This window comes from Larus michahellis, chromosome 1 (genome assembly GCF_964199755.1).
Source record: "Larus michahellis chromosome 1, bLarMic1.1, whole genome shotgun sequence".
Lineage (NCBI taxonomy): Eukaryota > Metazoa > Chordata > Aves > Charadriiformes > Laridae > Larus > Larus michahellis.
In genome coordinates, this window is record NC_133896.1 from 135,310,474 (window position 1) to 135,380,782 (window position 70,309).

Below are 70,309 nucleotides of genomic sequence, written 5' to 3' on the forward strand. Positions count from 1 at the left end.
CCCGACTGAGGGGCTCTGCAGTTCAGCGGCAGTCCCAAGGAGGCAACACCACAAGCTCCAATGTTTTCTGGAGGGCTGGGACCCAACAGCCTAATTGAAGGACTCCGAAGGAACCAGCCGCTCACTAGAGAGGACGCTCTGCACCTGACAGGAAGCAGAGACAGATCTCAAATCCCTCCAAACGCTCAGCTTCAGCAGAGGTGCACAGAACCTTACAGCACAGGTCCTGCAGGCACACAAGCACCCCTTTCACCTCTCCGAGGCTGCGGTAAGTCATGCTTAACTTGTGGAAGAAGTCTGGGTGAATGAGAGAGTCTTTGTTAATTTGCATGTTAACTGAAATTAAAGTCAAAACTACTGCCATGAAGTGAAAACACTATTTATTTTTATAAAAGGCAATAATTAAAACAAACCCTACCAGTGTGTACATTGTACACATTTGAATGACACTTACAAGAATGAAGTTTCCATATACAAAGATTACAAGCCCACACTGGTAAAGGATGCACACAAGCACATACAAATTCACAGATGCCTCAACTCCAGATCACAGTACCCATTACTCCATGACCACACCTGCATCACATTTTCATTATTAGCATCCACACTACTTTATTCCACTACAAACTGTACACAGAAAGCAAGAAGGAGTTTATTCAGAGAGCATATATATTCGCAGGAAGAATTTATTTGCTGGAATTATCTCTCACTCTTCTGTTGCCATCTTCAAGAGATACTCTTTGTCGATTTTGAAGAGCCTCCACCCCTCCTCGGTGGACAGATCAGAGGCACCCCTTCTCTTATAGAACCTGATGGACGGTTCGTTCCACTCCGCAACGAGGAAGTGCATACTGCTGCAGCGGCACTTCACAGCAACCTGCAAAAGTGTGCAACACAACGTTTCAAACTACAGCCCCAGACCATAAGCCTAGTAAGAACTGGTGAGACTACTCAGCAACTCTGTATCACTAGAAGTCATCAAGTTCATTCTGTTGGTCTCGTCACTGTTTAACAGACTCCAGACAATGCTTTAAGGCGTCTAGTGTCCTGTGACCTCCTTTAGTTTGTTTCTGAGTAGTGCTGAAGGAGAAGCTCTAATGCAGTTTGCAGAAGAGCAAGAATACTGCCTTGCCACATGTCCTCAGTTCTGCTTGTTTAGACTTATCACTGAGACATACCTGACTCAAGTTCTTCAGAATTTCTGACCCAATGCCAAGTCCTAAAAAAAAAAAAGTAAAACCACAAGAGAGTAAGTTTTAATTTTAAAGAAGCTCTATAGGAAGCAACTAATCTAATTCTATAATATATACCTCTATACTCAGCCATCACATAAAAATCTTCAAGATACAGCAGTTTTCCAATCCATGGATCGTAAGTGAAGTAATACATGGCAAAGCCCACAATGCTGTGTTCTGAAACAAAGAGTGTAACTTTAGCTAGTCTAAATTTAAAAGACAAAAATATTAAGTCTTACATGCATGTTTATATACGTATTCTCTTTCTGTTACATGCAGACATTTGCTATTAGGTTAGAATTAAGCACACAACTGAAAATTCAAGTTTTGACAAACTTGTATCAACCTAACAGAATGAAGATTGCCCTGGCCATACTCTGAAATCCTCGAAAACACTGTCATGGTAAGTGCTGAACACAAGGGTTTTTTCTACAAATGCGTACCCTACTTATTTATCAGTATTTCCATTCTGGAATACAAGTACAAACTTTACACAGCAGTTCACAGTCTAGATGATTGCCCCAGCTCTGCTTCCTTAGCAACAAAAACAGTCTATCAAACACTAAAGAACACTTATCTTTCAATGTGTATTCCTCAGTAACTACACTGTGCGATAAGACATGCTCACAGGCCACCTTTACAGAAGGGTTTCCAGCACTTCAACTTATGCTTCCACTGAGAGCATCACGCTGTTTTCTTTACCTTCAGCACCATACAGTCACAGTGTGTAAAGCTGCAGCTTCAATTATAATTCTGGGATTCAACAGGGAAGAGAAGGCAGCACCACCAGCAGCCCGCTCAAACCTGAACCTTGAGTACTTTAACTACATCTGCCATAACACTCTGCACATACTGGAAGAGAAGCGTGCAAACAGATTTCTGATCTACTGTGTCTTTGGTAAAGGTTTGGGAATAGCACTTGTCCCTGTAGACCTTACCTCATATTATGATCATCTACTTTATTGTGTAACGGATCTTTTAGTTACCTCCCCGCCCATCCATGTACACGGAAGGGCCATGTACATGGCGAAGCTAGAGACTGTAACCTGAAGATTGGGGACAAATTAAAGAAAAAAATGTGATTCAACAGGATTACATAAAGGTAAGTCAGGGTCAAACAAGAAAAGCCATTTAATTAATTGGAGTCAAGCACATTACGTTATACCTGATCTTCCCACAGCTCCAGGATTAGCAACTACTTCAGCAGAGTATCACTGTATGTTACTGCATTTAACAGTTAACCTATTCCTCCTACCCCAATTGGTGGAACCTTACGTATAATCGATAGCATTAAGCATACGATGCCTCTTGTGTATTTAGCGTCTAAAAACGAAGTATCAGGAAGCCTCACCTTCAGAGGACCACTGTTCTTTTGGTACTTCTGCGACCAGACAGTGGTAGAAAGGGTGCTCGCCAAAACCATCCTCAAGCAGCTCTAGAAAAGCAGAACAAACCGGCACCTGAGCTACAGACACCCACACCGGGCTACCGACACCGCCGAGGGGGCCCCCGCTCCCGTACCTTTCTCAGTCAGCACCACTTGATCCTCCATGTCCTCGTATTTCGCCAGTTCCTGGAAGAGAAGGCGCATCGGTGTCAGCCGGCTCCCCGCCCCGCCACCCCCCCGCGGCCTTGCGCAAGAGCTTGTTTTTCCTCAGACGGAAGGGCAAAGGTGCCTCCCCCCCCGCCGCGTTCCCTCACAACCGCTGATGAAGGCCGCGGACCTGCGCCACACCCGGCGCCTCACCGGACCTCCTGGCACGGTGCTGGGGGGCATGGAGAGGCCAGATTCACCTGCCACCGGAGCGACCCTGCCCCTCCCCCTCCAGCTGCCACCCTCAGCCCCGCACCTTGATCAGTCGCAGCAGGTCGGGGCAATCCTCAGGACGCGCGGCGCGGATGCTGAACGAGGCCATTTTCGACGGCGCTTCCCCCTGCGGCCCCCTCGGCTGACGAGTCCCCGGTGTGTGAACAGGAGGAGCAACTGCTTCTTCATTCGTGTCCCGGGCGCGGCGGCCACCTGCGGTCAGTCAGGCTGCGAGCATGTCCCGGCGGCGCTGAGCAGACAAGGGTTACCCTCCTCCGGCTGCTTCAACGTACTCGACACGAACTACACCGAAGACCCGACCCCGGCATCCCTATTTATAGGCACCTGCTGCCCGCCTCTCCCCGCACGCAAGCCAATGGGGAGCGCCTGCCGTGCTCGCCCTCAGCCAATCATAGCGCTCCTCCCCGGAATCTTGCCTCGGCCTGCCAGCAACAGCTGGTGCGGGCTGTCTCGTGACTCGCCCACCCCCTCCCGACCCCCTCCGGGGCGGCGCCCCCTAGCGGAGCCGGGCGGCGCTGCAGGGCGCTGGGGTTAGAGGCCGCCCCATCTCCCTCAGTGGGGCGGCGGGGTCCGGGGCTGAGGGAACCCCGAACCCACCCGGGGAGCCCGCCCGGGGCTGCCGGCCTCTCCCGGCACCGGCTGCCAGCGTTCCCCGGAAAGCGAACCCGTCGGCGCCCCAGCAACTGCCACCGCGCCGGGCTCGGCACTGGGCGCCGCGCCACCATTTTAGGGGCCCTGGCGCCGCCTGGGTCGCTGGCTCTGCCCTCGGCGGGTACGGCCGCCTTCACCTCGGTATTTGTCACCGCTGTGTGGCGAAAATAATGATAATAAACCAAAGCCATTGTACTGCCTTGAAATACTCAGGAGGGATCCTTATTGAGCCCTGCGCAGGGGGAAGGGGGTATCGATCGTACCAAGGCGTGCCCCGGGCAGGAGGCTCCTGAGGGGAAAGTGTTCAAAACACTCAAGTTTCACTCAGGGTTTGGGATATTTTCCAGCCTGACACACGCACTGACACTGACCTGCTTTCCCAGCCTGGCTGGAGAGGAAGGGACAGCGCTGGGAGAAGCACGACGGAGTGTTTTCAAAGCAGGAGGGCTCTGCCATAAGGGAGGCTGAGGTTCCGTCATGATGGAGGCACGGCTGTCCCTGAGGAGAGAGGTGGGTGCAATGAAGAAATTCAGTCTGAATAAACTCCTCAAAATGTCTTTGGTGTATGAAAGCATGGAGGAATTATCCCCAGCCTGGCTCTTCCTCTGAACACTACCTACAGATGCAGATGTATGCTGCAGAATGGGAGCTGGATCCTGATCCAGATGACCATGCGTATCTGTAGACCCACCAGCTAGGCCACCCAGAGGAGAAGTATAATTATTTGTCATATGCGTGGTTTTCTTTTCACCCTCTTCTGTAAACTTTGCAACTATCATGTCCATACTTAGATACTGTAAAGGACCTCTTTATTTTACATTTAGCTTGAACTGACTTGTTTTAAGAGTGATTTGGGATGTGGGAAGATGGCTAAGTCATGCTACTGCTGCAGAAGTAACAATCCTTAAAACCTGGATTCCCACTCTCACAACACTCTATTTTTCAGTGTATCTAACAGCGTACAAGGTTCACCTTCATTTAGACAGAGGGACCAGTATGGAACATGATACTACAAGAGAACTGTATAAAGAAGTGTGCATTCTGCTGGGTAGTGTTACCAAGAAAATCCTTTGGCACACAGTGGAAAGTGCCTAGACTCCTGGAAGTGTAATTTAGGATTTATGCAAACACCATCACGGGCCCAGTTTACCTCTATTGGAGCCAAAATTGAGGAGCGCAAAGAACAGAAGCATTTACAAAACACAAAACAGCAGCCAATGGCTAGTAGTAGAAAAGTTAAGATTTGTTTCAAGAGTTATGGATATGGAAATCTTTCGTGACAGGTGTTTTGGTAGGGAGACTAAATCTGAATAAACTAGCAAAGAACAGACTCAGCCTAACTACATACATTTAAGGAATATACATTTTTTCAATTCCTATAAATGATCTGGCTGGGATCAGAAATGGGGAGTAGTGTCTCTGTGAAAGACTTAACAGTGTTTGTGTTGTGTCAACTCTTTCTGTTTTGCATTTCACAATGAGGAAGTCATGCTGTCAGGAAACCTACTGTTGTGTAAGAGCAGAAAGTGCCTGGTTTCTTTCATTCTCAAGTCAGAAAAGTCATATGATTTTAGAAGTTGAAATCTCAGCAAAAAAAAGGCATTTTCCACCTTGACTGTGTTTGAAAGTCCTGCTTTAATTTTCTCAGAAATATGTTGGTATTGTGTTATCCCAGTGAATACAATTCATTGGAGTTAGCTTTCAAATTCCCAGAGCAGAAGAAAAAAACTATTAAAACATTTCCTAAAGAGATTAATAAGAATGGTAAGAATATTTTACAAAGAGGTTCTAAAAGAACTCAGTTTTGTGAATTAATCAGACTGGTAGGCCTTGTAGTTTAGAAACAGCTTCTTCCTTTTGTCTCAGGTCTGTTCGTCTTTGAGCAGGTTTTGTGTCATCTTGACGTAGCTGACGTCAGTGGTGAAATCTCATGACTTGCGTAAGGCTTGGACTTTATCCTTGAGTGGTCAGCCTTTTTATCTGCACTTCTAGAGGGAATGAATAATGGTAAGACTCATGAAAAGGGTCAAGTTTTTCAAATTATGCAAATATATATGCTGGAAAATGGTTAGCAAATGTGTTTACAGTAAACTGATGTTGAAATAAGGTTGTTATAATGAAATATGCACTGAAGTCTGTATTACCTCGCTCGCTCTTCTTTTACCAGCCAGCAGCTTCTTCCATGCAGAACCTGCCAACTGTGAATTCATCTGCATTTCCACCAGGAGGGTTGGTACCTCGGTGTTTGAGGGGTAGAATGGTTAGAAATATCTAAAAAGATCATGCATGTTGTTCCTCTTGTTCTCATTTTATCTCCTCCCTAAATCTTACTTGTAAGTGGGGAGACAGAAAATTTCATGCAAAATAGCAAGCAGCACTTTCTTTATTAGCATGTAACAGGAAGTGGTATTAATAAAAGTACAGAGAGTGCTACGTATCTGGCTGAGGCAAGTTTTCCCCACATCCTCTCTGGAGATGGAGGTCATGTCTAGTCTCAAGCTACAGGAAATACCCATGCAAGTTCCCAGAAGTCCTTTCGGGGTGATGCAAATGCACAATTTATTCAGAGTTATGGGACCGCATCTGGACACTAATACTGTTAAACATATTTTTATTTGCATCTAAATTTCTGAATATCCTTTTATCTTGGAGGCTGGAGGGAGAGGCCGAAAGTGGGCACCAGGCTTGCTTTCTTTACTGTTTAACTAATCAAACTCTCCTTTACTTCTGGTATAGTAATTTTTGATTTCCTCCTTCGCTAGGAAGATTCCTTGAATTCCTATATGAATGGCTCTCTCATGCCTCAAAAGTTCTCTGTTTAAAATAAATAAAAAAGGGAAGGAGAAGAACTGCTTATTCCACATTAAAATGCAGTGAAGTAATAATTTTTGAGTACAGTATTAAATGTTCCCAAGTATTGCAACCCAAATTATATCTCCAAACTGTATCTCCAAATTATATCTCTTGTCAAATCTCTGGAGCAAATAGAGAAAATGCAATTAATATTCAGTGTTGACCTGTTATTTTTCCAGACTAGTCTTTGGGCAGCATTCAGGATTCTCAGCATTTTCAACTGAATGATTTATTTTTCATAGTCGTTCTGACTCGCATTGATATTTATGAGTTCACAGTTGCTTCCAGATATTTTTTTCAAGCAACTTACAGTTTATCAACACTAGGCAGTAGATAGAAAAAAATATTCATTTCTACCAGAATAGTACAAAATAGTAAATAAATTCTGCAGCAGTACTGTTCAGAATTCATGGCAAATGCAAAACTAACAGTTGCACATGATAAAACTACATGAATTTCCATATGCTGGAAATAAAAGGATCATCATTTTGCATTATTATCTTTGAAGACATATTTCAGGTCATTAGAACCCTGTTCCTGTAAGCTGATATATCTCATCTGTCATTTGTAATTATGTAATTTGATGGATTTGGGATTTAGACATAACAAATTATCTGCCTGCATCCACAAATCATCTATATCATGCATCCAAATAATTTGGGATATAAGAGTTATAGAAATAAATGTTAGGAAAAAATCAAGCCAGGCCTTTATTTTATAACTTTATGTTTTGGATACAGTAGAAGTTTCTTTGGCTCTGATCCTGCGATATACTTAGATCGGTGTTCTTGGGTGCTGTATCTCAGGCTCTAAAAGGAAACCCAGGGAAACTAAATTTTTCTTTAAAACTAATGGGAGTTCCCAAGTTGAAAAGGCGGGGACTACAGGAAAGATGGGGACTCTTTTCCAGGAAGTGTAGCGATAGGACGAGAGGTGACCATTTTAAACTGAAAGAGGGTAGATTTAATTAGATATTAGGAAGAAATTCTTTCCTGTGAGGGTGATGAGACACTGGAACAGGTTGCCCAGGCAAGCTGTGGATGCTCCGTCCCTGGAAGTGTTCAAGGCCAGGCTGGATGGGGCTTTGAGCAGCCTGGTCTAGTGGGAGGTGTCCCTGCCCATGGCAGGGGTTGGAACTAGATGATCTTTAAGGTCCCCTCCAACCCAAACCATTCTAGAATTCTATGATTCTATACGTCGTTTCGTCTTTTGGCACAGCCTTTTGCTCCGTCCAGAGCCGATTCTTTTCATGACATCTTGGTTTTTGAATCTTCAGCATGCACCCATACCAGTTTTCCACATTTTTTCTCACAACCAGATGAACGAGAAGCTTTGCAACAGCACTCTCGATGTTTTTCCGCTGTAGACACGCAGAGCTGGTCTGTGCACGGTGACGTAGCAAGAGGCGTGTGACTGTATGGGCTGGGATATACAAGGGCTGTAGCTGGGGACAGGACTCGCGAGTAAGATGTGTGGGGGTGTGGGACAGCTGAGAGGAGTCTTTCCTCTGTCATGTCGTGCCTGCCACCCTGCCCGCTCCCTGCCTCCTCCATGAACAAGGTTCACCCGCCAGGCCCCTCGCTTGTGCCTGGTTATGTGGTCATGGAACAGGAGGGAAGTGCTCACACCACATCCATGACAGAAAACCTGTGCTTGTAGCAAGGGTCGTTTGCGGGTGGGTTGCAACTTATGTCTTGTTTTTTTGAAAGGAAAACCGCAATCTATCACAAGTCTCATATTAAAGGCACATGAATCCTAGTTTTCAATTCACATAGCCTTAGTTTACTTTGTTTGGAAGTAATATATCAAAAAGAAGGTAGAGGAAGGATAGAGGAAAAAGACCAATCAGGTGTTACTCTTGCAAATAATGAATAATCTGATTAATGTATTTTCAGTGTTTGCTAGAACGTGTTTGCTAGAACATGTTTTCTCATATCCGTGTACAAGCTCAGTGGTGTCTTTGGCAAGATATGTTTAACAATTTCCTTGCTAAAACTTGTACCTCCTACAAGCACTGTTTTCCTGGCAAATTTAGATGACCAGTGAGAACTACATACATTCGGTCGGTGTGAAAGCCGCGGGCTGCACCTATATACAAGTCACTCAGAGGTGCTGGCACGGTTAGAGGCTGGTTCTTTGACAGTTAGATCCTTACTGGCTCTATGGTCTCTGTGCGGAGCAGGAACTGCCTCTCTGCCCTCAGACCCCGGCACAGGCTGATTGTCCTCTCTGCTCTAAGGTTCTTTAGTTCCCAGTAATAAAAATAATTCTAATTATCATGCTTTAACACCATCTGGCAGCTAGGACCATGCAGCTGCTCACTCACCCCCCCCTTTCCCTCCCAAGAAGGGTAGGGAGAAGAGGGAGAAGAGGCAGAAAAGGAGGGGAAAGACAAAAACACCAGCTCACGAGCTGAGATAAATGCCATTTAATAGAACAATATCAAAAAGGGAAAATAACAGTAATAATAACAATAATAATAATGACACGAGTCACTCTCACCACCCTGTGAATTGGCACTGTCCTGAGCAGTGACTGCAAGTACCCGCCCCCCACTAACCCCGTTTAAATACCGAGCATGACGTCTATCCTACGGAATATTCCGTTGGCCATTCCGTTGTTCTATGGGAAGCTGAAAAAAAGCCCTTCAAAACTATAAACTTGCCTGGCAACAACTAAATCAATATGCGTTATTGACATTCCTTTCATAGCAATTCTGAAACACAACAACCACCAGTTTTCTTAAACTTCTTCCTAGAAAATACCAAGGCTCTCAATTAGCTTTCCTAACAGTGCCACCAAGTGACGGGCCAGGGGAGGAGGCCACGTCCCCCTGTCGCAAATCCTGGTTTAGGATCCTGCCGGCTACACCAATTTGTCGTGATTTAGATCACTTAAAGAACCACTGTCAAAGGTATTAGCAAAAGTGGTTTTAATATGATGTTGTAAAAATGTGACTTAACAATGTTCGACGGCAAGGTTCACTCTATTACTGTACGGCACAATGATTCAAAACTACCAAGACACAAATCAAAGTTGCCAAGTCACAAATAAATCCTTCTCATTCCCGTAAAACGCAGGCATCAACATTGACAGTTTGCCATGTGTTCCCGTTTTGTTGGACCTGTACTCTATGTTCTAATGGATAGAGGACACTCCCATTGTGATTTAATCCCAGTGCAGTGGTTGGGTATATGGTGTCTACCAAAGTATTGTGTATTGTTAGAACAAAAGCTTTGCTGTTGGTGGGGTCACAAGTGAAATTAACTAGATGCCACCAAGATTGGAAATCCCTTTTGAATTAAGTCGTATTATCCCAAATTACCTTTCGAATCTCAGTGGCAAGGTGCTCTCGTCGCCTTCATTGCTGCCACAGTAGATTGCACCCATAACTGAGCCTGGATGTAGCCAAGAGCTAGAGAGACGTTATTCTGGGCAATGACAAATGCGTCTACAATTAGTTGGTGGTTTTTCTCATCAATTCTTTCCCACCTAGGCAATATATCAGCTAAAAGCCATTGACTAGTTCCCAGTGCTTTCAAAGAAGATTGTAATGGGTGTTCTAGTTTATGCAAATCACTTGTTGCCAAGCTTATTTTGTTTGCTAAAACTCCAGCATCTATGCTGTTTCACACTCCTAGTCCTGCCCCCAGGATGCCAGTCACATCTCTCCTTGATCGTTTTGGAGGGGCATGGGTTCACCCGCACAACCATCCTGTATGAGATGTATTCAGGAATGGTGAGCGGGTAGGTTGAACTGCAGAGACATTAACCTGCATTGATAGTTCCACTGTTTTCTGGGACCATGATGGATTATCATAGAATCACAGAATGGTTCGGGTTGGAAGGGACCTTAAAGATCATCTAGTTCCAACCCCCCTGCCATGGGCAGGGACACCTCCCACTAGACCAGGCTGCTCAAAGCCCCATCCAGCCTGGCCTTGAACTCTTCCAGGGATGGGGCATCCACAACTTCCCTGGGCAACCTGTGCCAGTGCCTCACCATCCTCATGGTGAAAAATTTCTTCTTGATATCTAATGCAAATCTACCCTCTTCCAGTTTTAAGCCATTACCCCTCATCCTATCACTACATGCCATTGTAAAAAGTCCCTCTCCAGCTTTCTTGTAGGCCGCCTTCAGACACTGGAGGGTTGCTGCTGGCCCATGTATTTGATGGCATAGGCTCCGATTTTAGAAATGGGTAGGTGCGTGGTTTGGCCGGCGGCGGCCGGGAGTAGATGCCTAGGCAGCAGGGGTACCTGTTGGGGAGGTGCGAGGTCTGGGACAGCTGACAGCATGATCCGGAGGAATGCCGTGCCCCAGCGGGATGCCGTGCCCCGGCGGCACAGGGCGCTGTGGGGACTGGGCCCGCCTTTCCGGGGAGCGCCCCCGAGGGCCGGCTTCGCAGCGCGGGCCGGGGGGGGATCGGCGGGATCTGGGCTTGGCAGTGCCCGGCTGTGCGCCCGTGAGCCCGCTCCTCCTCCAGACACAGCGAAAACACAAATATTAAAAAATAAAAAAATAACGGTATTTATTAAAATGGAGTCCTGGGCAGGGCCCGCGCGCTCTGCCGCGACCCGCCCGGCGCCTAACGGTCGCTAACGGCCCCAACGTACGCCCCTGAGAGCGACGGAGGAAAGGGGCCCGGCGGCCCCCCCCAACATGCGGAGGGCGCGGTGCCTGGCGGGCGGCCGGGGCCCAGCGGCTGGGGGCGGTGGGCCCCGGGGGGGTGGGGAAAGGCGTGGGGAGCCGGCCCCGAGCGGCCCCGCCCGGGGGCTGGAAGGGCCGCGCACGGAGCACTTTCTGCGTCGGGCGAGCCGCGCGTCTATGGTGCTGGAGGACCGCATGCCTGCGGCGGGCGTGGCCCCGCAGGCGCTGGGCGGGCGGCGGCCCTGCTGACGGTCCCGCTCCTGCTGTGGGTGTCGGCGCGGCGAGCACCATGCTGGCCACCCGGTAAGGCTGCCAGCGGCAGTAGGGCCGTGTGGGGGGTCGGATAGACGGCCGGACGGCCGGCGGAGACCCGCTCCCTGAGGGGAGGAGATGGCGGTTCCTCCTCGCCGTGCCAGGGCCCTGCCCGGGGGTGCCGGGCCCCGAGCCTCGCCCTGCCTGCCTGCCTGCCTGCCTGCCCGCCCGCCCGCCCGCTGCCGTGGGGGGCTCGGCCCCGTGGTCGGCGGGTCCATGCCGGGGCGTGGTACCCCAAAAACTTCCGGCAGCGCGGCTTGGGGGCGATGGCGCCCGGCCCTGTCGGTGCCGGCCCCTCCGTGTGGGGAGCGGCTGGCGCCTCGCTGGGCACCTCCGCATGGCACTGGGCTCGGTGAAGCCCTGCGGGGGTGCAGGCAGGGCTGCGTGGGGGGTCGGGTGCTGGCTGTGCTGTGAGGCATGAATTGGGTGCAGGAGCTGCACCAGTTTTAGAGAGCTTTCAGCATTACCATTCATGTCATCTCTGGTAAGATGAGATACTCTGCTGGCATGTCAGGGTGGAGTTTTTTGTGTGTGTCCCCTTTTACTCTCTTGACTAATCCTAGTATGCTTGCAGGTAAAGGAAGCTTGTGTGTACATGATACATATGTGTAGATATGTACATGAAGAGTATATACATAGAGTTGTATACGTGGCCCTACTTCTCTGCTGGTGCCTGGGGATTTGCCTCTTTTTTTCAGGGGAAACACCTGCCTCAGCTGGAGGAAATTAAGCGACAGGCAACCCATGTGCCTTGTCAGGACAGTGGTGTGAACTGTCATGAGGGGTTTTAGTCCTGCTGACCCTCTGTGTATTTTTGTGTTACCACAGTTTTGCTTGCCTGGAGGAGCCGCACTCGGTATTACCCGGTTGATGACTTACTGAATTGTTGGGTGGCTTACATTCTCTGAAGGATTTCACGCTTGTCCCTTCTTGCTGAACAGCTAAGCAGGTTATACCCTGCACTTTAGACTTGTTCTGAGTTGCAACAGTGCTAAGCGTGGAGGAGAATATCAGGTTTAGCTGAAGGGGACTGTGCATCTTCCACTGCCATGCACACCAGACAAGTGCAGGAGAAGTGTATGGTTAGGGTCATGGATGATTTTCTAGATTCACACAGCCTTCGACTTTATTAGGGTGTCTACAGGCTAAAAGCTGGTGTATGGTCTAAGCTGATTGTCCCAGGGCATCTGAATAGTCAGTGAAGAGAACAGCTACCACCAGCAAACCATTCTTCCTTCCTGTTTTCAGATAGGGACAGGTATCCTTTAGAATTTCAGCGGGCTTGAACTGTTGTACTAATTGTATCTGGTTCTAAAAATCAGACTAAAAATGAGGGGGGTTTCTGAAGTAATCAGTGCCATTCCAAAGATAAATTCTAAGTCATTTTCATGTTTAATGACACTAAATTCTTCTGCTCTGCCTATAGATTGTGCACCATGAGGAAGCTTCCTTCTGTTCTGGCTAGGACACTCGCTTCTGTGACCAGTGGCTCATCAATGCTTCCAGACATGTCTGAAGGTAAAAAACTTGGTTGTACTTCGGAACATTTAGAAATGTTTCTAAGGAGTTTATTCTTTCAGCCCTTCATGTGGCCCTTCATGTGTTAATATGGTTTGGCTAATGGGCATGCCCTTGAGTGTTAGCTCATGGTGTAAGTGTTTAGTAAGTAGCAGAAAATCACTGTATGTGTTTGGGGATTAATGGCAACAAATGTGCATAACCATGGAAGCTGCAGATTGTCCTTGTTTGAGGGGCTCATCTGGTTCTTTAGTCTTAGAAGAGCGTGTGAGTCTTTCATAGAGGGACGACTACTTCTCAAGTTGTCTACAGATAGGTACTACAGCAACTGGAGAGAACGGCCAAGAACTAGAGGAACTGAGTGTAAATAATGTCTTACAGAACTTCTAATGTGTTTGTACTGTTCATTTCATAAACTTGAAGAAATCTTTTAATCAGATCAGCAGCATTGCCTCATGAAAATTCCTTTTACAGAAGCTTTAAAAAAAAGTTTTCTTGCATTCTAATCCCATGTAATGAGAACAGGGGAGTAGGAGCCAGGTACGAGTAACTCCATCATGGAGTTCTGCTTGTTTCTGAGATCTTCTTTTCCCCTCTGTTCTCTAAATAGAAACCCCGGGTTATCCAGTAAAAGAGAAAACAAAGGTTATTGGTTGTTAGAGAACTTTTTTCATTATTGTTAATAAATAGTAATTTGGGAGGTTAAAGGAGAGAAGCAAAGATATAGAATATTGCATACTTGCAAATATTACCCTGCTTTTTTAGTTGGATATTTCATAATGATACCACCTAGAAGGCCAATAAAAACAGTAAAGCAGTGAGGCCATCCTGACTTTGCCTGTGATTTGTTTATGAGGAATACTGATATTTTTTGGACTATAATAACTAAATATTTGAGATCTGGTTACAAAATGTTAATGTTTAAATAATGTTATACAAACTTTTTCTGACATGTAAACTAGTTTCGTTTTGTTTGGTATCCATGCTTTCACAAAACACCAAATACGTATTCTTACTAGCTTTTCACATGCCACCTCCCAACTTTGGGTCCTGGTTGTGAATGCCCTCACTTGGAATCATAGCATAGTTTGGGTTGGAAGGGACATCTTGTCCAACCCCCTCTGCAATGAGCAGGGACATCTTCAACTAGATCAGGTTGCTCAGATTCCCATCCAACCTGACCTTGAATGTTTCCAGGGATGGGGTATCTACCACCTCTCTGGGCAACCTCTTCCAGTGTTTCACCTTCCTTATAGTAAAAAGTTTCTTCCTTATATCTAGTCTGAATCTACCCTTTTTTAGTTTAAAACCGTTACCCCTTGTCCTGTTGCAACAGGCCCTGCTAAAAGTTTGTCCCCAGCTTTCTTATAGGCCCCTAAAGGTACCTAAAGGGGTACTGAAAGGATGCAATAGTGTCTCCCTAGAGCCTTCTCTTCTCCAGGCTGAACAGCCCCAACTCTCTCAGCCTGTCCTCACAGGAGAGGTGCTCCAGCCCTCTGACCATTTTTCTGACCCTCCTCTGGACCTGCTTCAACATGTCCATGTCCTTCCTGTGCTGAGGGCTCCAGAGCTGGATGCAGTACTCCAGGTGGGGTCTCACCAGAGCAGAGCAGAGGGCGAGAATCACCTCCCTCCACCTGCTGGCCACTTCTTCCATGGTTCTCCCAAATGCTACAACAAGCAGGACTTTGGAAGTTTCCTCTGAGATAACTCTCATCCTGCTTCCTAAAAAATGCTCTAGATGTTTTTTCCAAAGTTAATAGTGCTTGTCAACAGTACACGGTAGCACCAAGTTTGAAAGCCAGATTGGAATTACACCACAAGCAAATACTACGTGGACCCAATAGACAGAGGAACTGGAAAGCTGGCTTTGACGGAAAGGACTAACTCAATTGAAAACACAAAGATACTGATTGTAAATCAGGCAAGGACAGGTTGCCTATAGTTGCTTACTAAAATGGTAATGTGTAAATGGTACTCAAGCAGGTAGAATGATCAGGTAACCCCTTAGTAGATGTAATTTGCATTGTTTCTTTTAATTGTTAATCTAACCTGTGTTTTCCACTCCACAGGACACTTACCCATTCATGTGAATAATGGTGTGTTGTGGTAATCTGTACATATTTTAATATTTGCTATAACACTAAACTTACTCAGCTATTCTTTTTCCTTACTTCAGCATTCATGAAGAATGAAATGCTATTCTTCTTCTCTGTTGACTTCCTTAAAGCCTTCAGTGAATGGCTCCGATCTTATTTGTGGCAATATTGTTGTACTAGAACTCTGTCAGCACACTGTGGTGTGCTGGGTAACGCATTTCTAAGAGGCTTGTGGGATACAAAATCTCTTGCATAGCAACTGCTGAAGTACTTAGCTTCATTTCAGACACTGGAATTCTGCATTTTTCAGTGAAGCCCGAACCAAGCTCTGTACCAAAACTGATGGTAAAATACATCCTAGTGGTCTATCTGAACCTGGATACAGCCTGGGGAGGCACTGGCGCAAGGGAGCGTGGATCTCATTGACAGCAATGAGTGCAGTGACCTTGTCCAGCAGCCCTCATGTCCATCATCACAGCACGGTGCAAATAAATTCAGACCCTGCTGCTCTGGCATTAATGATCCACTTACCACAGTTTAGGAGATACTGTGAAATACGCAACATGATAATGGTGGATAAACCCCATTTGCTGTAATAGTTTTGCACATCTAAGACATTTGCCAAATAAGAAAGAGAAAGAGTTTATGGATTTTTATGCTTAATTACTTACTTAAATTTCTGTTGTAAGATAACTAATATCTAGAAGAGCAATATAGTTTTCCCAGGGGGAAAAAAAAAGAGGAAAAACTATGTACTTATGAGCCTGTAAAATGGTCTACGTTTATCTTGGCAACAATTTAGAAACACTTTTACACTCTGTCCCTTTTATTGTTAAAATAAAAATCGTGTGATCTCAGCTTGGCAAATGTTTACTTGTATGCCTAAAATTGAAATCAGAAGTATTAAATGGGACTAATAATGTACATACATGTTTGCAGGTTTGGATCCGAGATTTTTTTCAGAGCTTTTTACCTCTTTAGAGTTGAAAAGGAAGATAAACTTGGTTCAAACAAAGTGCTGTTTATTCCCCCTCCATCCCGGCACAGTCTGCACACTGTTGAAAAATAGAGGTTTTGTGTTCTAGAAGCTGTAACGGTGTTTCTGTTAACACTGTGTTTATCAAATGCATGCTATGGCAGCTTCACAGGTGGAGTGTGAGTAACAGGAAAGTAGTACCTATTCTGTAAACAAGTCCAGTGCTTCTTAAGAAAAAATGAATCAAAAAAAAAAAAACCTCTAAGATTTTCAATCAATTTCTTTTGCTGAAATTTTTTTGTTCTTAGAAAAAGTAGTGAAACTCTTCTAATTTCAAATCATGTTTTTAGCCTAATTTCCTAAAGAAATGAGGCCTAAGCAATCTGGTTTTGTCTCTGTCTGCCTATCTTCTTGCCTACTTTTTCTTCCAGAATCTTTCATTGCTTGATGTCAGCTAAAATAGATTGAGCGCAAATCTCAGAGAGCGCCGTGTTTCCACAAGCTTTGTGAAGATTGGCTTCCGAATCGGAGGTTCATTAGGGTCCCAGAGCTAGTGGTGGGGTCAGCCATGGACCATGGTGTTTGCTGGGAGTTGGTGAGTGACTGGGATCTATGTGCTGGCCGGCAGTCAGCCTCGCGTAACTCTAGGCTAACTGCAGCTGGTGCTTATCTGGAGGGCAGGCAAAATAGAAGCGGGCTAGGGGGGTGTAGGGATGGGAGTTGAGGCTGTTGGAGGGGAAGGAATAAGAAAGGGGGCGTTAGGGGTGGTGGAGTTGTGGAGGATTTAGGCAGGAAAGCAGCAGAAACTGAAGTGAACGTATTCAAGGGAAGAGGGGGGCAGAGCCAGGTGGATCTGACTGAGAGGGGTGTGTGATTACCTAGGCAATCAGGCTCTGCTTGCTCCAGGGTTCATAGGACAGCTTGCTGATCACTGTGAATACTCTTGACTGGGCATTTAGCTTGAAAAGTGCCAAGCCTGATGATGTTTAATGACCTAAAAGTATAACGGATCAGCTCGTGGGTCACCAGCAGCCCTTTTTCTGTTTCACTGTGAAATTCTGTTTTTTTTTTGGTAGCCTTTCCTTGATGTGTCCCTAACTATTTTGTCTTAATATTTGAACTCACTTGTATAAAAATCTTTGTAAATAAGCAAGGAATCCTACTATACAAATTTTCAACTTTCTTCTGTTCTGAGAGAGTGGGAAGTGTTGCTGCTTGTTTTCGGATGTGTCCAAATAGCACACATTCATCTGACTAACAGTGAAAGAGTAGTTTGATAGATTTGATGGGACCTTAGCACATTTAATAGCCTCATCAAAGGAGGGAGCAGAAAAACTGCTTTTGCAGCTTATTCTTGAAATTTAGGAAAAACTTGTGCAGAACTGGCATTAACTCTGATAGTGCAAATAGTGCTGGAAGCTATTTTATAGGACTGTCCTCAGTGTCTTAACACTGTGTTCTTAGAGGCTGCTAATAATTTAGGCTATCAAACCCTGCGGGCAGCAGCCAGTCTGCTGACATTACCTGCCTTCATGGGTGGGACTAATTAAAAAGTATTCTCTTCATTCCCTCTCTCCGAGCTGTACCATTCCTTTTTATGTTCTTTTATGATTTTCTGGTCTGTGTTATCTCAACAGTTTGTTTATGTTTAGGCTGAAATATTTTCACATCAAAATTCCTCAATCTGATCTTGATCTGATGTTTTTTTCAGTTGTTAATTAGCGTTGCAGGTGCTTGATTGCATTAACAAACACTCAAGATGCAGTCTTTGTTGGCTGTACATAATAAGCTACGGAATCATGTTACTCAACCCATTATTGTGATATGCCTACTAACAGCATCAGTGAATTTGGCCAAACTTTTCTTTCTAGGCTGCTATTTGCATGAATTTGCTTAATTTTCCTGTTCTGGGATGAGGATCGTGCCTCGTAGCACCAGGCAACCTCACATTCATCACGTGCAGAACTAAGCTTGATTTGCTTTGATTTTTTTGTTTTTTTCAGTGCGGAGCAGATTGAGGGATATAGTGGGAGCATCTACCAACTGGAGGTACAGTGTACATTAAATTTACTTTATTTGTGAAATGCAGAGAGAACTCGGGGTTGAGGTAGTGATGTTAGCTTGCTGACTGGGGAAGAAAAAAAGATCCAGCTGAAAACTAATGCAAACAAGGTTTCTGAGTTATTACTTTGTGGATCACAAACTTCTTAGGTTTCTCTGGCAGAAGATCTTTATCACCAAAGGAACGAAATGCGTGATCTCGATGCTTCCAAGAATCTCACATTAGCTTTGTATCTGATGGAAGTTTAAGAGCTAGAGTCTAACTGAAGATGTTATGTTGCTGTTACCTCTTGATTCATCTGTTGGTGGATTACCTGCATGGTGGATTTGTCCTGCACTGGATTCAGAGGCAGCTGAGCTGGTTCAACATGAAGCAGGCTGCATTATGGGTGGCCTGGTAGCACCCATGTCACTTCGGAAAATTGTCAGCATGGGGTCTGTGTCTCCTTAGTCAGGAGCATCTTGGGCATTTTTTTTTCTCCGCTGTAACTTAATTTTGGATTAATTTACGTACAGTTTAAATCATTGATGTTTTGGCTTTATGCTGGTTTCCTTCCTCCCCTTCCATTACATTCAATAAGCCAGACTATAATCCTCTACTGTTAACTATTCTGAATAAGTCAGTATAGCAGTCTGGGGAAATTACATGTTGCCCTTTGGTTGGTCTCATATTTATTGTATTGATTGTTGATTTTCTTATGGCTGTGTTTGCTGAGCTCTTATTTCACACTGTGCACTGATGGGGAAAGGGAGAGGCTTGTCAGAGTGGAGTGTCTGATGCGTCCAGGCCTTCTGATTAGGTTTGTCTAAACAGATTATAGGCACGCTAAAGAAAATGCCTGAATCTGGGAAGCTGATTTGTGCATAGTAATATTAGTATGTAAGTGTGAGGGGGCTTGAAATTTTTGGTAGGTCAGCTGAAAAGGGCTCTAGAAATTGATTTTTTTTTAAAAAAAACCTTTCCTGCAGCCCAGAATGGCTGTGGAGGAAGTACGCCGTATGGAAATACCATCTGAGGATTGAGTTTTGAGAGGGCTCTGGTCAAGTCTTGTCTTCCATACGTTTCTTTTTCCCCACTGTCCCCACCATGTAGAGAGAGCAGACTGAAGCCAGGATCACCACAGCAGTGGTTTTTTTAGATAGGTATGTCTCTTGTGCTGTGTAAAATACAGCAGAAATGATTTGCAGGGTACTATATGATTCAACCACCATGAAGAAGTAAAGCCAGGGAGCCCTTAGCTGGAAGTACTTGAGAGTGACAGGCTTGATACGGGGAGGTTTGGAGGACATGGATCACGTAGCCTTTGAGATTCCATTTTTAAAATGGAGCGGCAAAGAGTTGATACACGTGGAGACTGAACAGCCAGTGCTTTAATCAAGTTAGACCACAGAATGACTAAAGAGGACAAACGTAAGAAAACAGCTTGATGGGGGTCCCAAAATGGGAACTAGGGGAGGACTGATAGGCATATGTCTGCATTGCTGGGAGAGGGAAGAGATGCATGGTGGAGGAACACCTTTGGCCATTAGTTATGCTAAAAGGAAACTTTGGTTCATGATTTCTCTTGTAAAGGCCAGTGGCATTTTGAATTAGAAAGAAATATTTTGCTTGTGTATTTATTCTGGTTTTGAACTTAAAGTGTAATTAAAACTTCTAATGTGTTTATTGTGAATTACAGTCTAGGTAGAGTTGTAGCCGTTTGAGAAACAAATAATGTCATTTCTGAGAGTGTTTAGGGCAGGCATTAGTTAATATTTGGATTAAGTATTGTTACTGTATGACTGGTACTGCAGTGTGTAACCAGTACTTGTATGTTGAAAAATGTTATTACCTTGAGCCCAACGTTTCCATATAATGAAGAGTACATTCTGAAGCCGAAGTCAAGAAGGGTTCTGCTGCTGACCTCAGAGGAGCCAGGATGAGACTGGTGAAAACAGAACATAGCTGAATTTTTAGTTTGGTTTCTGTGTGTTTGTAGATAAATTTCTGATTTACTCTCTGATTAATTTCTCTTGAACCTTTCACTGAAAGATGTTGGAAAAAAAATCTTTTAAAATGCATAAAGGTGCATTATCTTGGACATTGCGTCTTTCCTTACTCATCTAGTATATATTCTATTTTGATGCAGTGGCATAACTTCAAACATTAATCCTCTGGAGGAGTTGTTATCTTTCTATTTTCTCTGAACTCTGCAGTAGTCATGTTGCCTAGATGAGGTAAACCATACCTCATATTTAAAACAAACAAACAACTAACTGAAATTTTCTGCTAGACTTTTGCTCTCTTTGATAATGGGTTACGCATATTTCCCCCAAAATTATTAAACAGAGGAGAGGGAATATAAATGTGTTGAACCATGACTGCTTTGTACCTCTCCTCTCCCAAAAATAAAACTCAAGCCAAGAAAGCCTTCATCTTAAATGGCTAATGCCCATAATTCATCCGAAGTCAAAACTTAAATTTTCTTTTTGGTGAAGAGGTTCTTTCTGTTGTTTTCTTTCTTTCTTTCTTTTTTTTTTTTTTAATTGGTTTTGTTAAACACAACAGCACTTGTATCTCAGCAATGCCGCATGCAATACTGGATGAATGGCACATATCCACAAATTTAAAATTAAGTTTGGTTGCTTAGTGTTTTATGCCTTGTCTTGCTCTATGAAATGGATTCATAGTTTTGCATACTCTTTGTCTTTATACTGAAACTGCTGCATGTTTAACCCTTAGGTTTTTAATGCTTTGTTATTGATTTTAGGGATGTTACAAAATAGTTGCTTTGTTCAGTCAGGTTGCGCTTTTCAGGAGAGGAAACTTCGCAGGAACAAGTAAGAGCAAACCTTTGGCAGGGTTGTTCGGTCTTGGAGATATTTGTGGGAGGAACCAACATGGTAGATCAGGAAAAAAAAGTGACAATAAGTTGGCCCTTACTCCCTTGTGAGAGTTGCAACCCCTCTGACTTGGTGGTGCTGGAAAAGCAGCTCTGAAGGGGTAGTGCTCCCTTTTCTGTTTTGTTTCTTTCCATAATTTTCCTGTATAGTCATAAGACAACCAGGTAGGAAGAGAGGGGGGAAATAGATTCATCTTCCCTTTCTTTTAGTTTGCTGATCTAGTGTATGCTGCATGAACTGATGCTGTAAAGGGAGAAATCACCTGTGGATGATAGCAAGTCCTAGCAGATTAGTTCTCTCTGTTGTCATTGCTAACCAGCACCATACATCCGTTTTCCTTCTTGGGAGAGATCGTAAGTATATAGTCAGTCCTTTAAAATTGGCACTGCAGAAAGAGTTGTGATATAAGTAGCTATGGAAGACACGAATATGCACAAAACCTCATATGTTAAATTATGTCTGATTTGTTCTTTTCAAGGGGAACCATTTTGGTAGCATTCAGAATTAGATAAATGTTGTTCATCTCTTTAGTGCAAAGTATGTGCTTGCCACACGTACACAAAACTGTTTAAAACTTTTCTGCAGTAGCCTTGCTTAGATTGCGTGCATTTAACTTTCTTTTCAAGGCACGCTTACTGTGTCTTGCTGTTTTTACTGCTTTTTTATTTTCATTTTGATGATCTTCAGTGTGACATCTTTTAGCTGGGGTTGCAGTTCTGTTGTCATGCTCCAGACATAGTGGTTTTTTTTTTTCCTTCCCAGGGATCATGTGCAAGCAATGCAAGAAAGAAAAGCTCTCCATACTTTACTGGCAAAACGGCAGGAAGATCTCCCTCCTAGGAGAATGAAAGATAGCTACTTGGAAGTTATTCTGCCTCTAGGAAGTCAACCTGAAATAAGAGAAAAGTATCTGAATGTACACAACAGTGTAAGGTAACAAAGCACATACAGGAAAGTGTTAACTTTCATTTACTGTGAATGCTGGTAGTTAATTATCACCCTCCACTGTATCTTACAGGTTTGGAAGGATACTTGAAGATCTTGACAGTTTAGGAGGTATGTATCTATGCTCTTGTAAAGTATGCACAAGTAATGCAGACAAAGTGAGTTTGAGTACTGTTGAGTGCTGTTTGGTATAATACAGTGTGACCTCAGAGAGGGAATCACATCAATACAGTATCTCGAAGGGGAAGGAAAAAAAGAAAAGATACTGATGCTGAAAGAGAAAAAAGGGTGATAAAGAACAGACAGAAGCAGAATTGCTCAGCTTCAGCTTCTTGCCTCTGCCAATTTTGTAAAGGACCAGCTACAAGAATAATTTACTGAGAAACGATCCTAGGTTATGAATCTGCATTGAGTGTTAAATCAGAGAAAATTTGCCGAGAGTACTACTTCAAATTAAAACATACGATTTTTCTCTTAAAATAACCTCCACAAAACAACACACAAAACCCAACAGATAGTAAGTGGCAAATATTTTGATCTTCTCCTTGGGGAGAAGAGCATGTAGGGGGAAAGGACGGAATGTATCCATTGAGAACAAATGAAAAACACTTGGTATAAATTCTTGGGTTCTGTCTCCGAATTGATGTTAAGAGTAAAAACAACTCAGTTATTTCTTGAGTTAGATTTCTTAATTTTTTTCATGATTTGCATTTATTCATGATCTTTACAAGTTCAAGATCTTTGACTTTTGTTTTGCAGATAAACTAGTTGCTAGGTTGTTAATAAAACTTGGAGATGCTTGTCTCTTAAAGTGTCACCAGGTGACCTCCTCCTTCATCAAAGTTCTGTAGCTGATTGGGAGTGTTTTGATGGAGGTTTTTGACAAAGAATAATTAAGGGGAAGTTCTGAGTAGAACAGGTATTTTGGCAGAAAAGAAAAACATTCTATGGGTCCAGACAAATAAAATTGAGGAAGGCAGAGAAACAAGTGAATGCATGTCACCTGTCTATCAAGGAGACACAAAATAGCTAGATGATTTATATTTCTTTCTGGGATGTGGAAGATAGTGGCTTCAGTACCTGTCCTGAATGAGAAAAGGAGACTTGAAACTATTGGCTACCCTCCATTGGTAGATGAGGTGAGCCTATTTTTCATTCTGTGCCATGCTTATTTTCCCTGGAAATCTGTGAAGATCTTGGGTTTTTCCTATCTTTGTCTTGTTTGTAGTCATACAGGGCTTTAGTCAGCTCCACTGGGGATGTATTGTTTTGGGTTAATTGAGATTCTGTCCCAATTACACAATATTCAGGACGTGGGTCAGCAGTTTTCACAGGAAAATGTACCGTTTCATCCTGCCTCCAGTGATGCATAAAGGTCTGATTGACTTCTAGTATTTTGTCTTTGACAATAGGATTCTGATAAATCCCATTCAGACTCTTGCTAATCGTATCGATGTCATGACTTGATAGGCATAACCGTTTTTGGAATTGTGACTTTAGGAATTTTAAGGGAAAAAAGTCTTAGATTACCTGGAAGTACAGAGATATTCTTTCTCTCTTATCTCATTAAGTACAGACTTTTGATTATGGAAGTCTGTGTTGAGTGAAAATCATCTGAGTACTAGAAAAAAGGTCTTTGCAGCCTCGTGTTACTCTGGAGTCTGTTTACTTGAATGTGCTCTTCTGAGCAGAGCTAATTAATTTAAATAGTGGTTTGGCTAGTAGTAATTACAGTGTGATAAATACCTCTGACTATGCTTTTATGCCTGTAAGGCACAGTTTATCTAATCTGTACCTCTTTAAAGAATTGGTGTTTGAAAATAAGTCCCCAGATAGCATGTGTCCTTGGACAACCTGCATGAAATCAAAACAGGAGGCAGAAAGGATCTGAGACGGTGGGATGCAGGGGTAAAGGGAATAGATTAAGTGGTATTCAAAGTAGAGAAGCAATGGGTTGATTTAAAGTCCAGCCCAGAAGGCCAATCGCATCCTGGGTTGCATCAAAAGAACCGTGGCCAGCAGATCCAGAGAGGTGATTCTCCCCCTCTACTCTGCTCTCGTGAGACCCCCGCCCCCGGAGTACTGTGTCCAGCTCTGGAACCCTCAGCACAAGAAGGACATGGACCTGTTGGAGCGGGTTCAGAGGAGGGACACGAAGATGATCCAAGGGCTGGAGCACCTCTCCTTATGAAGAATGCTGGAAGAGCTGGGGTTGTTCAGCCTGGAGAAGAGAAGGCTCCGAGGAGACCTTATAGCAGCCCTGCAGCACCTGAAGGGGGCCTACAGGAAAGCTGTGGAGGGGCTGTTTGCAAGGGCGTGTAGCGATAGGACGAGGGGCAATGGTTATAAACTGGAGCAAGGTAGGTTTAGATTAGACATTAAGATGAAGTTCTTTACAATGAGGGTGGTGAGACACTGGAACAGGTTGCCCAGAGAAGTGGTGGAGGCCCCATCCCTGGAGACATTCAAGGCCAGGCTTGATGAGGCGCTGAGCAACATGATCTAGTTGAAGATGTCCCTGCTTACTGCAGGGGGTTGGACTAGATGGCCTTTAAAGGTTCCTTCCAACCCAACACGTTCTATGATTCTATGAAAGTGCTCAGCTAAATTTCTCTTTGTGGTAAGTAAACATGCTTATAGCTGAGATAGCTGTCCAGTCACTGTTTTCTTTATAGGAATCCTATGAGTTACATACATGAAAATGTGGAATTTGTGTGCACTCCTACAATAGGATACTTTAGTTTTGTAGTTACTTCTCATGCTTCACAAAGATGGCTTTGATCTGCTCCACTAATTTTTTTGTTAAACTATAGGACAACTGAGAGCTGACTCCCACTTTTCATGTCTCCACAGTTCTAATTTGCTACACTCACACCAAGCAGGAAATGCAGCCAAGGTCTCCATTATCAATAGTTACAGCTCTGGTGGATAAAATCAGTAAGTGGAAATTTGATCAGTAGAAATGGTTTCATCTGTTTGTCTTACTCTTTCAGCAGTTACTGCCTTCCCATGGTTGTTATGGAGGATATCTGCTTCCCTCTCCTGTTTAGTTCACTTCATCTTGTTTTGGCTTTAAACTGTGATTACTGTGGCTTTTGTTGAAGGGGGAAGGGAAGAGGCTTTTGTAGATGCTTTTCAGCATTTTGCATTTCCATTCATTGCAAAATACTACTTTCATGCTTCCTGCACTTCTGCGTTTGGTTTTATTTTGTCATGTGAGTTTCTCAGCTTCATTATTGGACAGTGTTTGTTCTGGTGGAGCTGGACCTTGCTTATGTCACATGTTCTACTAAACACCTCTGTGGCTCTGCCATCCATCTGCCACTTGTGTGCCTGCCTCCTCCTTCTCCTGTTCTGGCTTTAGAAGTCTGATAAGGTAGAAACTGCAGGCTGGCAGTGTTGTCTGTTGCAACAGCTGTCTTTTGTGGTTGTCTTTGTGTGTGTTGCCACTTACAGAACAGAAAAAGGTCTTAGAGAATCCAGTCTTTCTAATATTAGATGTCTCCAGTAACCTCTAATGTTTGTCTTGCAGATTTGTGCAAGAAGATTATATATCCAGACTGTGACATCAAATTCACAGGCAATGTTTCTTGGGTTGGAAGGACCTCAATGGAAGTGAAGATGCACATGCTGCAGGTTAGTTCCTGTGGCAGTCATGAGGTGCTTCAGGTGAATTCTGGATGGTGACATTATCAGTCTAAATTATATTCTCTAGAATAACTGGTTTTGAAGGGCTTGGAATTGCGCTAGTGTTTCAAGACCAAGATGACTTCCAGTAGTGTAGCTGCAGCAAGATCCTCTGTTGCTCATCTTTCTGCCAAGTCCAGCATTTTGTAATTAAACCGGAACACGGTACTCCTACAGAAAAAAATAGGTGTCTGTGTTCTGTATTTTCTTAAAGAAGTTTCTCCCTGCTTTTGAAAAACTTTATTTTTCTTTTTATCTATGCATTTTATAGTTTTATAATTTTTAATATTGGTATTCAGATTCAGGATTAAATTTTCTCTCTTGTGTTCATCTTATCTGCTATGTGTAATAATTATTGTAATGAGTTATTAAATACTAAATAATAGAAAATAAATTAAGTGAAGGGTGTAACCAGGCTACGCTGTGCAGGAAGCAGAAGGAATATTAATAATTCAATTTAAAATTCCTTAGTGTTTGTATTGAATATTTAATGTCAGTTGATTTAGTTAATTGAAACATTAATTCAGTAATTTAATTATTTAGAGTAACAAAGGTATGCTATAAGTGCCTAAGTGGTATTAGTAGCTATAATTCAGATAGGTAAATATTTTTTGATTCGGTTTGTGTCCTTAAGTAAGGTCTCTGATGTAGAAGATAATGTTACACCTTTGTTGTCTGAACTCCTCCTGGTGCTGGCTTTAGCAGCAATTTAGTTTTGACAACAAATTGGTGTTTTGGAGTTTCTCAGAATAAAGGGTAAGTGGGTCCTTTTACAATGCCTGTGTCAGTTTCCTCTCGCCCCCCAGCTGAAACTGGTAGTTAATAAGCATTCCATGCTTACTGTTTACATTGCAGAGTTCCTGAAACTAGAGTTTGAGTTTGTGTTATTTCCTTCTTTGACCAATTGTGAGAGATCTTACAAGGGATGACAGAAAGTGGAAGAAAGCAACCTTAACAGTGTGATTGCATAGTCAATGTCAACTGAATAGCTTGCTAAGCACATTTTACAGTTTTAGAGTTTAAAAATATAACTGTTTCCTGTCTCTCTTAGCTACATGATGGTGATTACAGCCCTGTGTTAGATGCAACCTTTGTCATGGTGGCCCGGGATCCAGAAAATAAAAGGTAATTTGTAGGACAGGAAAATAGTCTTCAGACTCCTGCTGTGGTAAAAATAGTGAACATGTCAGCTTCCTATGTATGTGTAGAAACCATACAGTGTAGGTGATAAATAAGTCACATAGTCGTCGTTTTCTGCTGGCAGGTGTTACTTTCTTGGAGCAAGCTTCAGAGCATTGATTTCAGCGGTCAAATGATACTGGGAATTACTGTTAGTCTTGGGTTCTAACCCTTTTCTTTAAGAGATTTTCCCTGTGTTTGACTGGCCTGATGAACATGGAGGTGAATGAGTTGGCTAAAAACCCACCTGCATGCTACAGTAGTTGTTAGAATTAATTGCTTTCTTGCCCTAAAAAAAATTAAAAGGTTGAGTCTCAATGGTTAAATAGCCTTTGAATGAATAGTACCATTAATTCCCTAATAGACACGTGATAGGTGTCATCCAAATAACTCAGCCTAAAACTTGGTTAAGAAAGTGACATGGAACTGATAAGTATTTTCAGAGAACTAAAACAAAATTAAGTTTCTTATTTTTTTGATTTCACTCTCTCTGTACTTCCTTAGTCATTAAACCAACAGGCTGCTCAGTTTCAGTTTTGGTTTATATGACTCCAGCCCTAGAAAAAAACATTTGTATGTCTTACATCTTTCTTGTATAACCTGCAAAAGTAATAAACAATATTATATTATAAATCATATATATATGATTATATTATATATATATACAATATGATTATATTACAAGTAGTTATTAGGTTCATTTCCTTCAGATCTATGATATTTTTTAGAACCCATTAACATACCGTACATTAAAAAAAAGCACTTGTATTTATGGTTCTCATTTTAAGGACTTACTTTGCAAAAGAACTACGTCAAATCTGTTGTAATTATACACTGGCAGATTGAGGACAAGCCTGTATGGACTTGTGCAGATAGATACAAACTTCAGTGGCTGTTCTTCAAGCCAGCTGGCCACAAGCTAGCTGTGTTTTGGGAAGCATTGTGTCCATATAAGCACAGTATTTATTCTATGTGATGTAAAAATGTTATAGAGAGGTACAGGGTATGTTAGGTTGGTTAAAGTGCCACAGAAACATGGTTGTGTGGCTTTTGGATCATAACAAACTCGCATCTCAGCAGCTCGGGGCTTGGGCAGGAGACCTGATGTAGATGTGTCCTGGGCTGAGGAGAGGGAGAATGAACTCTGCAGTGCAGGAGCTGGTGTGTCTCCAAAATTCAGAGCTTTAGCAAACCAGGAAAGAGCAGTTTGTTCCAAGTGAAAGGTACTCTCTCCGTGCCTCTTGTAAAGGCTTGGGATAGAGGTGAACTGTTCAGCAAAAATAATAATTGGAAAAATAATAATTGGAAATTATGGGGAAGAATGGCTCTTGAAAATTAAGCATTTGCCTTGCCTTGTGAAAAGAAATAATTGTGTTACATAATTAGGTTAGAGTAAACTTACTTGTGCAGTAAAATAAACATACAAATTTGTACTTGAGGGCCTCATATCATCTGTGATAAGTAGTACATGTGGTAAACAGCTTTTGGCTGTTGATAAGGGTGTCATGGGAACGTGTAGATTATAAGAACACTTGCTAGCTATGGCACTGTGCTCTTTCTATTCCAGGAGGAATGATACTGTTCAAGTTTTATGTATCTCTTTTAGACTATCCAAGATCATCACATCTTCATTTGCTGAGTTTCTAAGCAGCTTTCTGCTTGAATAATCTTCATTATAAACTATGGGTACAGTTTTAACTCTTTAAGAAGCATAGATGCATTCCTTACTCTTTCTCAATTATACTGGATAGTGGTTGGATCACTTAATTGCCTCTTCAGAGTCAAAGCTAATATGATGCTCTCTTGGCAGCTGCCACATAACCCGAAGTGTATGTCTTTTCATCTTGTAATGTGTATGTAAGCAAACATGGAAGACATGTTATAATGTATTCACAGGACAAATTCTTACAATGTTTGTAACTTAAAAAAAAATTCCTGTCTGTAGGCCAGCATTTGTTAATCCACTCGTTCCTGAGACCCCTGAGGAAGAAGAAATCTTCAAGCAAGGGGAATGTATGTCGTACTTCCTGGTAGTATGCGCATCTGCCTCAGGTTCAACTTAGTAGCTGGAAGGAAGTAGACTTCAGAAGTTCTGCTTAGAAATGCTCCTAATTTTTTTAAAATCAGATTTTTATTCTGTCTCGTGTCAGTAGTGTAAGAGAGTTTAAAAGCCTGCTATATCACATTCTTGGAAATGCTTTGGCTAAACTGACACGCAAGGGTACTTCTGATGTGCTCTGCACCCCTCCGTGACTTCTCCATTTCCAAGATGCTTGCTCCACTTCAGATCTGAGCGCGGCACACAGGCTTTCCTAACGCTCTGGCTGATTGATTGCCCCCATAGTGGGTCTGCTGGGTGCATCACAGCTCCTTCCCCATCTGGGCGCCCATGTTCTTTTTTGGAAAGAAACTGAGAAAAAGAAAGGGGGAGAGCAGGGGAAGGAGTGTGTATCTCCATCTTTTTTTGTTTCAAGCTGGAATTTTAAAGCAGAGAATTAGAGAAACATTAAAGACTGAATAAACTGAACAGGAGGTATTTTAAACTAAAATTTCAATCATTGTGGCATATGGTAATGAATTCTATCATAAATTTACATCTTTGTACCATTGGCAAAACCTGAAGAAGATTGCTTGTTCTGTAGGGTTTCTTGTTTGATACGTTTTTGTGTACTTTGAGGGGAGTACTTAAGTTTTCTGTAGGAGAGGTGGTTGGATGGGTATCACAGTGTATGTATAAAAGATCCTCATCACATTGGTGAGGTAACAGTGAACTTCTGCTTTATTTTTTCTTTCATGCAGTCAGTTCTAAAAGCCAAATTTCTCTTTGAATCTATGGAGCTCTGAAGTTACAGCTTTTAACTTACGGGGGGGGGAAAGAAAAAAGGAAAGAGACAGCTGATTCTAGGTTAAAATCTCCAGAGCCAAGCCAAATGTTTTTTTTTTCCTTTGAACTCAAATATGAATATTTTTTTTTAATGTTTAGTGAACAAGCTGAAGAGGATTGATTTCAGTACTGCCTCCTTACTGAAAATGGCTCCCACTGCAGAAGAAAGAAACATTGTTCATGACATATTCCTTAATACATTGGACACAAGGCAAGAAGGGGAGGGGGGAGGAGTACTGAAGTCTTAAGAGAGGGAAGAGTAGCGGGCCTTTTGAGTGGTTGCTTGTAAGAGGGTAGTCTGGAATAAATGCATGCTTTTTCTTTTCCCATTTTGCGATTTAAACTCTGGGCCATTTTATTTGAAACACAGGTACAAAATGTAATACGGTGTCTACACCTCTTAAAAGAGTCTTCTGTCATTCAAGAGCGTTAGGTGTGGTAAAAGTGACAGAGTTAGTACAAAGAGCTTTTGAGCAAGCTGTTATGAATAATCTTGAGGAAAAAGGTTAATGATGTTTAGCCAAATAAGGGAATGGTTTTGCAGCCATGTGACTTGCACAGTCTAAGAGTTTTCTGCCATGATATCTTGAAAAAAAACCTGTGAGGGCAGGGATTGGCCATATTTTGACCACGTATTCTTGCAGTTTGTTTTAAATATAATATCTGACAACATTATTTGAGGGAGACTAGTGTTGGTGTACTTCCCTTATACTTGAGATTCGTGCGAAATTTTCCAGTGCCGCTGGTGATAGAACAATGACATTAGTGCAATGTTGGATTTGAGGATAATGTATAATTTCTTGAACTTACTAACATTACATAATTGTTGTTTTCAAAGCTGTTTACCAAAGTGAGACATACCTTCCCTTAAAATTAGCAGATTTACTTTGTACATCTTCTGTCTGGATTTAAAAACCTCAGACTGTCTGGATGTTTGATGTTGAATTACTCTGTTAACTCATTGTGTGCTTTTAATTCATCTAATGACTTAAAAACCAAAGTAAGGCTTTTCTGGCAAAGTGTGTGCTTTGTGGTTGTGATTTATCTTTTCTTTCATGTACCTTTCTTGAGTTTTTTCATTCACATAAGCTTGAACATTAGCAGAAGTTTTTGAAAGATTAGGAGTGTAGGCTTATTGCAGTAACAAATCGAAGTATCACTTTAGATAAGGCTTCAAGGTCAGTTAGAACGGCTTTTAGTCATAGCATTTCTGGTTTTTGGTGGTTTTTTTTGTTTGTTTGTTTGGATTTTCTTTGTAGTGTTTGTCTGTATTTGCTATTTGTGCATTTTTGACTTGCGGAATTCTGTTAATGTAGGCTATAAAGTTTATTGTCTCTTCCAAAGGACAGTAAGTTTCCGGAGTCGTAAATTACCACCCAATTCGGTGTGGATGGAAGATGCAAAGCTAAAAGGTCTACAGATTTGCCATCCTCAGGTATCTTGAAAAATATTAATGAATTACAGAAACAGTTATCCATTATTTTGTTTTGGTTCTGCAGTCTTTGCAATGTATTTAGATCTTAGTTTCTTTCACCATTTTTCTATTATCTGTATGGATTGCCACTGCAAAACAGAAGATTTTTAATTACCTTGTTTTCTTACTAGACTATTCATTTTGTGCAAAGAAATTCCTTTGCAAAGTGTTTAAGTTGGGCTTCTGGTTCTTGATGAATTTTGAGTTTTTATCTTATGTTGTCAAATGAGTCAGATGAGCTCCTATTAAGTAAAGTTGCCTCAGCCATTTGAACTTTTGCACATATATTTCAGTAGTGCTTTTTATGCATTCAGATGCTGGGAGTGCCGTTAAACACTGTGAACTGAAGTGCAGACTTCAATACCATGCTTTGAAAAGAATATATGTAACATAGCAGCTTGATTTTTGTTTCTACATACAGGAACGGAACATCTTCAACAGGATCTTTGGGGGTTTTCTCATGAGAAAAGCATTTGAACTAGGATGGGCAACTGCTTGCAGCTATGGGTGAGTTGTAGACCTATCATACTTATATAATCCAGAGCCCTGTGCACATATACATAGGTTGGGAAGCCAGGCTAACCAACCTAATGACTATCTGAGCAGAAAAGACCTAGGTGTCTAGTAGAATCTTGCACTATTAGAACAGAGCATTGTTTTACTTAGAGCATCTGTTACATTTACAAAGAGATAAGCATCTTGCTCCTTGGAGCTTGGTTTTTAAGCATTACATGTCAAGATAGAAAATACATCCTTTTTCTGTTCTCTTTTATCTTACCAATCTATTGAGATTGACTTTTGAAGATATGTTTTCTTTCTAACCATGTAAAATAGATGTTCGGTCAAATAAATATTGCATATCTTCATTCTGTACTCAATAGGAATGGTTTCTGACCACCTTCTTGTAACTGCTTATGCTTAGAAAGTGTGACTGAGGTCATCACCCAGCAAAGATCTATGTATAAGTTTAATGGAGCACACATAGCCTGATAGAAAGTGAAGTGTTTTATATCAGTGCTTGGAAAACTGAGGCCTAAGCAATGATGGCATGAAGACTGCCTAGCAAGTGTAAGTCATAAGATAGAATAATGATGCAATAATGTGTCCTTAGAGAGTGTGTATTTTTATGTGTGTGAAAGGTTTCCTCCAGTTATTTTTGTCATGGGTGATGACATAATTCTTTAGCGCTTCCTGTGGCCTGTGTTTAAGAGAGATCTATTTTCTAGTAACCCTTCATTAAAATGCTGGCAATGAAATATTTTAAATTTCTCCAAATACCTTTGTTATTCTTGAGAAGAAATTTCTCTTTTTTCTTGCTCCAGGGGTTCCAGACCTTTTATTGTGTCTGTTGACGATATCATGTTTCAGAGGCCAGTTGAGGTTGGATCCTTATTACTGCTCTCTGGACAGGTAAGAGTTGATTTCTTTTTGAAAAGGAGAAAAACTTATCTTTGCTGTAGTCACTGTTAATTGCTGATGATGAGCAGTGCATTATGAGAGTGTATGACTTTTCTTGTTAAACAGTGCAATGAAGTCTGTTACAGTTTTTCAATGCCAGTGATGAATTATGACCTATAACTCTTATCTTGACTACGTAGGTCTGTTACACAGAAAAAAACTACATCCAGGTTCGAGTACACAGTGAGGTTTATGATGCAGATACCAGGGAGCACCACACAACCAATATCTTCCATTTTACGTTTATATCAGAAAATGAGGTCCCACGGGTTGTCCCCAAAACTTACGGAGGCAAGTATCCAATTAATGCGTTGTCATCATAACTCTGTAGACTAGATGGCTTGCTTTCTATTGGAACATTGGTTGTTTTAATAGGCGAACTATTGGCATTTGAATAATTTAGCAGGATTTCATGGCAAACCACATCTATTTTATGCTTTGATGACAGTGTAGCTTGCTTGTAATCTTACCATTCTGTGTATTTGCCCAGCCTTGATACTAAGTTACTAATGTGGTTCTCTCTTTTCTCCACCTTATTTCAGAGTCCATGCTGTATTTAGATGGGAAGCGACACTTTGCTGCAACCATGAAAGAAATCTGACACACACTGAATGCTGCATCAGCAGTGTAGCAGCATGCTGTCCTGGAGAGAGTTGTCACTAGAGATGGCTAACAGCCAGGTGCTTGCAATACTTAAAAAAAAAAAAAAAAAAAAAAAAAAAAAAAAACCAAACCCAAAAAAACCCCCACCAAACCAAACCCCACAACAAAACGTACCTTTTTAGTGCTATTTATGTATTTGCATATATTTGGATTTTTATTCTCTGCTACTAGGATTTGTTGAAATCTACTTTTACATGCCAATGCTAGGCAAAAAGGCTGAAAAAAATACCATCTTAAGCTTTAAATAGCTTCTCTTCGTCTGCTTTGAGAGATCTCATTACGACCTTTGCTGTCCTGTCACCATCTGCCTTCTTTCCCTTGGTTGATCTTCTTTGTGTTTCCCTGATAAGGGATAGAGGTTCTATCAGAAAAATAGGTGCAATAAGTAGATGCACACAAACGAAGCCGTTTGACCTACGTTCTTGTGTAAATTAGGTTTAGGGTGGGTTTTTTTGTTTTTTGTTATTTTTTTAACAAGGACACATGCATCTGGGCAGCAGCATAAACTCAGAAGTTACTAGTGTGTGCGCAATATAAAGCAGGTGTTTCCCATCAGCTGGGATTTTACAAGGTTGTTACAGCTTCTGTTTTGGATGGTTTCATGTTCCCTTGGGAGGAAACTGATTTTTACAATGAAATGAGATGGCCAGATGGTCTCTTCTGGCATTCTGTTTGCATGCAGCCAGTCCTTGCCAGCTTCTTGTAACTTTGGCATTTTTTTGGCATATAACTGTGAGTGAGTTCCTTAGTGAATTATTTTTCATGGCTTGTAGAGTAGAGATCTGATTGGTGAGACTGGATGGGACTGGGAAATGGCATTGTAGAGCAGAACTTTTTGGTTTGTTAGGAATTGGGAGCTGAAAAGGTAAAATACTTCTCAAATGGTAATGGTTATGTTTGATTTGGAGTTAGGGGTCCAGAGAATCTGTGTGGGGCAGCTCCCAATTCAGCTGCTGAATGCTGGGAGGATTTTTATCATACTGAGGGCTGGTACAGCTAGAGGACAACATCCTCAGGTAGACTATTTGTCCGGTTCCTTGGTAAACCATAATGAGATACGAGTATCGCACAGCTTTAAAAGTTGTCAAGTTTACCTGAAGGACAGAGTAATTCCCCAGCACAGAGGGGACACCACGATGGATGTAACTGTGGCATATAAATAACAGGAAGAAAGTACTTGATACTGAAGTGCTTCTAATGTCATGGAGAAACTTTTGATAATCTCCAATATCTGGCAGATAAAGCCCAACATCCTGAAATTAGGAAGGTGAGAGGATGGGAGGCATCAGCTTTTAGCAGTGAGGATGATTAGTCACAAGCACAAAATTGGTGTGGTTTGGTACCTTCAAATCAGGACACCCAAAGAGAAGCGGTTAGGCTCAATGGTAGGTTAAACGGATGAAACATGGTGTCTTAAAATATACAAGAGAACCTGGCGTCTCTGCTAGGTTTAAAATATTTTGGAATCAGGAAGCAGCAAGTAGAAATTATGAGAACTGGCTCAGATGCATGAAACAGGTTGATAAAATAAAGCAACGTGTTGAAATTTTCTTTTTGAGAAATTCACGGTTAGGACCAGCTTCCTTTGGTGATAGGATAGCATGACGTTTACGGCTCCAAACAGCTGATTGCTGTTCATGTGAGGAGAGGGAGCATTGCAATAACCAGCCTTTCCTTTCTAGGATTTGGCTGCCTGTGTTTCTAAGTTAGCTAGCTTTCCAGTGGAGGCACCGGGGTGTTGCCTGATCCGGATCAGATTAATGCATTGCAGTGACAGTAAGGTCTTGGTTCCTTACGTAGACTTTCTCTCTTCGGCCACACGCCACTGCTGATCCAGCTGTATGATCTTATAATCTTCTTATTTAGCGGTTAAGATACCGTGGATATGTATTGTATTTTCTGGTTTTCTCCTTTTTAAAACTTTTTGGAAGCTGAATATAGTTAACTGACCACAGAAATAAAGAACTGAAATTCTACCCCAGCTTCTTTCCCCCTCGATGAATGGGTCGCTGTTGGCTATTAAGAAAATAAGTAGGAAGGCAGGAAGTGGAGGGATCTATTTCAGAACTATGTCTTACTCCTGACTATCTCCAGGTTTTTATCGTTGACGCAGTGGTCCTACCTGGGTCGCTTTTGTATAACACTTGTAAGTTAAAGGAGTACCAAGTTCTTCCTCTACTGCCTTTTCAGCTGTATTTAAATAGGAATTCATCATAATTTTAAAATTCAGCCTTTGGGAAGGGACTGGAGAGGAGAAAAAGAGGTAACAGATTAGGGAGCAAGGCGTGACATCAAAACATCTGGACACAGTGAAGAAAATAAATCCCACAAATGAAGATGCTTAGAAGAATTAATGTGTCTTCAAAGTTCATGATAACTTAATCGTGTACCACAATCACAGCAGTTATAGAAATATATGTACAGTCATACAGAAAGTGTGTGTATATATATACATACGTAAAAGATGGAAAATATATATCGTAATAAACAGAAAGACACAGAATATGTGCTCACATATTTTTTACTCTGAGAAGATAACTCCAAATTGTCACCCTCTCTGACAATAGGCTAAATGTATCTTCAAGGGTGTTATTTATGCACATCGCTGTATAGCTTTGTGTGCAAGATAAAACTGTTCTCAGATCTCACATTCAGAATTAGAATATTTTAACATAGCAATTAATGTTGAGTTTATATTGTAGCTTAATGACCAACCTGTCACTGCTGTAAGTGACTGTTACCACAGAAGCCTAAAGGTTTTGGTATGAAATCTTTTTATTATAGAGAGCCTATCTGTGTAATTGGCTGTGGCTCCATAGTGGGAAGTAAATGTTTCTGTGCCCGTCGTGTCTTGGAATACAGTGAGGAAGTCTAGTAGCTGGATTGCCTGCCCTAACCCTCTCAGTAGTAAATGGTGATATAAAAGGAGATTTCTGTGGGACTGGCTGAGCTCAGTGCCCAAAAAAGCACTTTGTTTTAGATGTTTTTATTTTTCTGTGTTTAAAAAAAAAAAGAAAGTATTAAAATTTTACTCAAACTTATTGTAACAGCTTGTGGTAGTTCTTCAAGTACACACGATTCCTTTGCAGCCATGTCGTGGTGTACAGCATTCTGGGAAGAAGCTTGCTGGAGCTGGTGCAGTGCGGGCCTCTGAGTGAAGGTTTAGTTCAGAAACCCGCTCTATACTTTCTGCGTGCTTAAGTGGCTTTACTGCATGTTCAGTCCAGCCTTTGTCTGGTGACAGACTTATTTGATCACTGGTCCTCCTCTGAATGCATTTTTACCTAGGTGTGGGAGAGATGATTTCTTCACGGGCTGGGCACTGGCTAACTGGAAAATAAAAGGGTAAGTATTCAGCTTTCATGAAAGAGAAACCGAGGTCTCTTTTTGTGGAATGTGTAGTTGGATGATGATACCTGCATAGAAGATGTACTGGAGCACTTGCCCTGACAGCAGGGCATCCTCGTTCCTGCAGGGCTGGAGACACTTCTGGGCATTGGCTGCTCTTTACTCTTCTGTCTTCTGCTACGTAGCAGAAATGGGAGATTTCTGGAGGGAGGGGAGCATGGCTCTGGGGACTGGTGCTTGGGGCACTCAGAAAGGACTGTCGCTTCCTGCAGTAGGGACCCATCCTCCAGGCCCTCTGTGTCTTGACAGGCTGGTGAGGAGCCTATGAGGGGGTCATCTCCAGAAATAAATGCCGCTAAAAGTAAGTTTCTTCTTATTGGCATCACAAGTAGGCTAGTGCCAGGGCTCTGCACCGCAGAAGAGGCAGGGCTGGCTGCCTGGGGAGGAAGAACTTTCTCAGAGCATCTGGGGGTGGCGGGGCAGCATCTGCGGGTGTTGTTCTGTGAGGCTGGCTTGCCAGAGTACCGGGCCCAGAGGCAGCGGTGGTGTGGTTGTCACAAAAGTTCCTACGCCAGCAAGGTCCTTTCTGCTTGCAGAGGTGGCTTTCACCTGCAGACCTCACTGGTGTATAAAGCATCTCTTCAGCTGCTGAGAGAGCAATTGAGGCATGTGAGAGACTTGCCCGAATCAGCAGTGGAAGCTGAAGGCAGTTTCTTATTGCTAGTAGTTACTTGCTTTGCAGGAGCTCTTTGCTTTTTCTTTAGAAAAGATGAGTTCACGATGTCAGCTCCGTGCACCTGCGTTTCACGTGTTTCCAAGAGAGGCCCGTGAATACATCCCAGGGTTTGGGAAACAGAGTTTCGCGAGATTTAATTCTACCACTATTTCAAACTTCAGGTGAAGAGTAGTGGAAAAACAGACCACCATCATTCGTACAGTTACTGCTTTGTGAGAGACCATTGCTGATGGCACTGCCTGGTCTGTTTGAATTCATTTGAGGTTGCCGTGATGTGAATCACCAGTTTCAAACTGGTGGCCGGAAATCAGGTTCTTGGATTCAACTCTCTGCACCAATATTTGAAAGGGTTGTATTCAAGCAGTGCTAAGGATGTGCACTGCAGTGTGGACTTCAGTGAAGTTTGCTGGTGGATCTTCTTTCTTTCAGAGGATGATGTTACTTTTATTTGTTTAAAAAAAAAAAAAAAATCGGATTTTCATTCTGGTCCCGCTTGTGCTAATCTGAAAACTTTGTTTTTACAGCTGTGCGTAAGACCTTTCCAACTAAGGCCATGGCAATCCCTAATCCAAATAGTAGGCAGGGATTCGTGATGTGCAGGTGGAAGAGGAGTGGGTTTCTGTACTGCCTCAGCATTTATTATCACTAAGGGGTCAGAATCAACTTCAGCTGTTTAATTGAAACTACCTATATTTTATCTTTGTCAACTGCAGACCATATGTGTTGCTTAGTTTCCCAGAAGTTGTCCTTCAGCTCAGACATATTTTATATGTGCTTAATAGAAGAGGCATATTTAGAGACCAGAACTAGAAGGTTGATTGCAGAAATCTGTTAATTGTAACAGAAGGGCAAAGCAAACCTTTAAACTCCTTTGCCTGCTGGATAATCCTGTCTGAGATACTGGCACTACTAGAGTCCGATTTTGAAATTAATTTTTTCTTGATGGTTTTGCTGGAAGATCTCAAACCCACCACACGCTGATCATATAATACAAAGAATTAGCCATGTGCACCTCTGAAATAGCTATCGCAGCATCGTCCTTAAAGTTGCGTTATCAATTCATTACTATTTCACTGCACTTATCAGGTGTGTATATAGTACGTGTGTGAAGGTCCAAGAGCATGATTCTTCCACAAAACGTCAGTTTGGAATAGGGCCTTATCCTTTGAAGAGGTTTACTTGCTCTGTTCATGTATAGTTTCTAGTCCTGCTTTCTGTTGTTCCTTCCTTGACTTCTCCCTGCAGCTGGGGGAACAGCCACCCGAGGAAGCTCTGTACTGCCTGGAGCTGCTCATCAGGCTGTTATGGGCTGTTATGTGACGGAAGGTAGCACAAAAATCAGCTGATGCCATTAAATGGTGCATGTTATCCCAGGGTATGCTGAAAGGAAGTTCTCAATAGTCGAGCAAGAGGAAGGCAGTAGCTTTAGTAGGTAGCGATAAGGCAGATCCTCAGCTTGGCCTTTGTCTTGCGTGTCTGCAAATCCTTGTGATCACAGACTTCAGTGTTTCACCCTCCCTACCGCATTTCCAGTGTTGTTATTCTATTGAGGGATCTGATCTTCTGTCCTTCAGTTTCCCTTTTTCCTGGAGGCAGCGTGTAACTGAGAATCTGCCTTTGTTTCTGCCTCTCCCCCTTTCCCTAAGTCCCACTTCTCTCCCCCAAATACCAGCACTTTTGCATTTTTGTTTCCCAGTCTTTTCCTTCCTGAACTTCCCTCCCAGCATATCCAAATCTCTGTAAAACCCCATTCTCTCTTGCCGTAGAAATAATCTTTCATTTCAACTATGTAATGTGACATAGCAACTCGGGTCTTTGCTTAAGGACTATTTCCCTCGGACTTTTTATTCCTATTGAACTGCTAAAAAAATAAATAATTCCTTAGCCCATTCCCTGCCACATGCATGTAGAGGGCTGGGGCCTTCACATTTGGCAGAGTTACAGTGCTGTGGACCTAAATCCACACTGTTCAAAGCGTGCAGATAGGCCTCGGTTTTCTTCAGTCAGTAAGTGTTCCTCCTGTTTTCTTTTCTTGGCTCAGGATTTGTACAGCTTTCGACATCTGCTTTTGTTTGATGTGTGTGCTACAGCAATACCACCTGTGGTTTTGTTGCTTTAACTTGCTACTTGCCTGGCTCCGCAAGGAACGGTGGGCTGGATGGAGCGTGTTCAGCATGCAGGTCGTAACTCATCTCTGGCTTTATCGCACCTCCTCTGCTGGCTTAGTATCAGAGGTTTTTGCTGTTGGGGCGAGTGTTAGGTGTGAGAGTGAGCTGGCCAGAGAGGCTGAAGAAGAGGGCACACGCGCTATTTCTAAGGCAGACAGGAGCGTTAGGTTTGTTTTGTGCCTTGGGCTGTTTCTGGATATCCATGTAATAGCTGGGCCTCTGTTTGTCACGCTGCAGTTCCTTGGAGTTATTTGAACGTTCTCGCTGTTGATGTTTTTGGTGTTCCAGAGTTGATAAAGGCTGTAAACAAAACCCTGAGTAAAATTCAAGCAGATGATTTACAGCCTAGCAGTGTGAGAAACAGCCTCTCTACCTGCTGCCCTCTGGTCACATGGGCTGGAGCAGCGCATTACCAGCCTCTGGCATTTGGCGTTGGTCCCGCTGTGCCTCTGTTCCCCTCTGGATGGGATCAGCTCTTCCTTTCTCCACTCCTTGAAGGGACCAGGGCGATTGCACTTGGTGGAGTTCTGCTTGCTCTGGCTATGGTTCCCTCTGTCCCAGGCACGTGCTTAGGTGTTCTTCGCATCAGAGCTGAAGCAAAAGTCAAGCAGCCGCCTCTCTTTTCTGTCTGCAGTGACTAATCCGGAGAGCTGCTCAATATTCACCGACCTCTAGAAAATCAGGTAACTTTACAGTGAGGATGCAACTGCTGGTCTCGTTCTGCAGCACTGTACTGTACTGGAGTGTCTGTGCACAGGGAAGGGAATTGTATGGCCTGGTGGGGGAAGGGGAAATGAGCTCTCACAAGTGAGGGATCCAACCAAGAGTAATAACATAGCTGTGCTGGACTGGAGCAGGGAGGAAGCCGCCTCTGGGGCCTTTCCAAGGATGACCCTGGTGAAGGGCTGACACTGACTACAGGCGCTATTCTTCCAGTTGCACAAACTCTAGAACACCACGTTAAAAAGAGGGAGAGGCAGGAAGGAGCAAGAGAAGATATTCCTATGAAAGAGATCTCCAGTGCTCACAAGTACAAAGTATGTCTTATGTGGAGATGTTCTTTTCCCTTGACAGAAGAAATTCACGTACATGAGCCACCAGAGTTTCTGATGGTCACTGGACGTGTCAATACTTGGGCTCTTGGGAAAGACTACAATTACTCCCTTCAAACTAGGAGTCACAGTTAATAAGTAGAGTAGCACAGGACACTAACCACTATGTACATATATTAACAGTGTGGGGCCATGGAAAAATTCAGACCCTGTGAAATGGAATCAATCTTATCAGCACATACACTACAAATACGAGCATGGAAAAAACTACCGGTTCAGCTCTTGAACCCCATGAACTGACATAGCTGTCTTTTTTTCAGTGAAGTTGTACCGATTTATGTAGCATAGGATATGTTCTTAGTAGTTTAAAAATGTTTTCCAGCTTTGGACAGACTGGAAATTTAATTCAGCAGCTGTAACTTCTTTCTGGCTTTTGGGTTAGGTGCTATTGCCTCCAGACTACAGACTAATGTACCGTAACCAAGTGGCTCTTTTCTATCTGTAGCTCCCAGAATATGACCAAGCAGACAAGATTTTTGCAGAAATTAAGTAATCTCTCAATAGCAAAAGTCATGAATCTAAGCCCGAGATGCTGAGAGGAGTAAACTTTGGGAAAACCAAGCGTCTAAACAAGGTTTACAAGGAAAATGTGTTATTTCACAAGAATATTCTCTGATAACTAATAAGGTACCTGTGCTTCACACAGGTTAGAGTCCTGTTTAAGCAAAAAGACCTTTAATGGTCTACCGCAGTTACATATTAGTCAAACTCATGAAAGTAACAAAATTAATGAAATTTTATTGGCAAAAATCAAGTTGAATGTGACCTATGTAATTCAGCAGAAGCAAACCTCAGTTTAGTTTATCAAAATACTTCAGTTTTCCAGCTGGATCTGGAATTATCTGTGCAAGAAAGAAAATGAAAATGTTATTCTAAAAACAAAACCACGCAAATGCAATAAACTATAAACCCAGCACGGCATAGTATTTCATAATATGATGCCAACCCACAAGCAACACCCAGGGGTAATTTATCAGTTGACTTGCTATTAGATTACTGTTTACCTCTAAAGATACCTAACAGCAGTGGCAGAAAGATTTAACTAATTGGCGGAAGAGAGAGTGCAGCCTACCAAAGGAAGACTTTTGACAGCTGGGAGCAGATACGGCTATGTTGCTTGCCCCAAAAGCAAGATACTTTAATAAATTAATGTCTGTAATTAAGACAAATCTTTGAATTTACTTACAGTTCTTCCCTTGGCCACCACACTCTCATGGCTTCCTCTGGTTTGATCTAATTAAATCAAACACATTTAGAAGGTGTGGCTACATCTTCGAGAAAGTCTTTTTGAACTACTTTGCTATTTAAATTATCTGCATCTTTTGCAGAGAGGAGGAAGAGAATGCTTATGTATTGTTTTAGGTCTTTAAATTGGTAGTATTTGAGCTGTTAACCTCAATATTTTAAGACTGTTTTTTAGAAAATATGTTCATGTCACATTATTTAGGTAATCCATGGTTATGGACGGCAGAACTTTTCAGTGCCAAAATAGTCCGTTAGGCCAGCCAGCCCTCTTTCATTTTACAGTCTTAATATCCAGCTTCCCCCACTAAGACACTCTCCTGCTGGCTTGAAAGAGGTGACTCCTAGCCTCCAGTCATCCTGGGAAGCTTTCACATCCAGCAAAGAAACATCGTTTAACATTCCGCTGTTTTTACTATCAATTACAGTGCTCGCTACTCTGCTTAGAGGCTGCTGGGACCTGTGTTTTGTTGAGCCAGCTCTTCAACAACAACGCTCTGTCATCACCAGATGGTTGAGAAGAAAGCCACATGCTCAAATAAATGGCAGTGATCTCATCTGAACTAGGCAGCTCAGGCCTCTAGTGAAAGTTTCATTATTCCGCTGAGGCTTGATCCAAGCCCAGAGAACACAAACAAGTTCAGTGGGTGTTTATCTGAACCCTGGCTCTTCTGCTGGTAGTCACATGTAGGGGAGTAGTAACAAAGGAGAAAGAGCTACTGCACAGCAAAGCAGTGCTCTCTGCTGGAGTTCTGATAGTGGCACACTGGCTCTGTCAGGTACTACAGCAGCCTGGGGACTTGTCCCTTTCTTTTTTGTGTAGCGTCTAGGATCCACAGTAAGACTTGACAGAGCCAAGAATTTATATGAACAAATAACTGAGAAGATAGGACAAACTCAAGACTTGTTTCCAACTTCCTCTCATCAGGTGTTAACAGGAAAAAAAGTTCTTGATCACGAACTCATTGCTGCTCAAGAGAGTTTTGTTCATATGCAGGGAATTCAAAACAACTGGAATATGTCTAGTGTGAGGGAAATGAGCTCCTAATGAAATCACTAGTAATCCAAAAGCTGCAACTACAATAATGCAAGTTTACTCATATCATTTCATTGAAAGTTGCAAAGATTTTGGATTTTGCTTTAGTGGAAGTGGTAACTGAGTGTTTTTTAGTAGTACGTGCATTTAAATAGAGTGACTTACTGTTTCACTGCCAGGTTTCCAACCAGCAGGGCAAACTGGAAAAAAAGAAAAAAAAAGGACAAAGTTAGTAAAAAGTACTTTTTACACACGCTTACTTTTGTGAACTTAATATTCTCTTTCTGAACTTGAAGCGAAGCAGCACACAAGTGTCACATGTAAATATCTGCAACTATTATATGTACAGTTTTTTTTATACATGGGATGGTGTCATAACATTTTATGCCTGATACCACCTATCACTTCATTCACTACACGAGGCCAGTCTCTAATGCTACTGAGTACTTTTATTCCAAAAACCTACAAAACCAGCTTCTAGTTTAAGTAAAACAATCTTCAACATGAAAGTATTTAAAAGAGAGAGCACCTTCTCCATGTTTGTCAGTGTATTGGAATGCTTGTACTAAACGAAGCGTTTCATCCACTGATCTCCCGACAGGAAGGTCATTCATCGTGATCTGTCGAAGGATCCTCTTATCATCAATAATGAAAAGGCCTCTGTGAAAAAAATTTTTTGGTGTGCATGTTAGTAAAGAGAACTAATTGCACTAATAGTGTCCACTATTTTATGTCTGCTGGATGGGAGGAATTTGATCTCTGCAAACAACATACAATACCCACCACCTTAGAATACCAACTATAATACTAAGACTAGAACTAACCTACCATTCTTTACCTGCGGTATCAGATGACATGAGCTGAGGGTAAGTTAAAACCAGAAAAGGATACTTCTCTGCAGAACATAAAACTAAGCTTTGAGAGGCCCTGCCAGGGCAGGTTGCAGATGCTGTGCTGTTACAGGGATCCCAAAAGCAACTAATCACGTTTATGAAAGATGTATCTCTTGAGGCCATTAGTTACTCTTACTCTTGCCCCAACTTGGACTTGGGAGGTCCCTGAGCAACGGCAATTCCGGTGAATTCTGCATGTTTGCTCTGCCCTAGGCATCTGCTGACGACTGCTGTTAAATAGGATGTTAACCTCCACCCCTGTTCTGCCTTATTATGACTTTTTTTTGTGTTCTTCAATATTTATTTTGTGTCTTGGCATGAATCCCCAAGTAAAAACTGCTCTCAAAAAAATTTCAAATGCTTCTTTAAAGTATTACCCCAGCAAAAAAAAGAAAAACCACAAAAAAAAGAACCATAACTAAGTAAAATACCTGAGTGTGTGCCCTTGATCTTCCAGATATACTCCATAATCCTTTGAAATTTGGTGCGTCAAATCTGAAAGAAGTGGAATCTTCATAGGTCCGAGTCCTCCTTGTTTTCGAGGAGTATTAATCCTTTGAAAGAAATGAGATACAGATGTATGTCTCAAAGACTCATATTCCCTCCACAAAGTTACAAGTCACAAACCAGAAGAGTACGGACAGAAGGATTTAGTGCAAGCGATGTTTTTTTTGTTCTGCACACAAGGGAGATGAATGCTATTAATGGTTGGAGCAAAATGTTCAGTAGATCTTTTGCAGTTTTTGGCCACATCCATTAATAATGACCTCTTTCTTATCAGTCTTATTTGCTTCATACCAATGTGCTCATGAATTGGGACTGTGTGATGCATTTACAGATACTTGCATCCTTAGCTCTTTTTTTTTATTTATTTGTGGTATTTTTTGGACTGACACGTGATATATTTTGAGCAATACATGTTAAACAAGCTTCAAAGATAAAGGCAGTTTCACACACTAAGGTTAAAAATTTTTACCACTGAAAAATATGTTAAAGATTTGTATCAATAGCATCACACTTTTACACATTATGTTATACCTACACAGGCTAAAAATCTGGGGATACAGTTCTTCAGCTAAGATGGACCCATGAATAATTTTTAGTGAAAGACAAGTATAAGATACATACCATGCTAAGTGAGTGAACTTTGAGTCCACAGAACACGCTACTACTTCGGTATTTATTGCTCTGAATTCTTCAATTCTGTCACTAAAGGCAATTATCTCAGTTGGACATACAAATGTGCTAGAAAATTTAAGACAAGACAAAGTCAAAATTTCATGAAACATCCAGTAAGTTCTCTGTTTAACTTAAAACTGTGGATTTATCATAAATGATTTCAGCTTTTACTTAATTTTTATTGCTTCTTCAAGTATTTAACTGAATTGCTGCCTGACAAATCTTCCAGCCTCAGACTCTAGCTTAGTTACAAACTGTTTATTACTGAAGAAGATTATAAACCTAGAGTTGGATTTAAGTCTGGATACAAGTGTTTTCACACTTACTTTCTTTTAGACTTTATGAATATCAAGTGGCTGAATTTAACCACAATATGCCACTTTTTTCAGAGGAACATACTATAATTCGTTGTTACCATGCATGTCTACAAATTTTAACTATTTTGACTTGAACTTTTTCCACTACAGAAGAAATAAAGTGGTAAAGATCACAATGTCTAGGGCCTTGAAGCTAAGGGCAAAGAGCAATACTATCTCCTTTATAATACTAAGGTAGTTATGCATCTCTGTCCTCTTTTCTTCATTTTATGGAAAAGAGTAGGATTGTCTAGTAGAAAGCAGAGATGTTTTCACTCAACCAGTGAAGTTACTGCGTTCCAAATAAAGGAAGGTAATGACAAGTGTTCTAGGATGTTATGGGATGAGCTTAAAGGCCATCTGTTAGATACACTACATGCACTTCAGCAGCAGTGATTTACAGCATCATACAGAAGGTAAAGGTTACCTGACTGGGGACTACAGACTGAGAGGTATTTTTTTTGTGTGGAGACACAAATTAGTGGACACACTTATTACGACAAAGACTGTGTTACAATTTTACCAATGCATGATGAAAACACAAATGCAAAGAATATGTTTTCATCTGTCGCTCCTTTCTTCTCCTCCAAACCCTTACCAAACAAAAAACAAGACCTCAAAAAAAGAGAAAAATTAATGAATTATGAGTCTAGTGTAGCTGCACTAAGTCTTGGTATGTCTACAGTGGTCTTACTTACAAGTCAAGAGGATAGAAGAAGAAGACAAGATATTTCCCCTCATAATCTGTTAATTTCAGCTCTTTAAACTCTCCATTAATGACTGCTGTTCCTTCCCAGTAAGGTGCTGGCTTGGAGACTGAAATAGAAAGGACGTTCAATTAGAAGTCAGAATACAAAGCACGTGTTCAAACAAAGCTGTTCATTAGCTAGCTGGTGTGCAAGGGTAACTGTTCTTCCTTTTGCTTGAAAAACAACCTACTGCACAGTTCAAAAAATGAAACTTCCTTACCACTTTAAAAAGTTCACAGTAGGCAGAGGTTACAGGATAAGGAAGAAAGGTAGGTTTCAGTACGCATGTAAAGTAAATAATTTGACCAACTTGTGCTTATACATGAGCCCTCTGAATTGCTGATAATCAAGGCCACACAATCCTTATCTGGGCATGTCGAAACAAACCACGTGTACACTACCAGCTCATGGCAGAACATCTGTTAGCCTGAACGAGAACCTGTTTAAGATTTCGGAACCCCCACTATTCTGTTATGAACAGCTGTTGTGAACCAGAAGCACAAGGTGGTTGAAAATCATATTGTTACTTCTTAGCCATGGAAAACTACTTGGAATTCAAGTCCATAAAAAATACATGCTACAAGACATTTAGAGACAAATGCCTAAAAATGCAGTGTATATTTATTTATTTATATATATATTTTTATATATATATATATTTATTTATAATTACAACTCCTAAGCAAATTGTAACTTGAACATAGTTGTGTTTTTTTTCTTTTAAATCCAATTAAAATGCACGAAACGATGTACTATTCCTATCAAAAGGGATTAACTTTGAATTTGAAATACTAAAAATCATTTTGCCAGGTGCTATTTTCATAGTACTGTGAATTCGCAGACAAAGAACAGGGTATGCTGGAGATACAAGGTGACCTAAATACACTTGTGATGTCAAGGACATGGACATACAGCTCCAGGAAATAAGGGAAATGCTGCTGAGAAAGATATATGGAATCTTAGTTATTATCTGGATGATGACTACGTCGTTGGGCTATCCTTAAGACAACCCTCATCTGTAAAATATAGTTAGTAAGGATGCACAACAAGGACCTCAAAAAATACCCCAAATCATCAGACAGATCGTGCCCCTGAGCGGGAAGGCAGTCTGCTTTGGTTTCACTTGATCTAACCCACAAGGGAAGCAGCAATACAAGCACAGAGAGGCAGGAGGTGTGACCAATAATTTCAGTTTACATTTTTTGACAAAATGCTCTTCTTCCTCTCAAGACTTCTGCAGAATTCTTTCTAATCAGATTTCAAGAGCTAGACTTCCAACATTTTTTTACTGAGTCTTTGCAGGTATGGGACAATTTTCAAGTGAAAGCAAGGATTAAGGATCATTTCGAGCTTTCCAAAATTTTTCAAATATGTTGCTCTTCACAAAATAGCGTCACCCCAATGCTAATCTCTTTGTAGCAAAACTTTCTCTTCAACTGACCTTCAGATTAGGAGGGAGAAGGAAAAGAAATCAAATAAAATACATTGTGTCTTGACCCCTTTCTAAATTAAGGTGAGTTTTTTTTGTTTAAAAACACTTGTCTGGAATGCTATAATAATCTACTTTACAAAGGGAGGAAAAACCAAACAGTTACAGATATCTTGTCTGGTTTTCCATTCTTTTGATAGCATCTGTTTGCAAATGTTTAAAATGGAAGCCATACCCTGGCTTGGCAAAGGAAAAGGATTTAAAGCTGCAAATTCTCACAGCGAAGATGGTTTCTACACGGCTTCTCTCCATTCTCTGTTCTGCAGGATGGGACCTGAACAGCTGCCCCTCAACATCTCACTGCGACTCAATTAAAATGTTTGCACCGAAGTCTGTTATGAAGTATTTAAATCACAAGAGAGCACAGGCACGAAAGCAAGTGATGAGGCAAGCCCAGTAAAAACTGGTAGAACGTTAGGAGAGGTGACCGTTCAGTTATTTCTAACCACAGTGCGAGCACAGAACGCTTCTGTATATTGTTGAAAGCATTTCCCTTAGCTCGTGTGCTGTTTCGGGATCCACAGCCCTTGCTGAATGTCTGTGACACGCTGAACTCGCCGCCCATTTACCACGACGAAGCCGCAGCTCTGGAAGGGGCACGGTGGGCCTCCCTCCTGAGCCCCGCCCGGGGATGCAGCACGCCCGCTGCTGCAGCCCGAAGCCACTTTCCCGGAGGGATAGCATCCGGGAGCTGCCGCTTCCTCGGGGACACCCGCGACCGAACCGCCACGGTCAGCCCGCGGAGGGGCCGCGCCGGGCCGGGGGCTGCTCTCGCCGGGAACCCCGGCACGGCCGCAAGCCGACCCGGCCGCCCGCTGGGCCTGACGTGGCGCTGCCCGCCGCTCTCCCGCTCCGCGCACGGGGAGACCGCCGCCCCCCGCCCGCCCCGCGGCCGTTAACGGCCCCGCGGCCACCAACCGCCACATGGCCGTTAACCGCCCCCCTCCCTCCCCCTCAGCGCGGCGCCAGTGGAGGCGCATTGCGGTCACCCCCCCACCGCTCCCACGGCGGCAGCGCGAACGCGGGGCGCCCGCCCGGTATCCCCCGCCCGCCGCGAGGGCCTCGCCGCTCCTCTCCCCGCTGCCTCGGCAGCCCCAGCCCCGCCCGGCACCTACTCTTGGCCTGGCTGAGGTGGAGCGAGTGATCGGAGACGGGCACACGAGCCGCCTCCCCGGGGTAGACCTCACCCCCGGCGTAGTAATGGCACTGTTCGTCCCCCCGCTGCCGCCCCGGCCGCGGCTCCTCCGCCGCCGCCTCGCCTCCCAGCGCCAGCACCACCAGCAGCAACAGCGGCGCGGAGTGCCGGGCCCTCGCCCCGCCGCCCGCTCGCAGCCACCGCCGCGCCGCCTCCATGGCCCGCCGAGCGAGTGCACGTCCCCGCGGCGGAGGGGCGGCGGCGGGGCGGAGCTTGTCCGGTCCGCTCGCACAGGCTGCCGGCCGCAAGGCCAGTCTCCCCCCGCCCTCCCTGGGGCAGGTCACCGCGGCCCGCTGCGGTGTGTGCACTCTCCCCCGCACCCGGCACCGACAGCCCCGGCCTTTCGGTCGGTCAGGGCGCTGCCTGCCGCCTGGGCCCGGGCAAGTGCTGGCCGGGCTGTGGCCTCCTGCGCCAGCCCCCTCCAGCCTGTCCCCTTTGTAAGCCCCGTAAGAAATGATGAATTATGTACGCGTGTGGAGAAATAGAGAAAAGCAGAACGGATGTGCGTGTGGGAGGAGAGCGTGTGTGTGCTCCGGTGCGTGTGGGTGCAGAAGGACGCTGCCCATACGGGAGATTTGCCACCTGGTATCTTTCCTGTCTGTGGCAGCACAGGCTCCACGGGCGTTTCATCCCTCGCGGTCATACCAAGGGCCCCGCGTGCGTGCTGGCCAAATGAACACAGGACACGTGAGAAAGCGTACTGCCTGAGGTCTCAAGCCTTGAATTGCTGCCAGCAATTTCCATGTAGTGCGTGCACGTGGTGGCTGTGTTAGGAGTGTGGTTAAACTGAAATGAGACTACTAAGTGCCTTTTAATTCATAGAATCATAGAATGAGTTGGGTTGGAAGAGAGCTTTTAACAGTCATCTAGTCCAACCCCAGTGCAATCAGCAGGGACTCCTTCAACTACATCAGGTTGCTCAACCTGACCTTGAATGTTTCCAGAGATGGAGCATCTACCACCTCTCTGGGAAACCTGTGCCAGTGTTTCACCACCTCATCATAAATAAATTTCTTCCTTGTATCTAGTCTGAATCTACCCTCTTTTAATTTAAAGCCATTACACCTGTCCTGCTAAAAAGTCTGGCCCCACCTTTCTTGTAAGTGCACTCAGGTACTGAAAGGCCACTCTAAGGTGTCACCAGAGCCTTCTCTTCTCCAGGCTGAACAACTCTCTCAGCCTATCCCTGTCGGAGAGGTGCTCCAGCCCTCTGATTGTTTTTGTGGCCCAGATGTCTTGGTTCAGATTTGCCTTGTGACAGATCATTTTGCTCCATGCTGAGTAGATCGTGGTTCTATTACAACAGTTACATATTTGTCACACGCAAGCGTAGCTAGAAGGTAATTCATCAGTGCATTTAACAACAAGCAAGATTCTGAAAACAGTAAGTAGGCTGTGACAAGCAGTAGGTAAGGCTTTGTAGCACAATGTCTGGACAAACTAAGTTACACTAGGCATAACTATTTGACTGGAACAGTTCAGGTCGTCTGTCAAGTCTATCAGTCAAATTGTAATCAGGAGCCTTAAAAATTGTGAGAGAGCTGGAGCTATCCCTATCAAAAGTGGGACATCATTGACCTTTTGCGCTTGGAGCACTGTGGATACCAAAGTCTGGGAAAGCTGGTGGTTCAATAAAAAGTTTACCCCTGACTGATGGTGTCAGGCTCTTAACAGGGGAACATCTGTATCGCATCCTATCTCTGCAGTTGATTTATGATAAATGTACCTTCAGGAAGGTGCAGTACCCGTGCCAGAATGGACAGTACAATTCCTCTCATTTAAAAGTGATCCAGAACAGGTATGTAAAGAGCAGAGCCAAAAGGAAATGCTCAGGGCTGTTTTCAAAGAATATAGGCTCTGTAAAACAAAAAAGGGATTAGCAAGGCACCTCCCATTATATATTGTGTCTTGAACAAATTCTACTATTTTTCTGGTTTCCTACAACAGAATCCACTCTTTAAAAAGATATTTCACGAAATTAAATTCACGGAAGTGGGACAAACAAGGCCTTGCAGGCATGCTTGCACTTCTTCACCTGTGATTTTAGTGTTCCTTTCTCCCAAAGCTCTGACTCCTCTCCAGAAGCAGCTCCTTTCCTTTCCCAGCTCTTGTCATGTTTGCCTTTAATTTCCAGTCTAGGTTCTATGAGTTAGGGGTCATGCTTGTGAAGTGCCATTCATACTGTTGCTGTCACAGTAATAATCTTACTTGGGCGTATTTGCCCACCTGAAGGGACTGAAGATCACCAGGGATCAGAAGGCTCTGTAACAGCCTTCTGACAGCTATGGAAGCAAAATGCCTACGTAGCTATTGAGCTTGATCAGCGTGTGTGAAATTATAAAAAATTGTATTAAATGTCTGCCTATAGGAGAAATGGACCTGATGGCATGTGAGATCCCCTTGTCCTATTTTTTCCACAGTGAGTTGATGGTGGCCAGTCTCTGACTATACCTCGTAAAATGTTAGAAGCAGGGTAAAATCTGATTTTGTTTTCCGTGCTGCTGTTTTAAGTTTGACTTCCCTTCTCTACCATGGGCTTGCCATTAAAGGGAGGATGAACAAAACCCATTGCTCATGTTAAGCACTCTGGATTTGGTGGAAAAAAGCATTTCAACAATCTTCAATCAATCCCTCTGATTTCAGATTCAGGCGTGCCTTACATTTAAGCTTGCTAAAATGTAATTACTGTCTTACATGATCCAACTCTATCAGTACTGAATTTAATATCAAGCTTTCCTCAGTCTCTCTGCTTGTAAGGAAAGTGACAGTCATGACCTCTGTGAGTTCACAGAGAAAGTTATTTTGGTTGTTCCTGCTCTTTTCTTTTTGCTGGTGTGTTGAGCCATAGGAAACAGTGATCTGAAAAGTAGTCATGTAGTATAGAATCATAGAATCATAGAATCGCTGAGGTTGGAAGGGACCTTTAAGATCATCAAGTCCAACCATTAACCTACCCTGACAAAAACCACTTCTAAACCATGTCCCTAAGTGCCCCATCTACCCTTTTTTTAAACACCTCCAGGGATGGTGAATCCACCACCTCCCTGGGCAGCCTATTCCAATGTTTAATAACCCTTTCAGTGAAAAAATGTCTCCTAATATCCAATCTAAACCTCCCCTGACATAACTTGAACCCGTTTCCTCTCGTCCTATCACTTGTCACCAGGGAGAAGAGGTCAGCCCCCACCTCTCTACAACCTCCTTTCAGGTAGTTGTAGATGGTGACAAGGTCTCCCCTCAGCCTCCTCTTCTCCAGGCTAAACAACCCCAGCTCCCTCAGTCGTTCCTCATAAGGTTTGTCCTCCAGACCCCTCACCAGCTTCGTTGCCCTTCTCTGGGCACGCTCCAACATCTCAATGTCCTTCTTGTAGTGAGGGGCCCAAAACTGAACGCAGTACTCGAGGTGGGGCCTCACCAGTGCCGAGTACAGGGGGATGATCACTCTCCTAGTCCGGCTCACCACACTATTCCTGATACAGGCAAGGATGCTGTTGGCCTTCTTGGCCACCTGGTAAAGGTGAAAAAAATGAGCAATTAAGAGGTATGCACTTTGCATAATGTTAACATCCCTCAGTCAAAAGATATTCCCGAATACCTATAAATGAGAGAGAAAACCAGTAAAATCAGTGCAGTAAAAATAGAAAAGAATCAGGCCTCTTGTGAGTGGAGAAAATGCTGAAGGACAAAAAATGGATTTTATCTGCAGAATATAATGTTAGTTAAATAGCACTAATTTGAGGTTCATATGTGATTAAGTGTATATAGACATGGAACAGAGTTCGAAAGAGCAACAAGAAAGACTTTCTGGCTGCTGCTGTACTATCAAGACTTCTGCAAGTGATTAAAAAATGAAAAATTTTGTAAATGAAATCCACAATGAAATCCAAATATGTATCACTCTTCAGTGTCCAAATGGAGAACACAGGCAGCCTTCTTGATTAAATACTTGAACTGAATGCTGATTTTTGTGTTTAAATGGATGAAATTAAGTGATGCTGTTAATGTGTAGTATATTATACCGTGCTGCGTCCATCCAACTGTATAGCTCTTCTGAAGCTGGTAGGATTTACCGCACGCAAAGGGAACATTCTTAAATCCTTCCTTTCCTCCACTGTTTTACCAGCTGTGTTCCTGCATGTCAAGCCATATTCAGGCCTGCAAGGATGGTTTGGTTTTGGCAAAGGGCTTGGTTGTGACAGGGTGTCATTGCCACAGTGGCACCAAAGTTATGGAAGCAGGGAGTCATTTAGTCTGCTAACGCAGTTTAGAAATGGTTATGGAGGTTTTGTCTGTTATTGCTTGTAGTAATAAAATACCTCACTATCACTTAAGTGACCTAATATAAAAATATCTTGAAAAAATTAGCATAGTAATATTGTAACAAGATGCCTACCTCCATTTCCTGGAACAGATGGAGCAGATGTTCGATATTGCGCTGGTGAAACTAGCAGTTGGTTTTATCCTCCTCATGGCTTTACAGGGACTTTTTAACAAATATATTGCATTGCTTGTCATGCATGACAGAAAATCTGTAGTGTAGAAAACTTTGCTGGAGAAAAGAGGGTAGAAAACATCTCTTTTGTAAGTGGTATTGGATCAGAATGACCATAATTAAAATTACCAATTAGAGAAGTCGTCTCCTTTTTGTCTCTTGATAAGGCCAGACTGGTGGGATCAGCTGTGTGTGTGCTCTGATTGCAAATGGTCCCTGAAGAAAATGTGTATCAGGCTGAGAAGTGCTGGGTGGTGCCGTTTGCTTTGACAGGAACTTCATCCTGACTTCTAACTGCTGCTAGTATTGTCAGCTAGCTGAGGCAGTATGGCTGAGTAAACATAAACAACTTAAAATCTGCCACTCAGTAGTGTAGAGGTATCACAGATAATATAATTATTCCCGGAACCTACCTTTGGGGAATGCGCTAGTGTTTGGTGATGAATTTATGTTTTTCCTCTGCAAACACACCTGCCATAGAAAAAGTTCCGCTTCATTTCTGTTTCCCTTTCTCCTCCAGCTGTCCCTTTGTCAGAAACCCCGTGGGGCCTGTGTGACAGGAACAGGACCGAGCATGTTATTAATGTGTTTGCCTGAGCGTGGCAAAAAAGGGTGATCAATACTGCTGCTCACTGGGCGATGGGAGAGTACGGTTCCTAAAACACCACCCGTTCCAAGCTTTCTTCTGCCTCGGTAAGTGCTGACAGGATCTACAAGATTGTGAATATAAACAAATATTGTGAAGCCACCTTCTTGATCCAATAAATAATGTAGCCCATGCCAGGACTGGTCAGTTTTCCTTTGGCTGTCACCTGGGGGGTGAGTTACAAGTGTCTTTGGGCTCTGTCCCATTTTTTCTTCCGTTGACAAGCATGTATTCAAAGAAAGTGCCCAAAATGTCTCTGAGCATTAGCACACTTTCTGGACATTTGCTCTGACAAGTGAGGGCAGAGAAAGCCAACGCTGAACACCACCTGTTAGAGGTATGCTGTCCTCTACAAGTCAGCAGGCGAAGAAGGATAGCTGAGGTATTGCAGCGGAAAACCAATGCTGGACGTCTGGACCTGCCCTTGGCAGCGTGCTGCTGACGTGCCCTGAGACCGTCACAGCTAGGAGCTTGCTAGCCAAAATAACCCAGCTGGCTTTGTCTGGTGTTGCTGACCAAGAGAGATCTCACCCACAGAGCCGTAACCCCACTGTGTCAAGTGTAGTGGTCTCCATCAGTGTCATTCGTGGGGGTTCACAGGCTCCTGCCCTTGGTGTCCCACCCTTGGCTCTACATTCTTGGGCCTGAGCTGAGGTGAGCACACTCAGGTCTAAGTCTCAAGCTCAGTCAGCCTTTGGGAAAAGGTGGAAAATTTGTCACCACAGCTCAGACAAAAATTGAAGCTGCATCCTGCCCTTGCAGGTGCCTACACCTCAGCCTCATGGGTGGATAGAAACCCCATGGCAACCCCATTTCATACCCTCTCAAACCAGAACAGAGACAGGTGTTGCTGATGGTTGCTGATGATGCCTGGGTATGCCTCTCCTACCGGTAGTCACTACAGCCTTGCTTAGGCTTATGAGTGTGTTAGTTGCCTTGCATTCGGGCTAAATGGAGGAAAATGAAATGTTGAGCCATCGTCGAAAAAGTAGACCCTACTGCCTGAAGCATGGGTGATCACATCAAGGTCTGTGGAGGAGAGGAGGCTACTTTTCCATGGCACCGGGTATGGCCTTAAAATTCACAGCTTCTCTCCTTATGCCTGCCTGTCTGCTCCTCTTCAGTCTTCTCTTGAAAAGCATTTTGTATTATCCATTTTTCCAGCACTGTTCCATATCTAAATTTGCCTTTCTCTTCTATTTGGACTTGTGAAAGAGAAAAATGGTTTTGACCAGAAATGTTCATGCACCTTGATGTGTTAGTAGCTTTTACATTGCTCACTAGGTGGCAGTAAGATGCTGTTATACTAATTGAAAAAATTGGAGTCATGTTTTCTCCAAGTGCCTGAAATGTCCTAACATCTGAGGATCTGGTATCAGAAGCGGTTTTTCTTTTTTATTTTTGTCTAGAATACAAGGTCCACAGGTGTAGGAAGTGCAAGAGGAAATGTATATGCAATACTTATTTTCTATGAACTTGTTACAACATAATCAACCTTGTATAATTTTTCAGTAAGAGGTTTTCTCTGTTACGCCTCTGAGAGTGAAGATGCTGGGGATACTAAAGTAGTCTCTTAAAAAGGAGGACAAAATATGGAAAAAACAACCATAAAACCCGTGGTGAAAGAGGTGGAAACTTGTAACAGCAGATAAATTTTAACCTTGGAGTCACTATGGAGTACTGAAATCAATATTGGATTTTTGTTTCTGCTTCCTTTTTTTTCTAGCTGCACACAGTTTTCTGGGAGTTTAAATACCAGTCCAGAAAGCTATCATCTCTACTTTAACTAAGCTGGGTGAAGTGCGCGGGTCCTTGTTCTTCTCTGCTGCTTCAGAAATCTCCGTGCTCCATTTAGAATTGCTGTAAATAAATGAAGACTTTACCATTTTATGTGGTAACATCCTCATCTGTTCCAATTTGATTTTGCATACGTTTCAGAGATTCAACTATTTCAGCTTGTCTGCTTAGTCTGATGCAAGGACCTGGAGGTTTCCTTGCAAAGCAAAATTTCATAGTCATTGGAAGTGAAATCGATCTAATATTTGTGTTCCCCAGACTATAGGTATATGTCTTGAACCTTCTTCAGTTAACTCCTATAGTCTAATTTAGCGTACAAGTTGTGTTGGTAGTAAACCATACATTAATTTAGGTTGATACTAACATAGAATCATAGAATCTTCATGGTTGGAAAGGACCTTTGAGATCATCGAGTCCAACCATACACACACAAAAAAAACCCCAAAACAAAACCAAAAAACCCCTACAATCTCTGTCACTAGAGCATGCCCTGAAGTGCCACATCTAGACGTTTCTTAAACACCTCTAGGGATGGTGACTCAGCCACCTCCCTGGGCAGGCTGTTCCAGTGCCTGACCACTCTTTCAGGAAAGTAATTCTTCCTAATGTCTAATCTAAACCTCCCCTGCCGCAACTTCAGACCATTTCCTCTGGTCCTGTCATTATTCACCTGGGAGAAGAGGCCAACACCCACCTCTCTGCAACCTCCTTTCAGGTAGCTGTAGAGGGCAATGAGGTCTCCCCTCAGCCTCCTCTTCTCCAAGCTAAACATGCCCAGCTCTCTCAGCCTCTCCTCATATGACCTGGTCTCCAGACCCCTCACCAGCCTGGTAGCTCTCCTCTGGACACGCTCCAGCACTTCAATGTCCCTCTTGTCCAGAGGGGCCCAGAACTGAACACAGGACTCGAGGTGAGGCCTCACCAGTGCCGAGTACAGAGGCACAATCACTTCCCTGCTCCTGCTGGCCACGCTATCCCTGATACAAGCCAGAATGCTGTTGGCCTTCTTGGCCACCTGGGCACACTGCTGGCCCAGTTCAGCTGGCCGTCCACCAGCACCCCCAGGTCCTTTTCTGCCGGGCAGCTTTCCAGCCACTCTTCCCCAAGCCTGTAGCATTGGTTGGGGCTGTTGTGATCACAATGCAGGACCCGGCACTTGGCCTTATTAAACCTCATACAGTTGGCCTTGGCCCATCGATCCAGCGTGTCCAGGTCCCTCTGTAGAGCCTTCCTACCCTCAAGCAGATCAACACTCCCACCTAGTTTGGTGTCATCTGCAAACTTACTGAGGGTGCACTCAATCCCCTCATCCAGATCATCGATAAAGATATTAAACAAAACCGGCCCCAAAACTGAGCCCTGAGGGACACCACTGGTGACGGGCCGCCAAGAGGATTTCACCCCATTAATCACAACTCTCTGGGCACGGCCATCCAGCCAGTTTTTAACCCAGAGAATTGTACACTTGTCTATGCCATGATTCGCCAGCTTCTCCAGGAGAATGCTGTGGGGGACGGTGTCAAAGGCCTTACCAAAGTCCAGACAAACAACGTCCACAGCCTTCCCTGTATCCAGAAGGTGGGTCACATGGTCATAGAAAGAGATGAGGTTGGTTAAGCAGGACCTCCCTTTCCTAAACCCATGCTGGCTGGCCCTGATCCCTTGGCTGCCCTGCACTTGCCATGAGAGCTCACTCAAGACGATCCTCTCCATGATCTTTCCTGGTACCGAGGTCAGGTCGACAGGCCTGTAGTTCCCCGGATCCTCCTCCCGACCCTTCTTGTAGATGGGCATCACATTAGCCACCCTCCAGTCATCTGGCACCTGCCCTGTTGACCAGGATTGTTGATAAATGATGGAGAGAGGCTTGGTGAGCTCTCCCGCCAGCTCCCTGAGTACTCTTGGGTGAATCCCATCCGGCCCCATAGACTTACGTACGTCTAGGTGCAGAAGCAGATCATTGACTACTTCCTCCTGGATTATGGGTGGGTTGTTCTGCTCTCCATCCTTATCTTCCAGCTCAGGAGGCTGAGCACCCTGGGGATAGCTGGTCTGACTATTGAAGATGGAGGCAAAGAAGGCATTAAGTATCTCAGCCTTCTCCTCGTCCTTGGTTGCAACTTTCCCCCCCGCATCCAGTAAGGGATAGAGATTCTCCCTGGCTCTCTTTTTGTGGATGTATTTATAAAAGCCTTTTTTGTTGTCCTTAATGTTAGTGGCCAAGTTGAGCTGCAGCTGGGCTTTTGCCTTCCCAATTTTCTCTCTCTATAACCTGAGATCTCTGTACTCCTCCTGAGTTGCCTGTCCCTTCTTCCAAAGGTGGTAAACCCTCCGTTTATTCCTAAGTCCCACCAGAAGTTCCTTATGCATCCAGACTGGCCATTTTCCCCGCCCTTTAGACTTGCGACACTTGGGGACAGCCTGCTCCTGGGCCTTTAAGATTTCCTTCTTGAAGACCGTCCAGCCTTCCTGGACCCCTTTGCCCCTCAGGACTGTCTCCCAAGGGACTCTCTCAACCAGTGTCCTGAACAAGTCAAAGTCCGCCCTCTGGAAGTCCAAGGTGGAGGTTTTGCTAACCCCCCTCCTTACATCACTATGAATTGAAAACTTGACCATTTCATGATCACTAAACCCAAGACGACCTCCAACCACCACATCTCCCACTAGTCCTTCTCTGTTTGTGAACAGTAGGTCTAGCAAGGCACCTCCCCTGGTAAGCTCCCCTACCAGTTGTGTCGGGAAGTTATCTATCTTCCATGCACTCAAGGCACCTCCTAGCCTGCCTGCTCTCTGCTGTGTTATATTTCCAGCAGATACCCGGCAGGTTGAAGTCCCCAAGCAGAACAAGGGCTGGTGATTGTGAGACTTCAGCCAGCCGCTTATAGAATACTTCACCTGTCTCCTCATCCTGGTTGGGTGGTCTACAGCATACTCCCAGCACATCTCCCTTATTTGCCCTCCCCTTCATCCTCACCCATAAACACTCAACTTTATCATCACCCCTGTTTGAGTCAAAGCTCCTCTGCTTTGGATCATCAACTTTCCAAGGGGCCTTGGGAAGCCATGCCTCTGTGCAAGAGCCAATATTTGATCTACCAAATCTAAACTTGAAATCAAGTGCCGTTGTTTTCCTATAGTTAAAGGAAAAGAAGCCCATAGTTTCCAGCTAGGAGTTTTATTTGTTATTGCGTGCTTACTTTTTCTTCAGAAAGGCATCATTCTTAGAAGTTTAGAAAAGTTTGCAAGTTTACAAGCTCTTAAGTGATAGCGTAGGGATTTCAAGATACACTTAAAGTATATTACCTATGTGCTAAGCATTTATATGTTTGTATATGTGTCCCTGCCCATGGCAGGGGGGGGTGGAACTAGATGAACTTTAAGGTTCCTTCCAACCCGAACCGTTCTATGATTCTATGTTTATACCCTACAATCTCATTCACCATTACAAAATCAAAATATGTAGGAAAATGTTTAGAAGATATGAACACTTGCTACAGTTGAGTGCAGCTGATTTGCTTGTATCTGCTGCTCTTGAAGCCTAAAATAAAGCATGGTATGCAACTTACGCACTGAAATCACAATACAAGGGTGAAAACCAAAATACTATGGCTGTTTTCTTCAGTATCGGAGTCTAAAGTGATAAAAAAAAGGGAATGGGTTTGTTCACGCCTTCGGGTAATCTGAAAATAAATTAGCAGTTCTGCATGTGCATGGTTCCCATTAATGCCGAGGGCTGCTCCCTGTGTGGCTTGAGGCAGCAAAACCTGTCCCCAGAAATGGGGATGGGTATGTCTGAACCGTTCTGGAGCTCTATCCGTCTTGTCAAAATTGTGTCATCTCTGCCGTTCGGTGGGTGGCAGGTGCCGCTAAATAATTCCCCCAATTTTTAAAAAGATTTTAAAACTTTCCAACATTTTGGAGATGGTAAGTATTGCGGAGATAAATAAAATAATGTGTTGACCTGCTGCGCAGCTAGCTGTTACATGGAGTTATTTCTCAGGCCTACGCTTTGAAAGGGTCGTTATGAAAAGTTGGCTGAGTGAGCTTGAAGTTCCCAGTTAAGAAAGCTGATAACACGGCATAGTTTGTGGGGCAGAGTTCCTCTCTTAGACCTGGTTGTTGATTCCTGAGATAAGATTGCTGCCAGATGGTATTTTTAATGGAAACGAAACAAGCAGCACTTTAAAAAAAAAGGAAAAGTCAGATTCCGTATCTCCTGATCATCCTGTAGGAAAAGCAGACTTCAAGGTCGTTGGCAACATTTACTGCCATTTCGCAGAGGGCTGACATGATGCTTTTCGTCCTGGCAGGTCTGCAGCCACGCTAGCAACAGGCTGGAGCCTCTTGCTGTTTAGCAAAGAATAATTCATTTTAAAAACACCTCATTAAAAGTGCCTGACATCATCTCTGCGGTGATTTTGTTTTTATTACCTGCAAGGGCAGTTTTCTTACTGGAAAACCATGGATACGGCCAGAAACAGCTGTGGAAGTTGGCGTCGATACGGATGGGCTTGGCTGTGCCATGGCTGTGTGCTGGGTTCCTCCCCTGGCAGCAGCCGCATGCCTTGCAAATCACCCGTTCGCTGTGCCTGGGCATGTTTCAGTAGGTCACCATAGGTAACCGCTGTTTATATTTATCCAATTAGTTGTTAAGGGTCAGTAGCTCATTATAATCCCACACTGCTTCAAGCTTCGGTGTATCCACGTTCCGATCTTGGTGCTCCTGGGCGCTTCTGATAAGGGCAGGAGAGCCGCTGCGGGGCTGTTATTATGGGAGGGAGAGAAAAGACTGTCATCAGCAAGCCAGGATATGTCCTTCCTCACCAAGGGTTTTTTTTGGAAAAATTACAATTAAAGAGCAAGCAGCAGGCTCCAGATGACAGAACATATAGCCCGGTCGGTAAATGCGCTGAATCCTTCTGCACCCACTCAAAGAAAACGCAAGTCTGCCCTGTATGTAGCTACAGGCACTGGCTGGTTCTTGGAAGCTGTAAAGATTCTGCTTTTAGCCGGAATATCTGGTGTGAACGAAGCCTGCTGTCGGTGATGGTGATGCTCCCACAACTGGAGAGCGCGAGCTTTACTGGGCAGCAGTGCTCTGCTTCTCGGCAGGCTGGTGGCGGAGGTCACTGGACAGAAACTGTCCCTTTTCCCTCACTCCCAGTGGCCATAAGAGCCCCAAGCCTGGAAGAAAGGAAATGATGAGCCACAGGCCATGAGCTTTTGAGCAGTGTTGCCAAATCCAGATGCTAAAAAGGAGATGGGAAGTGGTAACAGTAGTGGATTTGGAGATCTTTAAACCTGTCTGGTGCCTTGTGTGTGTGTAGGGTTCACATGTCTGAGTCTCCGTGGAGGCTCAAAGTTGTAGTTTGTTTTAAATGAAAGATGAGTTTTCATGTAATTGTGAGGCTTTCAAAGGAGGGATTTTTGGAAAATAAGCAAATATTGTGATGCTCCTGAAGGATATCGGGAAGAAATTTTTCACTATGAGGGTGGTGAGGCCCTGGAACAGGTTGCCCAGGGAAGCTGTGGATGCCCAATCCCTGGAAGTGTCCAAGGCCAGGTTGGATGGGGCTTTGAGCAGCCTGGTCTAGTGGGAGGTGTCCCTGCCCGTGGGTTGGAACTAGATGATCTTTAAGGTGCCTTCGAACTCTAACCATTCTGTGATTCTATAAACTGTGCCCAGCTGAAGGCAGAAAAGCCTGGAGGAGTCTCCTCCTTTTGGGATGGGTCAGATTTGGTCCTGGCTCTTATGCGAGGTGGCTGTGATGGCAGAGCCCATGGGGATCTGTGCAGCCCCTCGGCCTCTGCCATGCCTGCAGGCTTGTCCTGCCGTGAGCTGGCTGGAAGCAGCTCCTTCCACCCTCCTTTCCTCAGCAGGCAGCTGCTGCTGGGAGATGGAGCAGGGTCAGGGACGTTTTCAGAGGCTGGTTGGGGAAAACAGGATTACAGAGATCACCGGGAGGAGTCTGGCGGTACTCTGCCCAATGGACCCTGCTGCCCTGCTTAAATACCTCAAAACAGCTGGGCCAGACCTGGGTTTGGAGGAATGTTGTCTCTGAAAGGTTGACTCAGGTGCCTGATGGAATTAGTGTGGAATAAAGACTTGAGGAAGCTGAGCTGCGTCTGGGCGTCAGCAATGTAGCAAGAGACACAAAATATTGCTACAATATGATGTGAAATGAATGTTCATGGAAAAAATGAAACATTAGTGAAGCATGCAGAGCTGGAAACATTGCTATGGTTGTTAGGTTTTAATTAGTTGGAAACTGTTCATTCGAACTCCACTTCTGTACTGTGATGGTCCTAATGTGGTTGGGTTTGGGATCTAACGCTGCTGGATTTTCCTTTCTTTATGAGTGCTAAGTACTGAAATATTCATTATACATGTGTTCCCTTGGCTTTTGGAGTGCTGCGGAGGGAGATTTTTTGGTACACTAAATTTTGCAGTAAGTGATACCAGTTACTGCCTAGTGGTACTTACTGTAGCCCCAGTGACATAAATGGTCCTGTCCAAAAGATGTTTCATCTGAAATGAAATGTTTGGGGGTGTTTTACACCAGGAAAGTAGAGCCGCCTTGCCTGTTTCACCTTTCAATTTTAAAAATACCGCAAGCTCAAATCATGTGTTTTCTCAATGCTCCGCGAGCTCGTGTGACCGTCTTTATGTACATGTACACACACAGACACATACGTGTGTCAGTGAGAAAATTCCAATCAATTATTTTTCTTCCACTGGAAGGTTTTACCCTTCAGTGGAGAATACTCCATCAATATTAGAATACTTCATAATATCTGTTTTCAGAGACAGGAACATTTTTAATCCCCAGTCATCCTTCACATGAGTGGGCACACTTCTACCTGTTAACTAGAGCATCGATATCTTGAATTATAATGGCATATTTTGGGGCATCACTGTGTGGTCTGTTTTCTGATTTCTTGTCTGGAGGTCTTTATCTTTGCTATCTTATCTGTCTGATGCCTTCTGGAAACAATTTTCCCTTTACACCACTTCATAAACTCCTGCATACACTAGACTGGAGGTTCTGGGCCATTTCTCACATTTTGTAATGAATTTTCTGATTGAATTCTTTTACAGATAGCACCTCATACATGCAAAGCAGTGCCTAAGATCCTGGTGGATTTTTCATTGATTGTATGTATAAAGCTCTAAGAACCTGTGGTGTGTTCTGAAAAGCAGAAAAACTGAAAAGTTGCCACTGAAACTTGCACGTTTATATTTTTCAAGGCATGGAATGAAAAATCTGAAAAGGAATAAGTACCTTATCATAAAAATAAGTAAAATTATAAAGAATCAAGTGTGTTTACATAGTTAAATTTTATTTGGAATAACCACAACAATTTGGAATAACTACCAGATCTGTTGACAAATAGTTGGATGTTATTAGAGGAATTCTGCCACTGGCATTAATTTAGTTAATGTCTCAGGCTTTAGATGAGTAGCCATAACAGTAAGATGATTAACCCAGAATTGTAAAGGGAAAGGCCAGTAGGGTTGTATGCGTCCGAAATTTTCAACACTGGGCAACCCGTGGGAATTGTAAATTGGGCTTTTGTTAACGCTTCTTAAATGACAGCACTGTGGTGTCGCGTTCATCAGGGGTGGCTGAAGGCGGGGGAGAAACGCAGGGACCTCAGCCCTACGAAAGCGGATGCCCATCCCTCTGGGTGGGCTCCAGAAGGACCTGAGTTTGCCTGGCTGCAGGAGGGGTCTGGCTGCCAAGGGGAGGGTTATTCTGCAGGGGGTGTTCAGGGCATTAAAGGAGTGGAAGCGACCCACAGAAGCCAGCAGCTGAGGAAGAAATAAGTAGGAGTGTTAGTGGGGAACACGTCGCGATGGGGAGTGACACTGCCGTTGTTAGCAGCGTGAGTGGCTGCTTGTTGAAGCCACGAGACAGGCAATCCCCAGGAGAGGAAATGGTGCCGGGCGACATTCAGAAGAGCGAGTGCAGCATGGTTAGGGGTGGAGGGAATTTTTGGTCCTTGCAACCACAGCGTACTCTGATTCAGCCAACTTTCATCAGTGGAGCAGGAACCCTCCCACTCCCACTCTCCCCAGAACCACTGTACTAAAGGACCACAGAAAGGGCAAAATGGCAATTTGACACCCGTCTTTAAAAAAGACTTTGGAAAGATGTCAACGTGGCTTTTGTTGAGAGAAATCGTGTCTGAGAGGAATCCGCTGCTGCTCCTCCGAAGCACTGACACGTGCGTGGATTAGGGTGATTTGGTTGGTACAGTGTGCTCAGATTTTCCAAAAGCTTTTGATAAGCTCCTCAGTCAGAAGATCCTAAAGAAGTAAACTGTAGCAGGATGAAAGGAAAGATCCCCTCTGGAACTGATGTGAGGGGTTAGGTATTTCAGTGGGAGATAACAGGTGGAATCCCACAGAGATCTGCACCAAGATCTGTGGTGTCTGGCATATTCGTAAGTGGCCTGGAAAATGTGCTAAATGGTGACGTGCTGGATGTTTCTTTAACTGAGTTATTCAGGATAGGAAAAATAAAAATCTACTTTTAAGAACGTGGAAGGATCTCACGATACCGAGTGGCATTGCAATAATATGGCAGCCTGCATTTGGTGCCAGTAAGCACAAAATAACGCACGTGGGAAGAAATAAACCCGACTGCACGACGCTGAAGATGGGCTTTAAACTACCTCTTACCGCTCAGGGAAGAGAGCTCAGAGTGGCTGTCAGTAATTCTAACAAACGTTGTCTGACGGCAGAGCAATGCTCAAAAAAAAGCAGATAGATTGTCAGAAATTGCTAGGGAAGGCAGAGAAAACAAAATAATCATTTTGCTGTGCATTCACCTCTTGATTACTGCGTGCCGTTCTGGTCTCCCCGTCTAAGAAAAGGTATAGCAGAGCCTGAAAGGGACGGAGAAACCTGACAAGTGTTTTCAGAAATACAGAACGGTTTCTGAATTGAGATTGATTAAATAGACTCTTTAGATGGGAAAAGAGGACGTAGAAAGGCATGCGATAGCGGTGTTTAAAATCATGAGTGGCATGGAGAAAATAAGTAGCAAATGATTATTTGCGTTTCTCCCAGAACAAGAACAAGGGACATCAGGTGGAATTACCGGGTAGTGGCTTTAAGCAAACAACAGCAAACAACTTGGCCCTTGCGGTGTGTGATTAAACTGGAACCAGTCTCACAGTATCAGCCGGGTGTCAAGAGGTTAGACAGGCTCAAAACCGATCAGACGAATTAATGGGAAAAAAAAAATCCATCAGGGGCTATTAGGCAGCAAGATGACATTCCTGCCTGAGGAAATGCCTGTGTGGCAGGCTGCTGGATGCGGGGAGGAGAGTGGAGAAAATTCCTGCATCGTTACCCCTTTTTAAAATTGTTTCCCTTGGTATCTGCTGCGGACTCCGGTCAGCAGTGGGATACTGGACTAAATGGACCTCTGATCTGATCCCATCTGATGTAATTCTGCATAATGCTTTTATGAGGAATCAGTCGGGGAGAAAGGCACAAAAAACACCCCAGAAACCCACAGGGTGTGAGGCTTGATCTCTACTTGAAGGATTTAGACCTAGCCTGGATGTCCCCTCGGAGTCTCAGAAGAGAAAGTTTCCAAAAGGTCGTGTTGATCCAGCCAGCCGGGGAGGGAAGAGCCCTGAAGACTACTGTAATGAACCAAAGAGACACCCGTGCTTTTGGGTATTGAATTCCATTCCTTGTGGGAAGAGGAATTAAAATGAATATCGGTGCTGCAGCTTGCATGTTATCCCGTGGTGCATCTTGGAGGGATGAAAAGAGTCACTTGGGAAAGGTGAAGCGTGTTGGGTAATGCATGAGATATGGCTTTCCTCATCCTGCAGTTCACTGTTTTGCAGTTCTCTGGAGAGTCGCTGCTTCACCTTCTGCATTGTACAGTTTATTGTTCTGCCTTCTGAGCTTGTGTATAACACGGATGTGCAGGAGCAAGCCAATATATTGTCATTGGTTAGAGAATGCCACTTTAAAACAGTGACAAAATTACTCTGTAGCTAAAAGTGCAACCATGAGAACTGTGTTTTGGTACGAGGATAATGTCAAGCTGGAGTTAAATTGAACGTCTGTTTCTTCAGGGAGGGTAAATTTAATCAGGTGCTCAAAATCAAATTAAGGTGGAAATCAGTTTGGAAAAACACAAGAATTACAATCCAGCTAACGACCTGAGGTAATATTGGCAAGAAATTTGCTTTCACATTGTAAAATGAAAAATCGTTTCTCTAAGAGGGAGCTGCTTGTAGCTCGTGATTGCCCAGGGTAGTTCAGAGACCGGCATTTCCTTGAGAGAACAATTACACTGTGCCGCCCTTGCACCATTTACTTCCCCTCCATTATAGTGATACCAACAATTATTATACTGTGATCAAGCCTGCCGGTGTTTCTATCATAGTGTTATTTTCTAACTTGGTCGTTAAGCTGGAAATGTTTTCCCAGCCCAGCCTGAAACAGCCTCTGCAGCTGGTGGCCCATGAGTGTGTCTGGTGGCCCCATAAGTATCATATCTTCTGCAGAAACACAGGCTCTCCTGTGGCATGAGCCCTTGTAAGAAATGTCTCTACATCTGGGAACAGAAAATGGATCTTGCATTTGGCTGCAACCGTGCTGCAGAGAGGGATTTGGATTTTAACGTACACGTTATCCTGATTAACGTAGGTGAGTAGAGGGGCTTTGTTCAGCGTGGTTGGAAGGGGCAAGGTCTTCCCCTGCTGATTTCCTTCCTGTACAAAGGGGAGACTTTGAAGGAGCCATGGCTCAAAGGTGCTGCTGCTGCTGCTCTCATCCCCAAAGCTGTTCCCTTCTGGCATAAATTTGTCTCTCTTATTGATGGAGAATTTGGAGATGGTGGCCAGAAACCGCAGACGTGGTTCAGTAGGAAGGGGAAAAGTGCTGCTCTGATATTACCTGGAATTGCATTTAACTTAAACCAGCATGGTGCCTTGATCTTCTGTGACCTTTACCCATCAGGAGTTATTAGCTAATTGAATTCAGAAGGTAACTCCCTAACTGTTTTCAAACTAAATTAACTTGCTTCAAGGGACCAACTTATGTTTGTATTTCCACAGAGATAATGAGTTTAGGCTTCAACTGAAACCTTGCCAGATAATGAGGAAAAAATAAATCAATGACCTCACTCTTATCTGGTCTTAACAGGCGGGCTTTCCTTTGCTAAAAGTGACCCTGAAATGGTCTGGATTGATTCACACAAATGCTGAGCCCCGCATCCTGCTAAGCACAGCCATCCTGGGGAACGCTTTTCTTCGCGAGGAGATCTAATCCGAACATCAGCAAAGGTGCAAGTATTTGAAACGCAGCTTTTGTTAGAGTCAAAACGAATGCTTCTGAGAAATTCAAGTGCGCAGTAAGATAAAGAGTTAAGGAGGAAATTAGCTTCAATACTAATTAGAGGGAAAGAAACCTATTCTCACACTTGTGCCTGGGACTGAACAATCTCCATAGGCATATGCTTCTCTGATTCTCCACAGACATATGCTTCTCTGATTATTTAATTGTCTGGCATTGTTAAACAAGAAATGCTTTTCAGATGTTAAAGGGAGATCATTGCCTGGTGAGAACTGGTGTAGCTGTGCTGGTGGAGATCTTTCCTTTGGTGCCTTGACTAATGGAAGAAGTAGACAGCTCAGCGACGTGTCCCTCTAAAAGTGTGTACCTCTTTACTCTCTATATGGATCTCTCAAATGAAGGCTTAAATCTTCAGGTAATAAATGTGATTAATAATAATTTAACAGAATATATCAGGCAATCTATTCAATTACGCAGAGGTAAGAGGCAGGGGTTTTTAACTACTGGTAAAGAATCCATAAAACCTACTCTTAAAGCCCAAATAAGAAGACTGAAATTTTATAGTAGGAATAGCAGTAGTACTCGCAGCAACCATTCTCGTCTAATAAGAGATGTGACATTTTAGGGAGAGATGGCATCTTTTATTAAATCAATTGATACAGGTTTTATAGTAGCACTGCTTCTTTTAATGTTATAACATTATAATGTTAACTTTATAGGAAAAAGTGCCCCTAGGCAAAACTCACACCTTTCTGCTAAAATGCAGGCAAATACTGATATTCTACCCAGAGAGAGACTTTTTCAGTGCTTTCAGGTGACTGACTAATAAAATCGGAACTGCTTCAAGAAGGGGGCATCTATATCCAAGAGTAGTCAGTTTGCGGACACTACAAGATTGGGAGCAGTGGTTGATACACCAGATGGTTGCGCTGCTGTTTAGAGGGACCTCAACAGGTTGGAGAAATGGGCTGACAGGAACCCCATGAAATTCAGCAAAGGGAAAGGCCAAATCCTGCCCCTGGGGAGGAATAACCTCCCCAGGAATGAGTACATGCTGGCTGGAAAGAAGGTTTGCAGTAAAGGACCTAGGGGTCCTGGTGGACACTAGGTTGAATATGAGCCAGCAATGCGCCCCTGAGGCAAAGGAGGCCAGTGGTGTCCTGGTCTGCATTAGACTAAGTATTGCCAGCAAGTTGAGGGAGGTGATCCTTCCCCTCTACTCAGCATTGGTGAGACACAGCTGGAGGGCTGGGTCCAGCTCTGGGCTCCCCAGTACAAGAGAGACATGGTCACACTGGAGAGAGTCCAGCGAAGGGCCGTGAAGATGATTAAGGGGCTGGAGCATCTGACATAAGACTAGAGGCTGAGAGCTGGGTATGCTCAGACTAGAGAGGAGAAGACAGGGTGGACACATCAATGTGTCTAAAAACCTGATGGGGTCATAAAAAAGATGGAGCCAGAATCTTCTCATTGGTGCCCAGTGAGGGGATGAGAGGTACAAACTGAAATACAAGAAATTCCATTTAAACATAAGAATAATTTTAAATATTTTTTTTTTATTTTTTTTTGTTTTTTACTGTGAGGGTGATCCAACATGGGCACAGGTTTCACAGAGGTTGTGGAGTTTCCATCTTTGGACACGTTCAAAACCTGACTGGACACAGTCCTGAACCACTGTCTCTTGCTCACCCTGTTCTGAGCGCAGGGTTGGACTGAATGATCTGCCTTCCAACCTCAACCAATCTATAATTTTGTGAACACGGAATACATTTTTACTCAGTGGTTAGGACCCTCTCATGGGAACAGGAGCAGAGAACAGAGCCCAGGAGTCCTGTAAGGACAGTTGAAGAAGACTCTGAAAAGGGTTTCTCTCTATTGAATCAAACTGGACTCTTCGAAATCCTTAGCTTTTTCCCCTTTTCCTGAAAAATGAAAGTCTCATGCAGCTTTCAGACAACTTTCCTCCTGGGGACTGTCTGTGATTCCAGATTTGTCAACCTGCCACCCATGCAAACCTTTGCCCATAAGTGACCTGCACTCAGAGCAATCTTCACTTGTGGCAGTTTTGTAAATACCAATGTCAGCTTTCCATATCTTTTAAGATTATAGAATCATTTAGGTTGGAAAAGACCTTTAAGATCATCGAATCCAACCGTAAACCTAACACTGCCAAGTCCACGACTAAACCATCGCCCTCAGCACCACATCTACACATCTTTTAAATACCTTCAGGGATGGTGACTTAACCACTTCCCTGAGCAGCCTGTTCCAATGCTTGACAACCCTTTCTGTGAAGAAATTTTTCCTAATTTTCATCCTAAATCTCCCCTGGTGCAGCTTGAAGCCATTTTGTCTTGTCCTATCACTTGTTACTTGGGAGAAGAGGCCGACCCCCACCTCTCTACAGCCTCCTTTCAGGTAGTGGTAGAGAGCAGTAAGGTCTCCTCCCCTCAGCCTCCTTTTCTCCAGGCTAAACAACCCCAGCTCCCTCAGCCGCTCCTCATAAGATGTGTGCTCTAGGTGTCACAGGGGAGGCAGGAAAACCTTTCCAGCATCTCTTAATCAGTGCTCATTAAAAAAATTCCTTCTTGGCCAATGTGAAACCCGGTGACTGTTTCTCGGTGGGGCATTGCCTGACTGTTACTGTCCACTTGGAGCTGGGGGAAGAAGCTTGGGCTAATCTGTCCTGTCCTGGACCTAAAGCAGGATGGTGGCTTCCCACTGGAGTGCTTGTGTGATCATCCTTTGCCCTGGCTGTAGTCAGCTTCTGTTTTGTCCCTAATCCCTGTGATCTGATTTATCTTCAAGCGACTCTGGTGGTGCCACCTGCAAATGGCAGAAGCAGTGAGACATGTGAATGGACAAATGCCGAGGTTTATAAATCCTGATGGGAGTTCAGGTTTGAGGTAGTTCCTGTCTGCTCACCACTGTGTGGGCAAGCTGAAGGACTTAACTTTAAGCACCAGAGGAGCTTTAAGGCTGAAAATGCCAGTGCCTATAGATAGGTATGTAACACTAGACAGTGAGTGCGTGAGCGAGACCCTCACTCTTTAGTTTTTGTGGTTGTCAGTACTGGACTGAAGTGCCTAGCAGGGTCAGTAGGTAGCTAATTTCCATCTAATCCCATCACAGATAGGTTCTGTTTTGTTTTGTTTTGTTTTTCCCCCGTGGGAAATATCTGCCTG

General features: G+C 43.5%; 3 protein-coding genes across 18 annotated transcripts; 1 reads left to right on the forward strand and 2 right to left on the reverse strand.

The window, feature by feature from the left end:
• Window positions 1–363: 363 nt before the first annotated feature.
• On the reverse strand, window positions 364–3,536 carry SAT1 (spermidine/spermine N1-acetyltransferase 1). Its single transcript, XM_074604867.1, has 6 exons — window positions 3,086–3,536; window positions 2,757–2,808; window positions 2,587–2,670; window positions 1,311–1,412; window positions 1,179–1,219; window positions 364–877 (listed from the first exon to the last, which is right to left on the reverse strand). The coding sequence occupies exons 1-6, from the start codon at window positions 3,149–3,151 to the stop codon at window positions 707–709; spliced, it is 516 nt and encodes a 171-aa protein (XP_074460968.1). The 5' UTR covers window positions 3,152–3,536; the 3' UTR covers window positions 364–706.
• Window positions 3,537–3,826: 290 nt separating this feature from the next.
• ACOT9 (acyl-CoA thioesterase 9) lies at window positions 3,827–43,203 on the forward strand. Of its 15 annotated transcripts, XR_012589570.1 has the most exons (19): window positions 11,381–11,521; window positions 12,957–13,048; window positions 15,121–15,147; window positions 18,127–18,172; window positions 21,830–22,000; window positions 22,086–22,123; window positions 24,866–24,949; window positions 25,545–25,648; window positions 26,751–26,824; window positions 28,824–28,891; window positions 29,862–29,973; window positions 31,107–31,197; window positions 31,658–31,743; window positions 32,559–32,646; window positions 32,835–32,985; window positions 33,237–33,374; window positions 36,646–36,702; window positions 40,244–40,292; window positions 42,392–42,505. XR_012589570.1 is itself a non-coding variant. In XM_074604745.1 (17 exons), the coding sequence occupies exons 5-17, from the start codon at window positions 18,459–18,461 to the stop codon at window positions 33,293–33,295; spliced, it is 1,287 nt and encodes a 428-aa protein (XP_074460846.1). In that variant the 5' UTR covers window positions 11,425–11,521; window positions 12,957–13,048; window positions 16,555–16,718; window positions 18,127–18,172; window positions 18,335–18,458; the 3' UTR covers window positions 33,296–36,406. The 15 variants fall into 15 exon arrangements, 11 of the variants coding, with proteins under 11 accessions (XP_074460851.1, XP_074460890.1, XP_074460926.1 ...); XR_012589592.1 differs by lacking the exon at window positions 15,121–15,147 and having other exon boundaries at window positions 11,306–11,521; window positions 42,392–42,532; XR_012589571.1 differs by lacking the exon at window positions 40,244–40,292 and having other exon boundaries at window positions 42,392–43,203.
• Window positions 41,440–49,075, reverse strand: PRDX4 (peroxiredoxin 4). 2 transcript variants are annotated; one of them, XM_074604847.1, is made up of 8 exons: window positions 48,781–49,071; window positions 46,126–46,243; window positions 45,021–45,137; window positions 44,324–44,446; window positions 43,529–43,659; window positions 43,165–43,199; window positions 41,908–41,954; window positions 41,440–41,563 (listed from the first exon to the last, which is right to left on the reverse strand). In XM_074604847.1, the coding sequence occupies exons 1-8, from the start codon at window positions 49,016–49,018 to the stop codon at window positions 41,560–41,562; spliced, it is 813 nt and encodes a 270-aa protein (XP_074460948.1). In that variant the 5' UTR covers window positions 49,019–49,071; the 3' UTR covers window positions 41,440–41,559. The 2 variants fall into 2 exon arrangements, with proteins under 2 accessions (XP_074460948.1, XP_074460958.1); XM_074604857.1 differs by lacking the exon at window positions 41,908–41,954 and having other exon boundaries at window positions 48,781–49,075.
• Between the last annotated feature and the right edge of the window lie 21,234 nt (window positions 49,076–70,309).

Coding starts and splice junctions, on each gene's coding strand:
- SAT1 (XM_074604867.1), bottom strand. CDS start 3,151: ATGGCCTCGTTCAGCATCCGCGCCGCGCGTCCTGAGGATTGCCCCGAC. Junction 1,413..2,586: donor AGAACAGTGGTCCTCTGAAG/GTGAGGCTTCCT, acceptor TCTTTGTTTCAG/AACACAGCATTGTGGGCTTT. Junction 1,220..1,310: donor TGTGATGGCTGAGTATAGAG/GTATATATTATA, acceptor TTTTTTTTTTAG/GACTTGGCATTGGGTCAGAA.
- ACOT9 (XM_074604836.1), top strand. Junction 18,173..21,829: donor GGAGCATCTACCAACTGGAG/GTACAGTGTACA, acceptor TTTCCTTCCCAG/GGATCATGTGCAAGCAATGC. Junction 26,825..28,823: donor CGGGATCCAGAAAATAAAAG/GTAATTTGTAGG, acceptor TCCTGTCTGTAG/GCCAGCATTTGTTAATCCAC.
- PRDX4 (XM_074604857.1), bottom strand. CDS start 49,018: ATGGAGGCGGCGCGGCGGTGGCTGCGAGCGGGCGGCGGGGCGAGGGCC. Junction 46,244..48,780: donor CCACCTCAGCCAGGCCAAGA/GTAGGTGCCGGG, acceptor TTTCTATTTCAG/TCTCCAAGCCAGCACCTTAC. Junction 43,660..44,323: donor GATCAAGGGCACACACTCAG/GTATTTTACTTA, acceptor TTTTTTTCACAG/AGGCCTTTTCATTATTGATG.